Source organism: Macaca nemestrina (genome assembly GCF_043159975.1).
Source record: "Macaca nemestrina isolate mMacNem1 chromosome 11 unlocalized genomic scaffold, mMacNem.hap1 SUPER_11_unloc_3, whole genome shotgun sequence".
Lineage (NCBI taxonomy): Eukaryota > Metazoa > Chordata > Mammalia > Primates > Cercopithecidae > Macaca > Macaca nemestrina.
Genome location: NW_027257574.1, coordinates 347,105 through 418,547, shown reverse-complemented (window position 1 = coordinate 418,547; position 71,443 = coordinate 347,105). Strand labels below are relative to the sequence as shown.

The 71,443-nt window shown below is 48.9% G+C and overlaps 1 pseudogene; it reads left to right on the top strand.

Moving 5' to 3' along the window:
* Positions 1-56,397: 56,397 nt before the first annotated feature.
* Positions 56,398-66,847, top strand: LOC139361158 (uncharacterized; annotated as a pseudogene).
* Positions 66,848-71,443: the final 4,596 nt, after the last annotated feature.

Below are 71,443 nucleotides of genomic sequence, written 5' to 3'. Positions count from 1 at the left end.
TCATTCAGTCCTGGGAGCCTCCTGGGGACCCCAAAAGGAAGAGAACAGGGTGGCCATGGCAGCCTCAGCCCCAGGCTCTGCGCCCAAGCGCAACAGAAGGAAGAGAACAGAGTGGTCACGGCAGCCTCAGCCCCAGACTCTGGGCCCAAGTGCAACAGTCTTCTGGTTCTGGTTTGATCTGGGCGGTAACAACAGGTCAAGTCATTCACACAAGGATTGGCTTCAATATAATGCATCAAGGGACTGTGGGGGACACAGATCAGCCTCCAGACCAGTTATACCTGGTGACTTACCCAGTGCAGGTTGGGGAGTGGAAAAGCTGACCCCCGACCTCCCCACCTATCCTACCCACCAGATGCCAGTAGCGGCCAGGGATCCCTGACGTCAGGCAGAGGCAGACAGCACAGTTGCTGCCTCCTTTGATCCCATCCCAGGGCCCACAGGGCCTGAGTTGGGAGAATCAGGCAGGGCAATGCCAAGTGAAGAATGTGAGGGACTGGGTATGAGGGGCACTAGGGCACAGGGTCTGCTTCCCCTGGGAAGGTGGCAGTGAGACATAGAGTAGCCAAGCCTCCACAGGCACCACCCTGCTGCCAGGCATGTGTGGTGTCCATATCCACCCCAACGGCTGCAGGAAGGTTCTTCATCAACAAAAGGGGAGGACGCGCCCACATCCACATAGGCATTGGTGCCCACACACATCACAGAAGAAAATTGCTGCTGTGCCCAAGGTGTGGGGAAAGGGGCAATGTCCCCTTCCTTCCCATGGCGGGTCCAAAATTACCTGTTACTGCCAGCACCCCCACCCCCAACTCCACAAGCTGCTGACCTCCACCACAGTGCCATGCCACGTGCCAGGAAGAGCTCAGCGGTACATCCCAGAGGGTGCTATCCTGGAGCGGCTGTGCTGCGCAAGGGACACGTTTCCTAGTCACAGAGGTTTTCTTTCTTTACCGCTCACCGGCCCTGTGTCTCGGTTTCCCCCACTGTGGCACAGTGTAAAAATCCCATCTTGAAGGCGAGGAACCCAGAAAGGTCACCACACCTGGTGAAATGGGCGGTGAAACTCCCTGTCTTGGACCTCTTGCTCCAGGACTGATGTCCACTGGGACATGGCCAGGCCAGCATCCTGGGGAGGGCTGCATTCCCTGCCTGGGGAACCTAGCTCCCAGTTAGGGATCACTGGAGTTGAGGTCCCTAATGGATTGGGGGAAGCACAGGAGTAGAATGGAGGTAGCCCCATCATACAGGCCTGTGTAGACCCCAGAAAACAAGCATTGAATTCAGACTCTTGTCTGAAGTTGGCCACCTGAAAGTATTTGGGCTTTGGGGTGTGATGAGGGCCTGGGGTCAGGGAACAAAGTGTTCTGGTTTGGACACGAAGGAGGTTCTCTGTAACTCTCTCAGGTATAGCGTATGTTGCTAAGTATATGCTTTTAAAAACCCTAGGAGGAGGGGGCAACTAGAAGGGGCCCTGAAGTCAAGGGCATGGTCCAGTCTTTCCACCTCCCCAGCTGAAGACAGGCTGCCGGACAGTTCTCCAGAGTTTCCTAACAAAGAAGAGAAAAAAGAAATCAAAAAGACCTGGAGGATAGGCAAGCCAATGAGGACTGACTGGGATTACCCTGCCTAATCCTCAAAACAAGCCTTCCCTATCTGTCCTTTGGGCCCGGTGAGGAAACAGGTCACAGTAGGACATTCAGACCCTGGGCAGACAGCTGGCAGCCTGGAGCCCAGGCGGTGCAAACACATTTTCACTAAGGCACGTCCTGCACAGCCCTAAATCCATTCAACCTTGAGTCAATAGAGCACATGCTTCTGTGAGCACAGGGTTGGGTCTAGGGTTACAGATTAACAGCATCTCAAGGCAGAAGAATTTTTCTCAGTACAGATCAAAATGGACTTTCTTATGTCTTCGTCTTTCTCTATAGACACAATAACAGTCTGATCTCTCTTTCTTTCCCCCACACAGAGTGTCACCACTGTATGTCAGCCACCGGGGGACAGGCTTCAGCTTGAATCCACATTCCAAATTCCACCCTCTCACCTTGGCCGAAGCTGGCCAGGAATTGGGGCCAACGGATGGGTGGGGTCTGCACACGACACCGTGTTCAGGTCCCCGTGACGGCTTCATACATGGGTGGTGGCCCTGCAGTTCCAGGTGCCACACACACGCCAGCCCCTGCTCGGGTCCTGATCTTTGAGGAGGGGGAGCAGCAGAACCCGGGCGCTGACCCCACAGTACCACTCACACTCACAGATGATTCTGCAGACAGGCATCAGGTCTCGGTCCTGACCACCTCCCCCTGCAGGGCCTCAGCTCTCTCCCAGGACTCACGTGGTTCTTCCTCACATGCAGCTCTGGTAGGATGCATTGATCTGTACACTGGGGCTCTGAGGTGACAATGGTCACACTCATGCAGAGTGCAAGGGCACAGGCTGGGTGCCCATTTTGTGGACCCTGACTGCAGCTCTCCCAGACAGTCATCAGGCATGCTGGCCCCCAGGCTTAGCTAGGGCACCAGCAGTAGGAGTGCACTGCTCTGGACTCTGCAGGAGGAGGATAACTGTCACCACAACTTTATGTTCTGCTGGTGTCACTCTGTGCTTCTCATCTCCTGGTTGTAAGGGCAGACTCTCTGAACATCTTGTGAGAAACCAGCAGAGTCCAGCAGAGAAGAGGAGAAAAGCCCAGTTGCAAAGATAAAAAATTGGCATGTGTGACATGGGCCCCCATTCAGATTGTGTATTTAGATGAGGTCTTCCAGAACACCTGCTCTCATTGGATAATCCTTCAAATATATATGTATACATAAATATACATATACATATACATATACATATACATATACATATTTTAGACAGAGTCTCACTCTGTATCTCACGTTGGAGTGCAGTGGCATGATCTCGGCTCACTACAACCTCCACCTGCCGGGTCCTGGTTCAAGCAATTGTCCTTCCTCAGCCTCCCGAATAGCTGAGATTACAGACATGCACCCCCATGCCGGGCTAATTTTGTGTACTTTTAGTAGAGACGGACTTTCACCACGTGGGCAAGGTTGGTCTTGAACCCCTGGCCTCGGGTGATTCACCCACCTTGCCCTCCTAAAGTGCTAAGATTACAGGCATGAGCCACAGTACCCGGCCCATTGTGGCAGCTTAATCACAGAGGAAAAGAAGGCCTGGACCCAGCACGAAGATGATGAAAAGGGGTAAGAGCAGCTCTCTCACCTATGGTGTTGCCAGGTGCTTCCAACTTTCAACATAAGGGACACTAAATAGCTTTCCCAACAAAAACAACTGAGATGTTGGGTAAAACCTACCAAAATGCATCTTTGTAAGTGCATTACTGAGCTGGCATTGAAGGATGGAATCCACAGCAGTCAATAAAGAATTGGCAGGAACCAAAGTGGCATTTTTTTTCCTGTTTAGACAGTTGCACAGAGGATGGGGCATCAGAAACAAAACTGTATGTCTCTCCAAAATGAAGTCAGAAATCTGACATCTTAGACTTAAAATGAAAGCCCACCTCAGAGCAGGAGCAGCGAGGAGAGCAGCTGTCCCTGCATTGGTGCTGGGTGGAGGGAAAACCCTGACCCTGAGAACCGACGAGAAACAGTCCTCCAGGAGTTCATGCTGGAAGACCTGGAGAGCATGGGTCAAATCGACGTGGCACCAGGCGGCTGCTCACTTCACCTCTACCCCATGTGAGTGAACATCTTTGCTGAAACAATGCAACCCTGTCCTCAAAATATCTCCCCACATAAAATTCCAAGGAAGATAAGTCCGCGTGCAAAGAGTTACAAAATATAAGTCAACAAAGTACTGTGGATACCTCCAATAATTCAAGAAACAAATTCAGCAGAGCCACAAAAATCCAAAAGGTGGAAAAGATCAACTGGTGGCAAAGGATCCACTGCTGTTGCTCCTGTTAAGAGACTGTATTTCATAAAAAGCTAGACACGCCCCTCTGTAGCTTCACACTTGCCTTGTCAGGCATGTCTGTCCCAGAAATGCCCTTGCACTATCTTCTCCAAGAGAAACGTATGGGACAAGAAAATTTAGGCAGTGATTGCAGAAATAGAAAACACCTGAAAGCCATCCAAACACACACCTATCAAGGAAAAAAGCTGGCATAGTCACATTGTGGAATATGATAGAGCTGTGAAAATGAACTGCAGTTAGAAGCATCAACAATGAAAAATTACAGTGAACAAAGGAAATTACTGAAAAATACACTGCTATTCCATATACAGTTCACAAACCATAACATATGACATTGCTTAATAATATACAGAGAAATGATAAACCTTATGAAAAGCGAGACAAACATTAACACATTAGTCCTATCTCTGGGTGAAGAAGGGAGACCCAGGTGATCAAGGAAGGGCATATTGTAGCCTTTCAAGACAGTTGATGCTAATGGATGATGACATCAGTGCAATTATTAATCTTTGGTATTATGCATTCAGTTTTGTTTGTTGGTTGGTTTTTGAGGCAGAGTTTTGCTCATGTTGCCCAGGCTAGAGTGTAATGGTATGATGTCAGCTCACTGCAACTCCTCTCTCCTGGGTTCAAACAATTCTCCCACCTCAGCCTCCTGAGTAGCTGGGATCACAGGTGCCTGCCATGATCCTCAGCCAACTTTTTGTATTTTTTTAGTAGAGACAGGTTTCACCATGTTGGCCAGGCTGGTCTTGAACACTTGACCTCAAATGATCCACCTGCCTCAGCCTCCGAAAGTGTTGGGGTTACAGGCATGAGCCACCTTGCCCAGCCAAATTTTATAGACTCTTATGTGTGATATATTTCAAAATTAAACATAAAAAAATAAAATATTTACTGTAGTTTGTAAATGAAAGAGCAATAAAAAATGTTGCAAACTTTTAAACATCAAACCTGTCGTATAGCTCATAGTGACCCTCGTATTAAGCTGTGGTAAGCTCCAAGTTGCATTTCACTGTAAGTTTCCTTTTTTTTTTTTTTGAGATGGAGTCTGGCTCTGTCGCCCAGGCTGGAGTGCAGTGGCCGGATCTCAGCTCACTGCAAGCTCCGCCTCCCGGGTTTACGCCATTCTCCTGCCTCAGCCTCCCGAGTAGCTGGGACTACAGGCGCCCGCCACCGCGCCCGACTAGTTTTTTTGTATTTTTTAGTAGAGACGGGGTTTCACCATGTTCACCAGGATGGTCTTGATATCCTGACCTCGTGATCCGCCCGTCTCGGCCTCCCAAAGTGCTGGGATTACAGGCTTGAGCCACCGCGCCCGGCCTTCACTGTAAGTTTCTAAAAACTAGGTGAACAGATGAAAAACAGAATTCAGTTTTAAAGCAAGATATTAAGATAATGTTACTGGTTGAAGGTTTCCAGGTTCTTGGTGCCTTGAAGCAAGACTCGGACACAACGCAAAAATGGAGCAAGGAAAGAAGGAAGCAGCAAAGCAGAGATTGACGGAAAATGAAAGCACACTCCACAGGGTGGGAGCGCCTGAGCACAGGGAGCCCGTTACTGAAGTTTCTGGAGTTTGAATCCCCTCTAGAGGTGTCCTCTGGTTACTTGGTGTGCACCCTATGTAAATGAAAAGGAGGAAGTACAATTACAATGTCATGTACTCGGTGTATGCCCTGTGTAAATGGAGAGGCTATTTCCTGTCATAGCCCAAGAGTTTCCATTTGATTTCGTTCTCCGAAGTCAGGGTGAATCGGCCTTATGTTCCTGCCTGCAGATCCTTTTCTCCTGCCTCCGTGGAATGGATGGCAGCACATGGAAAAGTGTTCTGTCCAAATGACATGCCCCAGGGCACTGGCAGCTGAGGACGAGAAAGAACCAGTTGGTGTCACTGAGGAACGCTCCCCCGTGTCTCCACACCGCACAGAACAAAGTGAGTGTCCTTGTCCTGAACCCTCTGAAGTGGGTATCTCGCCTCAGGGCTTTCATGAAACCCTTTTTAGGAGAGGCTCCTTCTCTCTCCTTCTGCAGCCACAAGGCAGCAGGGATAGCCCCTCTCTCGCTGAAGTTCTTCTTAAAAAAACAAAGAGAATAAAATACTAGAATTAATGTAATGAATAATAAAATAATGAAAATGAAACTTTTTTTGCAGAAGCAGCTCTGGAATTTCATGTATTGGTGGCATTAAAGGCAGAAAGTGGGCCTATAGGCGTGGAGGAGTGGCTCATGCCTGTAATCCCAGCACTTTGGGAGGCCAAAGCGGGAGGATCACGGGGTCAGGAGATTGAGACCATCCTGGCTAACACGGTGAAACCCCGTCTCTACTGAAAATACAAAAAATTAGCCAGGCATGGTGGCGGACGCCTGTACTTCCAGCTACTCAGGAGGCTGAGGCAGGAGAATGGCGTGAACCGGGGAGGCGGAGCTTGCAGTGAGCTGAGATCGCCTCACTGCCCTCCAGCCTGGGCAACAGAGCAAGACTCTATCTAAAAAAAAAAACGAAAGAAAAGAGAAGAAAATGGGCCTATTATAGAGCTCAATTGAATGGCAAAATTTAAAGAAAGAATAAAAAGACTCTGCTAATAATGACAACATGAGGTGCTCATATTGTCATTTTCTCTGGGAACCAATATTGGGGAGGAGGTGGGGCCACCTGCCACCAGGCTCCAGGTGATTTTCAGGCTGTTCCCCCAAATCAGTGCAGCCTCTTCCCTGCTCGTCCCTTGATGCTGCTGCCGTGCCCGGGCGTCCTGTGTGGCAGGACACACCTCGGCAGCTTCCAGTGGGATAGGCTTGTGGCATTCTGAACCTGAACGCCGTGATCACTAGGAAGTGAGGAGACACAAGCAGGAAGGGTTCAGGGATGGAGAGGCCGCTTCTCAGGGATCAGTCTCAGGCCTGAGCTGGGAAGAATCCCCTTTCAGGACAATGGCTCCAGGCTGAGGTCAACGCTGTTTCTGTGCATTATGATGACTGACCTGCATCCACAGGGAAGCGTATCTGGGCTCCTTTTTTCCAGGCGATGTTGGGAACACCTTGAAATGGGCACTGGTGGATTTCAATTCCAGCCTTCCAGAAGCCACTCCAAATGGAAATTGAGCTCAGGGATGTAGCTGGAGTAAGTAAACAACTTGAGATCCTGAACAACAATTTTCACATACAATATAGTATGCAGGGAAAAATGAAGCCTCAGGACCCCAATTCACAGCCAAAAAGAAAAAGACATTAAGCTGGAAGCTGAATCATGCAAGAAACTGCCTTTCCTTTTGTTCCTAAGCGGATAGCTACAGATAAAGGGTTACATATCTCCACAGGAAGCTGGTCTATGTTCACCTTATCTTATGTAAAGGACTCATTTACCGCATGTGAGATGAAGACATAACTGACCATTCCCCACCTGCTCTCTTTCTCTTGCAACCTGAGGACGACCACAGGCTCCCTCTTTCCCCTCCAGCCCACCTTTTTCCTCCAGCCCACCCTTCCCCTCCAGCCCACCCTTCCCTCCAGCCCACCCTTCTCTCCAGCCCACCCTTCCCTCCAGCCCACCCTTCCCCTCCAGCCCACCCTTCCCTCCAGCCCACCCTTCCCTCCAGCCCACCCTTCCCCTTTAACTACTGAAGCCCTCAAAATCATCTTGGGAGGAAGGCACAGACCACAGACTGTTTCTGTGATTCTGTGTTTTTTTCTTCCAAGCATGTCCTTAACCTTGGCAGAATTACCTTTTAAATGGATTGAGATTGGTCTCAGGTACCTTTTGGTTTACAATCGCATGCCTCAGCCATCACACAGCTCCCTGGCTTTTGTCCTCTTTTACCAAAGGAGGAGGGTGAATTCCATGATCCTAAAACCCCTTCAGCTCTCCATAGGTTTCTGGGGGGACACAATTACCTAAGAGATTAGAGAGAGCGTCATAAAATAGAAGTAGACGGTGTGTGGCAGTTAGGGTTAAGTTTGGCTGCATAAAAGAGAAGACACAAGCTAACAGAGGCTCACACATAGAAAGGTCTGTCTTTTCACATGAAAGGAATCTGAAGGCAGGCAGTCCTCCCTGTGCACTGGATCTGTGATCTTATCAGAGAGCCCAGCTTCTCCTATCATTCCCTCAGGCACTTTGACTGAAGGTGGTTGTATCTTCTAGATCACCTCATGCCCCAAGAGAGCAGCTTTGTTCCTGCAATCACAGCTGCATTCAAAGCAGCAGGAAAAAGAAAAAATAAAACAACGTCATACTCAGTAGTTTGGCTTCTTTTAAGTCCTTTTGGATGTCCTACTCAACAATTCCACTTCTATCACATGGGCCAGAATGCACCAACATGGCCACATGGGTGCACAAAGACAGCTGGGAAACGAAGCATTTAGTGCAGAGCCTTGGTCAGAAGAGGAGGAAGAAATGGATGTTGAACCAACTGTTTCTGTCACATGGCGTTTTAGTTGAGCTTGGAAGGATGAGTGGGTTATTCACAGACAGGCTTGGAGAGAGACACAAGCAAGGATCGTGTGTGGAAGAAGCACGCTGGGAATTCGGAGGATAAAAAGAGTCTCCCCCTCGCTGCAGATTCTTCTTGCTAAAAACTCAAGGGCTTCTGAATTATTTCCATACTTTTTCTTTCTGAATTTAGAAGATTTACAATTCAATTATAGGTAACGCTGAGACGTCGTCTTCTTGGGGATTGTTTAAACACTAGTCTGTTTGGGTTGGGAAAGAGAAACCTAAGACCCAAGTGCAGGGGGAGGGAGTTTCAAGGTTCCTGGAACAAAATGCTGGAAGGAATTCAGGCAAAATATTCCATAGTCTTCTGATTGCTCTCTGGTGCCTGTTGTGAAGTCTAAAAGCTGTGATGCTCCCCAGGAATGGCTGTGTTCTGAAAGCTTTTCAAGGAAACTGTCTGGAGCTGGGCTACATTGTTAGCTCTCTGCTTCACAGAAAGAGCCTTCTTGAAATCCAGAGGGCACTTAGCTAAGACGGATTACATGGCACTCAAGGTTTCCTCCGCGGTTTTCTTCCAGACATCTCTGAGGCATCAGAAGCAAGGGTCAACAACTCAGTGTAATAGAAATTTTAAAATGAATAAAATATTTGGATGGAAGGAGAAACCTTCAAAATTATGCCTATTACTTAGCATTTTATCTTGCACAAAGCAAAACAAAGCTATAAACTTCTCACTGCAACTGTGAGGGAAGAGAATCCTAAAACATTTTGTCTTAGCCTGTTTTCTGCTTCTCTTAGCAGACTGCCTGAGACTGGGTAATTTACAAAAACAGAGATTCACTTCTCACAGTCCTGGAAGTGGGAAGTACAAGGTTAAGGGGTGATGGGCATCTGGCAAGGACCTTTGTGCTGTGTCATCCCACAGGTAGGTGGAAGGGCAAGAGAGCATGAAGGAGTAAGAGGGGTCAAACTCACTTTTGTAACAGACCAATTCTTGTGATAAGGAACCCGCTCCCCCAATAACAACATTAGTCCACTCACCAGGGCGAAACCCTCATGACCTGATCACCCCTTTAAGATCCCTCCGCTCAGCACTACTGCATGGGGGATTCAGTTTCCAACACTTGAAATTTGGGGGACACTTTCAAGCCATAGTAAGAAAGAAATGGCAAAAATAAATTACTTAGACAGTGTTTATCACTAATAATAAGGTATGCACAAAACATCATTTATAGTCTATATTCACTATAATATGTTGTGCTCTATCTTCATGTTACTTTATGCAAAGAAATAAAAAACAAAGAGAAAGATTTTTGAGAGAGGTATTAAGAAACAGCACCACAACTTTAGTTAAACTGAGAAACTGGTGGAAGTAATTGTTTTAAAAACCTTTTTTATTTGTTGGTTGTTTGGAAGTCAGTGGTGACATTTCAAGGAGGAGTTGTGATTGGGAAGGCAGATTTCAGGAGGCTTTAGTAAGAGTGCGTGAGGAAGATGGGGAAGGAAGGAGGACAGGTGACTTAGAAAGATTCTTGGTGGCAACTGGAAGTGCAGAAATAGAATGGTGACTTCAGGGAGAAGCAATTCAAGGAATGTTGTGCTTTTGCTTCCCTCTTTCTGTCCCTCTCCCCATCTCTCTTTCCATCTCTCTCTGCCTCTCACTTTGTCTGTCTCTGTTTCTCCCTCTCTGTGCCTCTTTCCTGGTTGCTCTGTCTCTCTTTGTCTCTTTTCAAGACTCTGTGTGTGTCTCTGTCTCTCTCTTCCCCTCATTTCTTTCTCCATCTTTCCATGTCTCTCTGTGTCTCTGCTTCTCTGACTTTTTCTGTCTCTCTCTCTCTGTCTCTCTCACTCTCCTTTTTTCTTTCTTTCTTTCTTTCTTTCTTTCTTTCTTTCTTTCTTTCTTTCTTTCTTTCTTTCTTTCTTTCTTTCTTTCTTTCTTTCTTTCTCTGCGTGTGTGTGTGTCTCACTCTCTTGGTTTCTCACTCTCACTCTCCATCTCGCAGCTCTCTTTGGTTTCACTATGCAAGCTGACTTTCCCCACCTGATGATCCAGTAGTATTAGCAGGAACCGGGTGGACCACCCCCACCACCCGCATCCTGTACCCATCCATGAACTGGGGCAGAGGAGAGGACTGATCTCGCTACTTGGCCTGGCTGGACGTGCTGACCCTCAGGATCACAGGCAGTGGAAGGAGCAGCTCCTGGAAGGTCAGAGTGGGTCCTGTGATGGATGGAAGTGACAAGTATGTTGAGCAACAAAAATGACCAGCACTTGGTCTATGGCAGCAGGAGCTCAGAAGTGAGGAGTCCTAGGGCCTTAAATGAGTGGCTCATTGTGGCAAAAACTTTTTTAACAAAAAAAATAGCCCCTTGGGCCATGCGCGGTGGCTCAGGCCTGTAATCCCAGCACTTTGGGAGGCCGAGACGGGCAGATCACGAGGTCAGGAGATCGAGACCATCCTGGCTAACACGGTGAAACCCCGTCTCTACTAAAAAAATACAAAAAACTAGCCGGGCGAGGTGTCAGGCGCCTGTAGTCCCTGCTACTCGGGAGGCTGAGGCAGGAGAATGGTGTAAACCCAGGAGCGGAGCTTGCAGTGAGCTGAGATCCGGCCACTGCACTCCAGCCTGGGCGACAAAGCGAGACTCTGTCTCAAAAAAAAAAAAAAAAAATAGCCCCTAAGGAGTGTTCCAATGACCACCTCTTAGGCAATACAATTGACCCGTGAACAATGCAGAGATTCGGGCACCAAGCCGCCACACAGTTGAAATTTCTACAATAACTTTTGACTATACCAAAAGGAATGTACTAATAGCCTATTCTTGGGTGGAAGCCTCAGTGATCACGCAGAGAGTCGGTTAATGCACATTTTGTGTGTTGCCTGTATTGTATAGTGTATTCTTAGAGTAAAGTAAGCTAGAAGAAATCATAGGAAAAATGTGTTTACTATTCATTAAGTGGCTCATCATAGAGTTTCTTCTCCTCATTTTTGCATTGAGTAGGCTGAGGAGGAGGAGGTGGGAGGAGGAGGTGGGAGGAGAGGAGGAAGGATTGGTCTTGCTGTCTAAGGGGTGACAGAAGTGAAAGAAAGTCCAAGTGTAAGTAAGTGACCCACGCGGTTTAAACCCTGTTGTTCAAGGGTCAACTGTTTGAACAGGGAAGTTTTGAAGTGACCTCTTTTTTTTTCTTGAGACAGTCTCACTCTGTTGCCCAGGTTGGACTGCAGCGGCTTGATCTTGGCTCACTGAAATGGAAGTGACTTCTTTTCAAATAGGGCATGGCAGGGAAAGGGGGCGGAAAATGGCAAAAGTCTGCCCCACAAACTGAGGACCAAGATCCCCAATTTCTTCATCTGGTGAGTGGGGCTCTCATTCCCTAGACCACAAAGTCTATTTGGGTTCAAAGATCACCTAGGCTCTGGGCTTGGCCTTCCAAGAGAAGAGGTATCTGGGTCCTCCCAAGAATGCAGAGCTGTCCATTCCTGGATGAGTGACCGCAGCTCTGACGCTGTCCCTGCTCTGGGCTTCACTCCTCCTCCTGTAGGCGGCCGCGGCCACAGGCTCAGGAGTTCTCTAACCCAGGCAACACGTGGTTGTGGGTGGGCGTGCTTGCAGGCAGAGGAAGAGGTCTGGGGCTTACTTGAGAATCTCAATGCTGACACCCCAAAAAAGGTAAAAGCTCCTGCGGGATGCTGGCATATACAGCTAACAAGATAACACTGTGGGTGTACATCCTGGCACACAGGAAGAGCATTCTTGTTCATGGCGGTGGTTTCAAATATTTCAGTGAGTTCTCCCTTGAATGCCTCTGTCGGGAGCCACTTCAGTTCAGCGTGGGCAGCAAGGGAGCGTCAAGGACTGGTAGCTACGAATTCAAGCTTGTACACAGCGACAGGTCACAGGTCTGTGGAAGATGCCTGTCAATCAATATTCAGAGGTAGCATTCCGTAACTGAAGCATAGGGCATATCTGACCTCATCTGACATGGCTAAAATCATGATTGTTTTTCTAACTGGGAAATTTAGGTAACTGATTTGCCAATAAAGAACCATCTCTCTCCCCCATTTTCTGACATAATGCTAGTCATTAGGGAAATGTTCCGATGATGTTCGTGAAAGAACAAACCAATGTCTTCCGCTGTAATACCACCCATTTCACACATATGACTCTTGCTGCTTCCATGTGACACTAAAAGTATCAGGAGTGCCAGGAAGTCTCTTTAACCATCGTTCTCCAAGGTGCTCAGGAGATGAAGTCATTCCGTGAAGTGGACTTCAGTTAACACTACTGAGAAAATGTCCTAGAGAAAGTAAAACTTGTAATGGCCTCATACTTTACAGAAATAATGCAACTTTCTTCTTTCGTTTCTTTCCAGTTTTTAGATATTAATATTAATTGGTTCAGGGCAACCTGTTTCTGCATCAAAGTCTTGGGAAGCTTCCACCTGTTTTTGTTTTATTTTATTTTATTTTATTTATTTATTTAGAAATAGAGTCTCACTGTGTCACCCAGGCCAAAGTGTAGTGGTGTGATCACAGCTCACTGCAGTCTCAACCTCCCAGGCTCAAGCCAATCCTCAGGCCTCCACCACCTGAGCAGCTGGGACTGCAGGTGTGCCACCATGTCCTGCTAATGTTTTATTGTTATTGTTTTATTTTGTGTAGAGTCAGGATCTCGTTATGTGGCCAAAGCCGGTCTCAAACTCCTGGTCTCAAACAATACTTATGTCAGCCTCCTAATGCGCTGAGACTATAGACATGAGCCACGGCACACAGCTGATTTATTTATTTATTTTCTCAGAACTATGCGACCTGATTCTTAATACATAAGGAAATAGAAGCCAGACAAAGGTGGAAGTAGTTACACACGAAGTGAGTGTCATTTGGCACTTAGACAAGAGAGGCGGATTATAAAAATAAAAGATCCACATGTCGCAATTGACTGTGGGCTTGGATATGAACTCCAGCACTTTTTATTTTTATTTTCTTAGGAGATAGTGTCTCACTCTCTTACTCAAGCTGGAGTGCAGTGATATAATCATAGCTCACTGTAATCTCAAACTCCTGAGTTAAAGTGATCCTCCTGCCTCAGCCTCCCAAGAAGCTGGGACTACAGATGTGCCATCGCTCCAGGCTAATTTTTTTTTTTTTTTTTTGAATTTTGTAGAGATGAGGTCTCCCTGTGTTGCCCAGGCTAGTCTCAAACATGTGACCTCAAGCAATCCTTCCGCCTTGGCCTCCAAATCGGTGGGATTATAGATGTGAGCCACTGTACCTGGCCAAGAAATCAGCTCCACCTGTTTTCTGTATAAAGTTTAGCATCTGGATACAAAGCAAAATAACGTGTAAAGATCAAGGAATCTGAAGGGAAGCTTGTGGGAGGGGAATGGGCTGAAGGCAGCGTTTTTTGGTCTACGGTTTTGCTTATTCTTGGACTTTCCAAAGTCCCGAAAGAAGCAGAAGGCAACTGAGAAGGGTGGAAGAGGCGGGAGGAAAGGAGGAGGGCTGCGCCTCTGAGGTTGCAGATTAGCCCAAGGCGGCTCAGTGGCTGGGAAGGAAGGAAGGAAATTCCCAAGCCCGAAGGTAGAGACAGAGTCCTGGGTCCAGCAGAGACTGGAGAGGAGGAGGGTGCCGGGAGCCAAAGACCTTCCTGCTAGCATTGCAACCTCTTAAACTGCTTAGGCTTTTATCCGAATTTGGTATGTCCGCATTTTGTAGACCTCCAAACCAAGTCACTCAGGGTTACCCAAGCAGGAAGGAGAGGATGATAGGAGAAGGTGCCCCATCTGATGATGCTCTTCTGGCTTTTATCCATTCCTGGGAATGACGCTTTCTCCAACTCGGGGGATGCCCCTCTGGGAGAATACAGTGGCATGGACCAGCAGTGGAGAATTCCAAGTCCAAAAAACGATTGGCATTTTAAAGGACAGTAAGAAATCATCCTGCATATATGAAACATTGGGAAAAAAGGTTATTACTAATAATTCTCAAGAGACCACTCTGGTGAGATTGGGTTTCTTGGGGATGTGTGGAGCAGGGAATATGTACTGAGTGGGCACATCCCACCATTCAGACTCCTCCCTCAGCTCCTGTCTACTGTAGCAGTCAGAGGGCAGCTCCGGTCCTCATCTCCGCTGAGCGACCCACTCACTCATTCACTCACTCGTTAACTCATTCACTCACTCACTCACTCACTCATTCACTGCTTCACTCGCTCACTCACTCATTCACTCACTCAGTCCTTTATTCATTCACTCACCATTTTACTCCTCGCTCATTCATTTACTCATTCAATCAACCATTCACTTACTCACTCACCCATTCACTCACTCACCCATTCACTCACTCACCCATTCATTCACTCACCCATTCACTCGCTCATTAACTAACCCATTCACTCACTCATTCACTCATTCACTAAGCCATTCACTCACTCATTCACTCACCCATTCACTCACTCATTCATTCCCTCATTCACTCACTCAGCCATTCACTCATTCGCTCACTCATTCACTTACTCACTCATTTCCTCATTCATTCATTCATTCACTCAATCATTCACTCACTCAATCATTCACTCACTCATTCACCTCTTCATTCATTCACTCACTCACTCACTCATTCACTCACCCTTTACTCACACACTCACTCATTTATTGACTCATTCACTCACTCATTCGTTCATTCACTCACTCACTTCTTCACTCACTCACTTCTTCACTCACTCATTCACTTGTTCACTCACTGATTCATTCACTCACTCTTTCCCTCACCCATTCACTCACTCACCCACTCGTTTGTTCACTCACTCATTCACCCACTCACCCATTCATTCACTCACTCACTCATTCATTCACTCACTTGCTCATCACTCATTCCCTCAGTCACTCACTCATTCACTCACTCATTCACTAAGTCGGTCATTCATTCACTTACTTATTCACTCACCCATTCATTCACTCACTCTTTCACTCATTCACTCACTTAGCAATTCACTCACTCACTCACGTTCACTCATTCACTCATTTACCCACTCACTCTCTCATTTACTCCTTCCCTCATCCACTCACTCACTCCTTCACTGACTGACTCACTCACTCACCCATTCACTCATGTACTCACTCATTTACTCCTTCACTCACTCACTCACTCCTTCATTCATTCATTCAGCAGCATCCATGACAGGTTCACTCTGTCGTGGGCTCTGCTGTTGCCCTGGGCCTGCAGCAGGGAATAGTCAAAGATCTCTGAATCCATGGCATTCAGAGTTCAGCAAGGGGACCTCTGGAGAAGCCCAGTAGATAGGTGAAATGTCCCATGTGTGACAATGATGAGGATGTTTTAAGAGAAGCAGGGAGGGAACAGGAGTGTGCATGGAGCCCAGAATTTCTAAGAGGGTGATCTGGGGACACCTCACCACTGCAGAAGACCTTGCAGGACAGACTTGAGGAAGGTGGGCAGAGTGGGTAGGGAGAGGAGGGCCTGGGCTGAGGAAAGAGCAGGCTGGGCCTGAGGTTGTCGGGTGCCTGCATCGGCCTCTGGGCAACACCAGGATCTGAAGGGACCAGAGGACAGGCCAGTGTACCATGTGTGGGGCCTGTGACTCCAAGTCAGCAGAGAAGATGCCTGAATTACCTCCTGATAGGTGCACCCTGACTTTGAAGTTGAGCATACCCGAGGCATGGAGGTGGGGTGGATGTGGGGGCAGAGCAGGGGATGGGGAAGGAGCCTGTTCCGGTCCAGGTCAGAGGAAGTGACTTGGCCCCAGTGGCTCCAGATTCAATGAAGAGCCAAGAGGGACTTTCCTGAGGGACTTAGATGCCGGGGCGGAGGAGCACTGCAAGGCTTCAGCCTGAGTCCCTGGGAGGATGGAGTCACCAGGAGCTGAGGTGAGGAAGTCTGAGTGGTGGGGGGTTGTGCGGGGGTGCAGAGGCCTGAGCTCAGTTTGGCCCCTGCAGATTTGAGATGCCCACTCCATGCACAGGCAGAGACGGCAGGGAAGGGGAAGAGGCTGCAGCTCAGGTAGCCCTGGAACGTGCAGCCCGACATGCTGGGGCACTGGGTCATGGTGTCCTCATGGCTGGTAGCTGCTTCCCTCCTGGGATGCCACAACTCCTTCAGAGCACATCGGCATCTCCTGCGCTCACCACAGAGGGGAAGCGGGAAGGACATCTGTCCCTATGCATGTTCTCCTTCACCTGGTCCTAGGCAGGTCCCAGGCAGCACCTCCCCTCCCAAGTGGCTCACCTTGGCCCCTGCCCCTAGTGTTCACAGCCAGACCCTCGAAGAGGGCTGGACTCAGCGGCTCACTTCTAATGAATAGAAGCAGGCAAAAGAGATGGCGGTCTCTCCTGAGATTGGATTGGGAGGGCTGCAGCTTCCATCCACTGGTACTCTCCCCCTGGGTCTTCATAGGTGCTAGTTCTGGCATAGCCAGTCACCTGCCCAGGGCAGAGGGAGGCCTTAAGCTGATGCCACGGAGAGTCAGGGGCCTTCAGTCCAATAGCCTGCAAGCAATAGAATCCTACCAGCAACACAGAAGCGAGCGTGGAAGCAGCTCCTCCCCTGATGAGCCTGAGCCTTCAGAAGACACAGCAGCCCTGGGCAGACACCTGCTGCAGCCGCGGAGAGCCCCTGGGGCAGAGGGCCCAGTGAAGCCTGAACTCCCGGCCCAAGGAGTAATCATTCCTGGGGTATAACTGTGTGCTGGTGTGGGCCACAGTTTGGAGTAACCTGTCAAGGGACAATGAAGAACAAACACACACCTCAGGTCCTACTGGGTGGAAGCTGTACGGTCAGCAGGGCATATAGTATCTGTCAGGCCTCTGAGCCCAAGCCAAGCCATGGCATCCCCTGTGACTTGCAGGTATACGCCCAGATGGCCTGAAGTAACTGAAGAATCACAAAAGAAGTGCAAATGGCCTGCCTCGCCTTAACCGATGACATTCCACCACAAAAGAGGTGAAAATGGCCGGTCCTTGCCTTAATATTATCTTGTGAAATTCCTTTTCCTGGCTCATCCTGGCTCAAAAAGCTCCCCCCACTGAGCACCTTGTGACCCCCACTCCTGCCCGCCAGAGAACAACCCCCCTTTGACTGTAATTTTCCTTTACTTACCCAAATCCTATAAAACGGTCCCACCCTTATCTCCCTTTGCTGACTCTCTTTTCGGACTCAGCCCACGTGCGCCCAGGTGAAATAAACAGCCATGTTGCTCACACAAAACCTCTTTGGTGGTCTCTTCGCAGGGAGGAGCATGACAATATCTTCCAGTTGAATTAGAAGATTCATTGCTAAGGCCAAAGATTTAAAAAAAAAAAGAAAACCTCTAATTGTAGCACCATTAAAAAACATGACTTGCAAAAAAAAAAAAAAAAAAAAAAAAAAAAAAAAAGAGCCATAGCCATTCTTTTCCATCTTAGCTACAGGTATATATTAATATGTGTTAATTCCCTGACTGACTGAGCAATGGGCCAAACTCATAAGAACAGATGTGTGAGGACCGTCAGTGACCACCCTGACCTCAGCCCTTATATACAGACAAACTTTTGAACATAATCTGTAGCCTTGGGGGTCTTGACACTCTAAATTTTATTGTTTTTAATTAACTATTTCTATTCCCTAAGCAATATCGGTTCATCGGAGAGAAAAAATGGCATTACCTATACTAAGCAAAAGAAAGGAAATAAAATGCTCAGAAACATTTACATATATATGCAGACACACACACACACACACTCGCACACTCGCACGCACAGGCTCGCACTGTGTCTAGGCCTGGCTTTTCACTGATTTGTATGTCCTGAACTTATTTCCATGTCAGTAGACACTTATCTTCGTAGCGGTAACAGCAACTAAATATTATTGCAGCGTCTATTTTTACCATCATTTCTTTAACTCATCATGTTTGAACTCTTAGGTTGTGTGTATTGTTTTCTGTGTTATAGACAATTTGATGACAAATGATCCATCCCCGAACGTTCAATATAAAAATATCAATTGTATAAGGAGATAAGGGGTATTTGGCTAAAATAAAATTCAGTGTGCCTTACCTTCTCCACATGTAATATGCTCTGAAAAGGCATGAATAATTAAATTAGCCCTTCTATTCTCCAGCACAGATCCTGAGCCCAGCGGTGGGTGCAGGTGCTCAGAGCCTCGGTCTGCTCTTCTGCCCGCCAGAAGGCAAAGGCCACTCAACTGCCACCTGAAGACACCCAGGATTCTCCTCTCCTTTTTTATTAATAGAATAATGCTCAGGCTCAGTGCATGAGAGCAGCGCTCTCTGACTTTGCATTCATCAGAGTAACCTAGGTGGTTTGTTTAAAAATATACATTCCCTGGCTGCGCTGGCAGAAACTGGACTTCAGTGGTTTAGTGGGGGTGTGCATAGGACAGGTGATTCTGAGGACCACGAGGGGTTAGGAATTTCCCCGGTAATTCTGGCCAAGGGAGAGATCAGACCATCCAGCATTGTCCGCAGCATATTTTTTTTTTCCTCTTTTGCAAGGAATATTTGATGCTCAGCGGGATGAGCCCCAGGATGAGGCACACATCCAAGAAAAATCCATGCCTCTCCATCTCTTCCCCAGGATTGCCCTTTGGCGAGACTCTCCTTTGCGATTGCTTCGTATTCCCCGGTTCATAGAACAAACCTCTTCTTAGTCTCTTTTGTTGTCTCTTATCTGTTCAACAAACACCCACTGCGCAGGACCATCCTCCGGTAAGCCCTCGAGTGGGGCCGTTTGGCAGCCCTACTTCGTGGGGTGAGCACTGAAGGAACCGGGGCCCCATAGGCCCGTGCTTTTGTGGGGGCTGCCCCCTCTCCCGTCGCAGGGTAACCGGCACCAGGCTGTTAAGCTGTGGATGGACAACCGCACATCCCATCGGGTGTGCGTATTTCAGTAGGTGGAGTTGGCCAGTGAAGTCAGCCGAGGTCAGCACAGCGTACAGCAGCGCGCGTGTCCGTGGGGAGGAAGGGTCGTCCCGTCTCCCCTTCAGGCCAGTCCTGTTGAGCCTCCTCCTGCCCCACTCTGACTTCGGCGCGCCCAGGCGTCTCTGAGGGTCGCGCCCCGATACCCTCCTCCACCCCAAGGCTTCTTCTCCCAAAGGGCCGGGCTGGTGGCTCAGGAGCGCCACAGCCCCCGTGGGCCCGGGAAATCGCAGCTTCGTTATAGCTAAGCCCGCCGCGCTCAGCTTTTCTCGCCACCTGAATGATCCACTCTCCGTGCGTCCTTCCCGACCTCAGGCTGCAGAGAAAACTTGGGGGCGGGGGTCGAGGAAGCCGCGCCCCGGGGCTCCCAGCGCAGCCCCCAGAGGAATCCTGCGGGCAACAACGAGCTGTGCGAGCGGCCGGGCTAGGCGCCGACAACAGCAGGAGCGGCCGGGCCTGCCGCGAGCCTCCGCGTCCAGGTAGGGTCTCCGCGCCCCAATTCCATCCCGCCCCGCCATCGGCGCTCCCAGCAAGTGCGGGGTTTCCACCCGCCCCGGCGTTCGCGCCCACTCACGGTCTCCCTTCCCCCCCCCCCCGGGAGATGCTCCCCGCGTTCTATTCCGCCCCGCCATGGCGCGCCCAGCAAACGTTGTGACCTCGCCCCCCTGCGGTCTCCCCCTCCCCGGACGCTGCCGCTGCCCCCACCTGTGGCGCTCCGGGCATCTCTAAAGCCCCCAACCAGAGTCCTCCAACCCACCCGCGAGGCTCGCGCACCAGCAACGCGGCCCCACCCACAGGGACCCCGCCCACCTGTGGCGGTACCTCCGCATCTGCGACCTCCCCCATCGCTAGCGCGGCCCCTACCTACGACGACCCCCGCGTAGGTGCTCCTGCCTACACACGCGCCCTCCCCGCCAGCCCCTGCCCTTTCCCTGCCCCTTTCCCTGCTCCTGCCCCTAGCCGCGCCCCCGTCCCCGCAGGCCCTCCGGTGCGCTCGGGCCCCGCCCGTCACTGCCCATTGGCGCTGGCGCCAGGCGGGGGCGCGGGCGGGGCAGCAGTTCCGAGGCCAGCGCCCGCGGGCAGGGTCCCCATTGCCTGCCGCGCACCCGGACTAGCGACTACCCTCGGCCTCCTCGCCATGGACGCGGACGACTCCCTGGCCCCCAAGGGCTCTTTGCGGAATTTCCTGGAGCACCTCTCCGGGGCCGGCAAGGCCATCGGCGTGCTGACCAGTGGCGGGGATGCTCAAGGTGCGCGCCCCCCTCCAGGCGGCGAGGTCGGGACGGACGGAGAGAGGGAGAACAGGGCGAAGGGGATGGGGGGATAGGGCAGAAGAGGGGGGGAGCGATGGGAGGACCCGGGGAAAGATGGGGAAGCGATGGGAAGAACCGGGGAGAAGAGCGGGGAAGCGATCGGGAGAACTGGGTCGAAGCCGGTGCCCGGGAGCGGCAGGGCAGGGGTACCTGCGGGGCAGCGTGAACCGTCAAGGCAGCCCCGGGGTCCTTGCCGGGTGGGGCGGAGGAGGAAGGGACATGGCCGTAGGAACCTCCATCCGAAAGATAGTGAGCTTTCCATCCCCTCCGGTTTATGTTTTAAATTGAACCTGGCAGAGGGGTCGCCTGGAGCGCCCTCGGGGGTCGTTCTGCCTCTGAGCTGTAGGACTGGGCCGGGCTTCCCCTCCGAAGCGAGGGTACAGCGCGATCACTTCCTAAGTGGCCCCCCGCCCCCCAACTCCGCCCCACGCCACCACCCAGCGTGTCGAGGAAGAAACGGCGGGTCCCCGCACGCTTCCTGTAGCCTCGTGCCCCGCGCAGTGTGGGCGGGGTCCCGGCTGCTGCAATGCAGGACGCGGCGTGGGTGCTCTGGGTTCCCGCCTGGCGTCTCCGAGGCGGTCCGGCAGCCCCTCGCGTTTCCGCTGGAAGATTTACAAAAAGGGTTTCTTGTGCTCGCATGTGCTGTCGCCTTCCGGCTCGTGACAAAACTGAAAACTAAAATGGGTCCCAGGCACTCCCGCCAGCCTCCGCTCGGACCGGAAGGACCAGAAAGCTGGGACTCCGGGACGTCAGCGGCGCCGCGGCGCGGGCTCTGGGCTTCCCCTGCCCTGCAATGTGGAAGCGGCTCTCCAGGAGGGGCCCGAGCCTGGGCCCACGACGCGGGCGCGCCGGGAGGACATTTAACATTGAAGAGCGGGAGGTGATGGAGAGTGCGCTCCCCAGGCCCCGGGTGCACGTAGGGGCGCCTGTGCCCGGGATCAGGAGGGTGAGGCCTTCTCCGTCAGGTAGACTTGTTAAATCTATCTGAAAGTCACAGATAACTAAGTGTCAAGTCGTCACAGATATTTATGTATCCCGAATGAGATGGCTACGGAAAACATGAAAACATCGTTACTGGTTACGTGCATGATGCATCCAAAACATTGTTACCTGCACAGTGGCAGCACTGATATTTGTGGGCTTTTGAACGTGTGGACTGGAGTGTTAAGAGCCCTTCAGAGTTATGACAGTAGTTTGATTTGAATGTTCTTTTCTTGGCGAATAAATGCTGTACATTGAATTCACCCAGGAAACTAGGAAGGTGAACCCACACGAAGGACACAGACCTGTGGGCTGCTCCAGGCACCATTAGGGCGTTGCGGGGCCTGAGCCATGGGCTTCCCGTTCAGCCTCCTGAGAGCCGTGACGGCGTCTCTGTTCTGCCTCACACTGGACCCGCTAGTTTCATATTCTTGTTATGGTTCCGAGGCTACAAGCGGTTGGATTCTGCGAGTCGCTCTGTCTTCCTCCTCCAGCTGCTTTCAAATGGGTCGTCTCTTTCTTTACAACTGCTTTTTTAAGCAGTGATTGATGGGGTGAGTTGTAGTGCTGTCCTGAACTGCAGAGGGAGTGCATTGAGGAACCTGGGTTTTGATGCTGTGCACATCAGCTGAGTCACCAGCCCAGGACCCTGTCAGTCCCATTATTAAGCTTATTTGTTGCTCTTCGACGTCTTAAAAAAAAAGCAAACTCCTGCTTGCCATCACTGGCTGTTTGGCAAATGGGTGTTTAACCTGGAAAGAGGGATATTTTGTCCTCTGGACCGTCTAAGGCGCCCTTTAGTGACGTGGTCGGTTTCTGACCACTCTATTCTGTGGGCGCCCTTCCTGCTTCCACCTTCCTTTTCCGAACGCCTCCGCCTCCAGGGCTTTAATTTTCCTTCTGTGTGTGTCACGCAGAGGTTATGACTATTGCGCCAGTGCCCTTTTTTTTTTTTTTTTTTTTTCTGCGGAAGTCCCAGAACTTGCTACATCTCAAAAGAAGCAATTGCATCCATTTGTTCGCGATGATCATAAACAGTGCCCTCTAAGGGAGACTAATTGGTCAACCCGTCTGCTGTGGGTAGAAAGACAGCGGTGGCCGAGGAACCGGGGCTCTGCCTCTTCAGAGCCTGCACAACCATCCTGCTTTCTTTCTTCAATATCTAGTAGGGGGGTTAATTTTAATAAGCCCTTGAAACCAACAAAGCAGGAAAGTGCAAAGACATTGAGTTGCGAGATTTAACATGACAACCAGCAGCCTCTCATTCTTCCTTCACTGGGGGTTGCCGCTTCGTTTTGGGGCTGCAGGGTATGTTTGGCAGCGACATGGGACCTTTGTGCTGTGCGACTCATGAATTGAGATAGTTCTTTACTAAGTGCTTTGTGCTGTAGGTATGAAAATGGGGAAAGAGGGAGCACTGTCTGGGGTGGAGAGGCGTGGAGAGACACTGTGATACATAGCGGGTCCTTTTCTTCTGGGCTCCTGGTTATAAATCTTTTTTTTTTTTTCTAATAGCCTGACAGATGGTTTTTGTGTTTTGTTTTTTTGTTTTTTGTTTTTATTTTTGAGACGGAGTCTGGCTCTGTCGACCAGGCTGGAGTGCAGTGGGCAGATCTCAGCTCATTGCAAGCTCCGCCTCCCGGGTTTACGCCATTCTCCTGCCTCAGCCTCCCGAGTAGCTGGGACTACAGGCGCCCGCCACCTCGCCCGGCTATTTTTTGTGTATTTTTTAGTAGAGATGGGGTTTCACTGTGTTAGCCAGGATGGTCTCGATCTCCTGACCTCGTGATCCGCCCGTCTCGGCCTCCCAAAGTGCTGGGATTACAGGCTTGAGCCACCGCGCCCGGCCCTGGTTTTTGTGTCTTAATTAAAAGATTGAAGACTGTGGGCCAGACCCAAACTAATTCCATTGGCATCAGAGAGAAGGATTCTGTGCATATTTATCTATAGGCATAACGGATTTTTTTTTTTTTTTGTCGAATTCTCTGGTCAGTCAAATCATACATTAGAGAAGTAATATTTAAAATTAAAAAACAAAAAATAAAAAAGTATCTGTAAACCTATCCCCCTTCCATTCCAGTCTTTGTCTGTGTGTAATTTTAGAACCGTGAACCACGATGCACATAGAGTTTATACTCTTTTAATATCTTGCGACTTCATTGTTTTAATGTTTAATCTTTAGGTTGATGTATCACAGGTTGCTTGATCATTTCTTACAGGTGTTTGGTTTAGTTTTTTTTTTTTTTTTCCTTTAACTCTAATGTAAATTTGAGTATTTGGCTGGTAGTTTTAGCAGGATTTAAGGCAGAGCCTCAGTTAGGGCCGTGGATCGATTTATGGTCCCTAGTTTGAGGAGGGAGGTGGCAATCTGCCCTTTCTTCTATAATTGATATGTTAAATCACAATGGACATTTACTTGATTTTGAGCGCTTGGGACTCCCCTGGGGTTCACTGATATTGCAAGGTCAGGACTGGGGATCTCCTGCTGGAGAGGCCCCCAGCGTGCCCAGCGCAGGTCCTGAGCGCGTTGCTGCAGGACAGAAGCCCTGGGCTTTGTCCTCCAGCAGCCATCACTCTGGGAAGGACTGGCTGCTCCAGGAATGAGGTCTATGCTCTGAAGCCCACAGTCAGCAGACCAGCAAAGGTCAGCACAGACGACCTTATATGAATCATTCATTTAGCAAGCATTCATGGAATACACACTCCGTGCAGTTGGAACTTAGAGTGGAGGGCCATCAGCTCACTGTTGTCTGAGCAGAGCTTGGTCTCTGGCTCCCTGTTGTAGCCTCCGCTCCTAGGAGGTGCACGGTGAGTGTTGGGGAACCCTCCACAGGCACAGTTGCTGAACAAGGACCCCTCCCAAGGGCGTCAGCCCTGGGCCCTGAGCTCTGAAGAGGAGGAAGGCATTCCTAGAGCCGACTTCCCTTCTGGATACTGAGCTCTGCACAGAGAGAAACTCTTCCACATTCACTGCGGTGAAGTTCCTAAAACAAATAACACTTTAGAGACTGGGGCCTGCATTCCCCGGAATTTCCATGGCCACAGGTGGTGGCTGCACCGTGCGACTGGAGTCTGCGTTCCCCAGAATTTCTGCGGCTGCAGGTGGTGTCTGCACCATGCAACTGGTGTCTATGTTCCCTGGAATTTCCGTGGCCAAAGGTGGTGACTGTACCATGTGCATGAGGGTCTGTGTTCCCTGGAATTTCCATGGCTATAGATGGTGGCTGTACCATGTGTCTGAGGGTCTGCCTTCCCTGGAATTTTTGTGGCCACAGATGGTAACTGTACCATGTGACTGAGGGTCTGCATTCCCTGGAATTTCTGTGGTCGCAGATGGTGGCTGTACCATGCAACTGGGGCCTGCATTCCCTGGAATTTCCATGGCCACAGGCGGTGGCTGCACCATGCATCAGGTCCTGTCTCAGGAGTGGGTGCCATTCTCTCTGTTACTCCCTCACCTGACACAGAGCGGCAGTTCCTGACCTTATCACTCCCAGGAAACACACAGGCATCTGTTTTGGATCCTTGTTTTATTTCCCCATTACCTTTGTCATCAAAGGGAAATTCACATCCCTATAAAGCCGAAAATGGTGTGGGGCCCCCTGGTGGTCTTTCCAAGGCATTATCAGCAGGTAAACTAGACCGTATGGGCCAGTGTACCTGGAATGAAAACAGAAAGGTAAGTCGTGTCACTAAGCTTTGCTGGGAGATTCAGGGTCTTTGTCAGTGACAGAGTCATCCAAAGTAAGTTGTTTGTTCACTGCAGATCGACACGGTTAGCTGTGTCGGGATTAAACTTAGCCAGTGTCGACAGAGTGTCGCTTAATCCTCACGGAGGGGTGTCAAGTACATTGAAGAATAGCTGCCGAGCCTGCTATTGTCAGGAGAGGGGCAGGTGCCTCTCTCGCTTAGCCCAGTGCTGAAGGAGGCCGGGCTCACGTCAGGCCGTGCGTGTGAGCGAGCTGGATTTTTAGCACGCTGGGACGATAGAGCACAAACATCTATTTTTAACTTGTGGGTGACCTTCTTCTGTGCTGCTTGAGTCTCTGTGGACCTTTCTCTGTTTCCTTCCTGAGGAGTCTATGCCAGGGTCCCAGGCGTTCTCTGCGCTGCACCTCGGCGCCTGCCCACTCAGGAGCCTCCTCCTGGTGGCTGTGGGACCGGGCTGGGCCCACACTGTCGGCATCGTCCGGGGTAAGCAAGCCCGTCCCTCCACACCTCAGTGTCCCCAGCTGTTGAACAGGGCTAATCAACTGACCGTCAGGATTAATGGGGATCAGATGCGCTCATCTCATAGCCCTGCTTGGTAAACAGCCACTTCCACTCTGTCCTCCAATGTGCTACTCTAGACTTTTTCTTTACCTCCATTTAGCCAGGTGATTCGAGGTGACAGTGACTATCAAGAGGGACGTACAGAGGAAATCAGTGGAAGAGAGCTCGAGGAGCAGACATGGGTGCAGGGAACACAGTGCGGGGAGCACGGGTGCAGGGAACATAGGCATGGGGAGCACAGATAGGTGTGGGGAGCATGGGCGTGGTGAGGACCGGTGCGGGGAGCACGGGTGCCCGGAGCACAGGTGTAGGGAGCACGGGTGCGGGGGGCATGGGAGCGGGGAGCACGGGGACCCGGAGCACAGGGTATGGAGAGCATGTGTGTACTTGTTCTGCTCTGACAGATGCTGCTGAGCACGTACTCAGTGATCAGATGGGTCAGAGCCTCAGTGCCTCTTTTTTAGAAAAATTATTTCTTTTTTTAAAGATAGGACTTCCCTCTTCCTGGTGGCCCCTTTTAGTCGATACTCTTTTAAGCCTGCTTTTCCAGAGGAAAGCTAGGAAGGATGGCCTATATAAGTCCCAGTCTGGGCATATCTGGAAGAATGACCTGTTTTAGGTTTGAGTCTAGCGTATCTGGGGACAACTTTGAACCTCCATTCAGAGTCCCAGAGCCACCTGTAGAGGCTCCCCAAGTGTCTGCTGGGACTTTCCCCTCTGCTCGGGAATGATGAAGAGCAGAACCTCATCCTGCCACGACCTCTGGGGTCCTCCTTCCTGGAGGGCAGTGCCTTGGTGGCCAGTGTGTAGGAGGCTGGGCTGGCACCTTCGGGCTATGCTCTGCAGCGGGGGCTCGTGACATGGGGCATTCTGTGCTCTGCACCGGGACTGTTGACATGGGACATCCTCGTGCACTGTGGACCACATGCGGTGCACATGAGCCAGACAGCTCCCGGAATTCAGAGCCTGATTCTACCTCAGGCCATCCACCTGTCTGTGGCACTTCTGGGGGATTGTGGGGACCATATGAGTCTGTGTCCCCACCCTCACTGGCTGGACACCTGTGCCAGGCTGGAGCTTTATGTGTCACCATCCCCTGTTCTGAGTTGTGTGAATATTTATTTTCGTTTTTTGTTTTTTTTTTGTTTTTTTGTTTTTTTGAGACGGAGTCTTGCTCTGTTGCCCGGGCTGGAGTGCAGTGGCCGGATCTCAGCTCACTGCAACCTCTGCCTCCCGGGTTTACGCCATTCTCCTGCCTCAGCCTCCCAAGTCGCTGGGACTACAGGCGCCCACCACCACGCCCGGCTAATTTTTTGTATTTTTTAGTAGAGACGGGGTTTCACTGTGTTAGCCAGGATGGTCTCGATCTCCTGACCTCGTGATCCGCCCGTCTCGGCCTCCCAAAGTGCTGGGATTACAGGCTTGAGCCACCGCGCCCGGCCTGTGAATATTTATTTTCATTACCTACTCTCATAAGCTTTCCTTTTTTTAAAAAAAATTCAGAGACAGACTTTGAAGTCCCCTGGCCCCACCCTTTGTGGACCTAATGGTATTGCACAAATTATGGCTTCAATTATGTGTAATAACTGGGGCTACTTTAAAAGTCATGTAAAGGAACAAGGTAGAGTGGCCATTTCAAGCAGTACATCATGCTGGATTCTTCAGTGAACATTATCAGGCTTTCAACACATTTTCTCTTTTTATTTTCTTTGGAGAATATAATGGGTGCTCAGAAGCTGTTGGAATTTAGTAACAGGAAATCATCCTTAAGGAGCTATTTAAGCAAGGGGACAGTTGGAGTAAATGTAAGTTATGAACACACACTTATTCCAAACCAGAGAAATAAAAGCATCAACTGTGCTGGGGTTGAAACTTGGTTGCTAGTGTGTCTTTCCTGCCCGCAGTGACTGTGGCAGTGTTGTGGCCAGGAAATTCTGGAAAGAAGACTTGGTGCCAGTGGTAGTTTTTGTGACGATTCATTTGCTTTCAGCTCAAGTGACTATAGTCTAACTTGCAAATGGCTAGGTCTCCACCAATGGACCACGACATTGACATAGGACAAATGAGAAATGGCCCTTGGGTTTTTAACAATTATTATTTTTAATGGACACATTATGGTACATATCCATGGGATACAGTGTGATATTTCAATACATGTTTATCATGTGTAATTAGCAAATCAGGATAATTAGCATGTCTGTCTTCTCAAACATTTGTCATTTCTTAATGCTGGGGATATTTAAAATCCTCTCTTTTAGCTGCTTGAAAATATACAATAAATTATAAACTACAGTCACCCTACAAGGCTATAGCACACTAAACCTCATTTTTACTATCTAGATGTAATTTTGTATCCATTAGCCAACCTCTCCCTTTCTGCCTTCCCGCCGCCCTTTCCTGTCTCTAGAATCCACTGTTCTACCTTCAGAGGGTAGAATATCATTTTCCTCATAGAGATCTTTAACCCTCTTGGTTAGACTTCTTCTGAGGTATTTTTATTTTTATTTTATATTTTTGTAACTAAATTGGATTGTTTTCTTGATTTCTTTTTCCACTGGCTCATTGTTAGTCTATAGAAATGCTACTGACTTTTGGCCGGGCGCGGTGGCTCAAGCCTGTAATCCCAGCACTTTGGGAGGCCGAGACGGGCGGATCACGAGGTCAGGAGATCGAGACCATCCTGGCTAACACGGGGAAACCCCGTCTCTGCTAAAAAATACAAAAAACTAGCCGGGCGCGGTGGCGGGCGCCTGTAAGTCCCAACTACTTGGGAGGCTGAGGCAGGAGAATGGCGTGAACCCGGGAGGCGGAGCTTGCAGTGAGCTGAGATCCGGCCACTGCACTCCAGCCTGGGCAGCAGAGCCAGACTCTGTCTCAAAAAAAAAAAAAAAAAAAAAAAAAAAAAAAAAAAAAAAGAAATGCTACTGACTTTTATATGTTTATTTTGTATTCTGTAACTTTACTGAATTTGTTTATCGGTTCAAAGAGATTTTTGCTGGAGCCCTTTTTTTTTTTTTTTTAAATATATAAGAGCATATTGTCTGCAAACAGACAGAGTGCCTCCTTTCCACTTTGGGTGCCCTTGATTTCTTTCTCTTGCCTAACTGCTCTTGACTAGGACGTTCACTGCTGTGTTGGATAGGAGTGGCACAAGTGGGCGTCCTTGTCTTGTTACAGGTGTCAGAGAAAAAGCTCTTAGTATTTCCCCATTCACCATTATGTTAACTGTGGGTTTGTCACCTATGGCCTTTATTGTGTTGAGGTATGTTTCCTTCAGTGCCTCGTTTGTTGAGACTTTTTATCACGAAGCAGCGTCGAATTTTATCAAATGCTTTTTCTGTATCTGTTGAAATGATATGGTTTTTGTCCTTAATTCTGTTGATGTGATGTAGCGTGTTTATTGATCTGTGTTTGTTGAGCAATCCTTGCATCCTGGGATAAAACCCACTTGATCATGGTGTATAATCTTTTTGATTTGCTGTTGGATTCAGTTTGTTAGTATTTTGCTGAGGATTTTTGCATCTGTGTTCATCAGGGGTATTGACCTATAGTTTTCTCTTTTTATTGTGTCCTTGTCTTATTTTGGTATCAGGGTAATGCTTGGCTTGAAGAATGAACTTGGCAGAATTCCCTCCTCTTCAATATTTTTGGAATAGTTTGAGAAGAATTGAAATAAAAATTTGTAGAATTCAGCTGTGAAGCCACCAAGTTCTGGGGCTTTCTTTGTTGGGAGACATTTTATTATTATATAGTCATACGTGTTACTCATTATTGGTCTGTTTAGGATTTCCGTTTCTTCTTGGTTCCATCTTGGTAGGTTGTACATGTCCAGGAATTTATCCATTCCTCTAGGTTTTCCAATCTCTTGACATACAGTTGTTAAAAATAGTTTCTAATGATCCCTTGTATTTCTGTGGTATCAAATGTAATTCTCCTTTTTTGTTTCTAATTTTATTTATTTGGGATTTCTTTTTCTTTCTTAGTGTAGCGAATGGCTTGTCTATTTTATTTATCTTTTCAAAAAACCAACACTTTTTTCTTCATCTTTTATATTTGTTAGTTTCCATATTATTGACTTCCTCTTTGATCTTTGTTATTTCTTTTCTGCTACCACTTCTGGATTTGATTTGTTCTTGCTCTTCTAGCTCACTACAGTTCATTGTTAGGTTGTTTATTTTAAATCTGTTTTTTAAATGTAGGAGTTTATGGTTATAAACTTTCCTCTTAATACTGCTTTGGCTGTATGTCATAGGCTTTGATATGTTGTGTTTCTGTTTTCAATTATTTCAAGAAATTTTTAAATTTCCTTCTTAATTTCTTCATTGACCCATTGGCTATTCAAGGACATATTGTTTAATTTCTATGTATTTATACAGTTTTGAAAGTTCTCCTTGTTGTTGATTTGTTTTTTGTTTGATTGTTTATTAAACTTTATGTTCTAGGGTACATGTCCACAATGTGCAGGTTTGTTACATATGTATATATGTGCCAAGCTGGTGTGCTGCACCCATTAACTTGTCATTTAAATTATGACATTTAAATTATATCTCGTCATTTAAATTATATCTCGTAATACTATCCTTCCCCCCTCCCCTGCAGGCCCCGGTGTGTGATGTTTCCCTTCCTGTGTCCAAGTGATCTCACTGTTCATTTCCCACCTATGAGTGAGAACATGCGGTGTTTGGTTTTCTGTCCTCGCGATAGTTTGCTGAGAATGATGGTTTCCAGCTGCATCCATGTCCCTACAAAGGACACAAACTCATCCTTTTTGATGGCTGCATAGTATGCCATGGTGTATATGTGCCACATTTTCTTAATCCAGTCTGTCACTGATGGACATTTGGGTTGATTCCAAGTCTTTGCTATTGTGAATAGGGCCGCAATAAACATACGTGTGCATGTGTCTTCATAGCAACATGATTTATAATCCTTTGGGTATATACCCAGTAATGGGATGGCTGGGTCATATTGTACATCTAGTTCTAGATTCTTGAGGAATCGCCATACTGTTTTCCATAATGGTTGAACTAGTTTACAATCCCACCAACAGTGTAAAACTGTTCCTATTTCTCCACATCCTCTCCAGCACCTGTCGTTTCCTGACTTTTTAATGATTGCCATTCTAACTGGTGTGAGATGGTATCTCATTGTGGTTTTGATTTGCATTTCTCTGATGGCGAGTGATTATGAGCATTTTTTCATGTGTCTGTTGGCTGCATAAATGTCTTCTTTTGAGAAGTATCTGTTCCTTGTTGTTGATTTATAGCTTTATTCTGTTACAGTCTGAGAATATCCCAGATGTTATTTCAATTTTTAAAAAATGTATTGAGACTTCTTTTGCAGCCTAGCATGTGGTTAATTCTAGAGAATGTTCCATGTGCCGATGAGAAAAATGTGCATTCTCTATCTGTTGGATGAAACGTTCTGTAAATGTCTATTAGGTCCATTTGGTCTACACTCTACTTTCAACTTGATAATTTGTTGTTATTTTCTGTCTAGATGATCTCCAGTGCTGACAGTGGGGTTTTGAGGCCCCTACTATTGTTGTGTTGGTGTCTCTCTCTCTCTTTCTCTCTCTCTCTCTCTCTATATATATATGTATGTGTGTGTGTATGTATGTGTGTGTATATATATATATATATATATATATATATATATATATATATATTTGAGACGGAGTTTTGCTCTTGTTGCCTAGGCTAGAGTGCAGAGGTGCAATCTCAACTCATTGCAACCTCCACCTCCCGAGTTCAAATGATTCTCCTGCCTCAGCCTCCCAAGTAGCTGGGATTACAGGCGTGTGCCACCATCCTGGGCTAATTTTTTGTATTAGTAGAGACAGGGTTTCACCATGTTGGCCAGGCTGGTCTTGATCTCCTGACCTCAGGTGATCCACCTGCCTCCACCCCCCAAAGTGCTGGGATTACAGGCATGAGGCACCATGCCCAACCTCTCTCTCTAGTTCTACTAACATTTGCTTTATGTATCTGGGTGCTTTGTTGTTGGGTGCACATATACTCGTAATTGTTATATCCTCTTGCTATGTTGATCTCTTTATTACATAATTACTTTTTTACAGTTTTTGACTTAACTTGTGATTGGTCTGAAATAAATATAGCTACTCTTGCTCACTTTTGAGTTCCATTAATGTGGAACATGTTTTTCCATCCCTTCACATTTAGTCTCTGTGTGTCTTTACGGCTGAAGTGAGTTTTTTGTAGGCAGCATATAGTTGGTTTTTCTTCTTTAAATCCACTCAGCCCGTCTATATCCTTTAATTGGGAAGCTTGGGGTTATTTTGCTATTGATATCACAGTCCAGACATTAAGATTTCCTCACTTAAGTTATTTGTACACAAATTAATATGAAGAGGAAATAGAGTTTTTCTTTTGTCTTTTAAAGATAGCGATGGATTATTATTTTGATTTCATGCAAGTGAGGGACTCACCATGCCTGTTGGAATTTTAGAATTTCTTTCCTGTTATTAGGAACAGCAATGATCTGTAATGAGTTCCCGGAATCATCCAGTGGTGTTCTGAATATCTTAAAAGTTTGCTTTCGTGTCTCATTTTCTATTTCTCCCCTAGTAGCCATGCACCTGGGGCAGGAGATGACCTTACATTTCCTTGGTTTTTAATGATTTCTTAGGTTTAGTGTTTGACACAGTTCGGATTCTGGATAAAATCAGCCCTTCTGGGAAGTGTGTAAATCAAACAAGGACTTTCTGGTGGTGTTATACAGGTTTCCCATGCCCCATGAGTACAGGAATAGCTCCCTGGGGAAGGAATATGGGCACATGATGGCAGGGAGCCATTCTTGGATGGTCCCATCGTTCTGCAGGAATTCTCATGCAGGGAGAAGAAGCACACGGCGACTGAGCTGGTAGGGATTCTGCTGATACTTTTGATCGTTATGATCTGCTCCTGAAAGGTGATGTGGGATGAAGCGCAATATTTAGAATGCTGACATTCCTTGAAACAAAGATCTGGAAAAAATCTTATAATTGCAGGGTGCTTTGTAGTTTTCAGCTGCTCTCATGTGGATCCTTTTTCGTCCTTCTGAAATGCTTTCTCAGGAGAGAGCATTGTTCTCTTTATATAGATGAGGAGCCTGGTTTCAAATGGTTAGGAATTCATCACAGGCATTTGAATCTTTGGTTTCCTGGAACATTTTCTATTCAAGTATAGACCACATGGCCTCTAAAGGCTGGCTCACTCTTTTTGTTTGTTTGTTTTGTTTTTTGAGATGGAGTCTCGCTCTGTCGCCCAGGCTGGAGTGCGGTGGCCAGATCTCAGCTCACTGCAAGCTCCGCCTCCCACGTTTATGCCATTCTCCTGCATCAGCCTCCAGAGTAGCTGGGACTACAGGCGCCCGCCACCTCGCCCGGCTAGTTTTTTGTATTTTTTTTTTTAGCAGAGACGGAGTTTCACTGTGTTAGCCAGGATGATCTCGATCTCTTGCCTTCGTAATCCACCCATCTTGGCCTTCCAAAGTGCTGGGATTGTAGGCTTCAGACACCGCGCCCAGCTGGCTCACTCTTAACACCTCGATTGGGGATCCAGCCTCACCTCTGGGATGGGTGGCAGGAACTCCACAGCCATCCTGAGTGCTCTGGGGTGGGGTGGCCGAGCTGTGGCAGCCCCTCCCAGCTGAGTAGCAAGGCCAGGGAAAGCTCATTCCATTCCCCTTGGTTCTAACCAGGTAGAGGCTTCCACCGCACATTTCCTTAGCTGGGAACATTTAGAACTTTACATTTAAAATCTAATCTGTGATCCAGGGGGTAGATACATTGGTACTCACTGTACAAATCCTACATTTTTTGTATATTTAAAATTTTTTTCGTGTGTGTCATGGACGACAAAAGAAATGCAACCCCTTTGAGTTAGCTTTTCTGTATAGCATCTTCTAGAATCAGGAGGCTTGCCAGGGTTTTGTTTCATCAGAAATCTTAATCTTTCTGCTCAAGAGATGGCATTATTAAACTCTTGGTTGTGTGGTTTCCGGGAAAGAAATATTCTAACTGAGTTCCAGGAATCAGCTCTGTGGCGTTTCTACAGGAAAAAGTGACCACTCTTGAAGCTTCACTGTCACTAGCAAGAATGATTGTGATGGTTTCTAAGCGGTCTCCGGCCAATCTTTAGTTCTTTTATGCAGAGTGCTTTTATTCCAAGTGAAGTGCCCTTCTGTTTAATGGTGACCTCCTGTTATTACAGGGATTGCAGCCGCATTTGATGGACGTGAACCTGCTCATCTCTGGCTCCTCAGCTTCACCTCTGGGGTAGGTGGCAGGAGCTCCACAGCCATCCTGAGTGCTCTGGGGTGGGAAGTCCCTAGTGGGAGTGGAAGGTGCATGGCCGAGACGTTCCTGTCCCATGTTCCACGCTGGTGTGTGCACGTCTCTGCCTTGTTTCTTCCGTCCGTGCGTCTGTGGCGTTTTCTCCCTTCGTGCTTCTGTGGCCTGTTTTCTCCATGCGTGCCTCAGTGGCGCGTTTCCTCCGTCCATGCGTCTGTGGCATTTCTTCTGTCCGTGTGTCAGTGGCGTTTCTTCCGTCCGTGCATCTGTGGCGTTTTCTCCATGTGTGCGTCTGTGGCGCTTTTCCTCCCTCCGTGCATCTGTGGCGCTTTTCTTCGCTCCGTGCGTCTGTAGTCTGTTTCCTCCGTCCATGCATCTGTGGTGTTTTCTCCGTCTGTGGATCTGTGGCGTTTCCTCTGTGAGTCTGTGACCTGTTTTCTCCGTCCACGCTGAAGGCCGTCGCTTCTCTCTAGTCACCCCTTACTGATCGCTCCCTGTGTGCTGAGCCTGTGTCAGGCGTGTGGCGTGTGTCACCTGTGTGGCAGGGGTTTGCGTGACACACAGGGACACACGCTTGGGGAGCCGCAGTGATGGGGTCATAGCCACGCAGCTCAGCCCTCGGTCTGAGGGGCTTGGTGCCCACCCAGCTCTTCCCGAAGCAGCCTCGGGGCGGATCCCAGCTCTGCTTTCTCTCCTCAAGGCACCTCATGAAGTAAATTAAGCAAATCGAAAGTAGGAAACAGTTGTGAAATGAGACCTGGTTTCAGGTGTGTGTGGTCATTTCTCTTTACATGCTTACTTCATATACCCCAAATGATATACTTTTCCACCTGGTGTAACAATTAATTACCAGCCATTACTGGTACAAAATTCCATGAAGGGTATTTGAGGAGGGCATAGTCTCAAAGCCATGCTTTATTTTCACAGCTGTGATTTGCATGATACAACTGTCAGGACTGTGACTTTGTAATCTTATTTTTATTTTTAGACCCTTGAAAGGAAGTTATTTAGTGATTACTTATAATTATGAAAATAATCTAATGATTAGAGAACCTCATTAGAACAAGTATTATATTTTCTGTTCCTTATGTCAATGAAATCTTCTTAATCCAGGCCGATGTTGGCAGGAATGGTCACGTTTAAAATGGGTAAGATGTTTACGTGATGTGCAGACCTCCCTCCTATGGTCTCTGGAACATTCCAGGACTTCCATCTCAATTCTCACTTGTTGACACCCTACCTTGTTTTGTGATTATTCTTGTTTGCATCAGAATTTTGAATCCACATACCTGAGATGATACTTACGTATGCATGTACATATGCATGTGTGTGCACGTCTGTATGCGTGTATGCGTGTCCATGTGCACGTGTATATGCATGTATGTATGTACATGTGTACGCGTGTATATGTATGTGTGCGCGCATATGCGTGTGTATGCAGGTATGTGCGTATGTGTGCATGCATATGTATGTATGCACACATGTGTACATGTGTGTGCACGTGCGTACACGTGTATGTGTGTGCGTGTACATGTGTAGGTATGTGTATGCATGTGTATGTATGTGTGTGTACACAGGTGTAGCTTTCCCTTTCATACAGGCTGTGTTGAGTATTGGTGTTAGGCAGTGACAACTTTCCATTTCCTCAGTCAGAAAATGGGTAGCTCATCATTAGTAAAGATGAGCATTCAATATCAGGAATCCCTAAAGACAATTGAAATTGTCATATTAAATAAATAAATTCCAAAACAAAGATCGTGTTCTGTACTATGTGTTCACATTGAACTTTCTTATAAAAATTGGTGTGGATGTTTCCCACTTATTGGAAATCACATGACTAGTTTAAGCCAAAACGTGGAATATTAATTCTGTCTTCAGATCACCTTTGCATATTTATGATCGATCTGTTCTGTTGTTCTGGAAGCTCTGAAAGCCACTCTGTCTTACCCTAGCTGGTGCCACGGTTGTGAGAATTCAGGGAAACAAGGTGTCTGCCAGTTTCAGTATTTGAGATCTCAAGCTGCCTCTTTTCTGCATCATAAACCAGTCTTAAAGAAAGACAGTGTGACTTGTAGTGGATTATATCAGTTTTATTTTCTGTGGCTGAATCGTCACTCTACCTTGTGAATTAATGTTATTTTTCAGATCGTCTTCATAACACAGGGAGGTTCTCCAGTGTTGAGTGCAGGTTCAGTGAAAGCACTAACACTGTTACTACGGACTTCAACAGACTTGTTTTCCGAGGTGATAACCCTGGAGTCAGGCATTCAGTGTCCGCCCATCACTTCACTTGGTTCCGAGTACTCGGTCCCCTCCTGCTCTCCTTCCCCTGTACCCTTACTTCTGTCTTACTTTCTTTTTGACTCATAGGCCCTCGGCAGATGGTGTGTTGGGGGCAGGTGTCTGCTGTGAATCTTCGATAACCTTGGGAGAGAACTTTTTCTTTGGAGCAAGACCCCTCTCAATAAACTTTCAGTAGCCCGAGTATCATCTGTCGTGTGAACTATTTGTGGAAAATGTTCAGCATTTTTCCTTGGGTTTTGGCCGATCTTCCTCCACCTGCCAGTTTCTTCTCAGTTTGCCGTGTCTGTACCCTCAGCAACCCCGTTCCAGCCCTGGTTGCGTGTGAAGTAATTGAAGCAGAGCTCTGCAGATGAGAGAGTGTGTGTCACCCCCCGAGTTCCCTTCCTGGCCTCTGAGTGTGGGTTGTGTTTTGTTCTGAAGGACGACTCTGAGGCTCCTGGCCCCTGTTTTGGAGCAACCCACACCAAAGTGGGTGTAAAATGAAAACTGGGTTTATGCTGTATTATTATAATTCATAGAGCGGATGATAAAAATGCTTGAATCTGAGCAGCAGCTGAAAATGAGGACATGGTACCAGTTTGGATGTTGGACGACCTTCTTGAAAACACTTTCATCATACTTTAGAAACCGTGCGTGTGCTGTTTTCTATTTCATACTTAGAATCTGTACAGTGTGTGTTGTATGAATGTGTTGCATGAGTGTGTTGTGTTGTATGTGAGTTGCATGGGTTGTATGTGTGTTGCATGTGCATATTGTGTTGAGTTGCATTTATTGTATGTTTGAGTGTTGTGTGTTGTATGAGTGTGTTCTACGTGTATTTGTGAGTTGTATGTTTTGTATGTTGTATGTGTGTTGTGTGTTATATGAGTGTTGTGCATTGTACGTGTGTATGTGTATGTTGTATATGAGTTGCATGTATTGTGTGTATGTTTTGTGAGTGCTGTGTGTTGTATGAGTGTGTTGTACGTGTGTTTGTGAGTTGCATGTGTTGTGTGTTGTGTAAGTGTTGTGTGTTGTGAGTGCATTGTACATGTATTTGTGTTGAGTTGCATGTATTGTGTATGTTGTATGTGTTGAATGTTGTGTAGTGTGTTGTATGTGCATGTTGTGTTGTGCGTGAGTTACATTTCTTGTATGTGTTGTTTGAGTGTATTGTATGTGTATGTTGTGAGTATGTGAATGTTGCGTTGATTTGAGTGTGTCGTGTATGTTGTACGTGCATGTTGTGTTGAACGTGAGTTGCATGTTTTGTACGTGAGCTGTATGAGTGTGTTGTATGTGTATGTTGTGAGTTGTATGTATTGTGTGTATGTTGTGTGAGTGTTGTGTGTGCATGTTGTGTTGTGAGTTGTGTGTGTTGTGTGTTATATGAGTGTTGTGTGTCGTATGAGTGTGTTGCATGTGCATGTTGTATGTGAGTTGTGTGTTGTGTGTGCTGTATGAGTGCATTGTACGTGCGTGTTGTGTTGTATGTGAGTTACGTGTGCTGTATGTGTGTATGAGTGTGTTGTACGTACATGTTGTGTTGCGAGTTGCATGTATTGGTTATGCGTTGCCTGAGTGTTAAAAATGCATATTGTGTTGTGAGTTGCATGTATTGGGTATGTGTTGTATAGGTTGTGTGTGTTTGTGTGCATTGTGTGTTGTCAGTGTTGTATAAGCGCATTGTACATGCGTGTTGTGTTGTTTGTTAGTTGCATGTTGTCAGTGTGTGCCGTGTGAGAGGCGGGGCATCCACATGACTGCTCCTCAGCGAGTCCTGCCTTGCAGCCCCTTCCGAGCTTGTATCCTCCGGAGCAGCCTAGAAGCAGCAGCCTGTTTGCCTCTGCCCCTCCCCAGGAGGCCTCCGCCAGGTCCTGCGCTCAGCGCGTCGCTAGGCGGTCTGCCTCTCTTGTCTCTCTTGTCTCTCTCATCGTCCTCCTGCGCCTCCTCCTTCTCGGGACCTGCATCCTTCCTCTGTGCTCCCTGGCAAGCCACACCTGGGATGTGGGAGTTCAGGCTCTCCCCGAAGCCGTTTGCTCCTCTCTGAAGAGCGCCCCCCTTGGCTGGCCGTGAGCAGCTGGAGTGGATTGCAGGGAAGGGAGGTGGGTGTTCCTGTAGAGACACCAGGGTCTTACCTGGGGAGAAGGGAGCCTGCACTGGGCAGGTCGCCCTCCTGAGGAAGGGGATGGGGTGGGAGGAGCTTCTCGTGGATAAGGGGCCCACCTCCTGCCCTCCTCCCCTCTATCGCAGTCTGTTGTGAGGGAGGGCGGGGCCCTAGGTGATTTCTATGCAGATCTTCAATTATCCAGGCTGTGAATCAAATACTTCTGTTTTTAAGATCAGAGGAAATCTCCTTTTGTTTGTCTGCCTTTTATTTTATTTTATTTTATTTTATTTTATTTTATTTTATTTTATTTTACTTTTTTTGAGAAAGTGTTGCCCAGGCTGGAGTGCGGTGGCGCGATCTCGGCTCACTGCAACCTCCACCTCCCGGGTTCAAGCGATTCTCCTGCCTCAGCCTCCTAAGTAGCTGGGATTACAGGTGCCCGCCACCACATCCGGGTAATTTTTGCATTTTTAGTAGAGATGGGGTTTCACCATGTTGACCAGGCTGGTCTCGAACTCCTGACCTCAAGTGATCCACCCACCACGGCCTTCCAAGGGGTTGGGATTACAGGCGTGAGCCACCGCGCCCGGTCCGTCTGCCTCTTAGTTAGAACCTGTATATTTAATGTTTTAAATTTCACTTTTCCGGCTCAGAACAGTCGTGTTTCTTTTTCGTAGTGTTGCTATGAATGTCCTTTACGATTAGGAGACTGGGCTGGCTGCCCACTGGAGAGTGGTATCACTGGGTCAAGGTCACCATCTGCCCCCGCAGGGTCCAGAGTGTTTAGGGTCTTTCCTGGGCGTAGACACCCTTTTGTCTGATGTTCAGATAAAACCAATCACCATATTCAGTTAATCAAAGAGGTCAGAGCTGGGAACGGTTAGTGCACATCCACCTCTCCCGAGAGTGTTCACGCCTCTTCCACGCGGGGCTAGGCTGCTGCTGAGCGTGGTTCTGCTGGCTGTGGGTGTGGCCTCTTTCCTCAACCACAGCCATCGCAGGCCTGCCACAGTTTTGATTCTTCTAGAAGAGAATAGGCAACACAAGAGAAACAAGATATGTTACATTTGAAACCTTTAAAAATTATTTCCTCAAACATTGTGTATATTTTTTGCCCATACCTAATGTGATAGCAATGTAGAAAAGATTAAAATGAAAAAAAAAAATTTCCCCCATATTAAGTCTTTGAAAGGCATCCAACTTAGTTTTCATACAATTATTCACTCTTTGGAGTCATACTTTATTGGTTTCAGTAATGTGTAACAAGTGCACCGGCATACACAGATTTAGGAGCAAACAGCTGCTTCATGATTATAGTTCAGCTCGCCGGGCCCAGCTGTGGGGGTGCAGCCTGCGCCTGCCTGTGCGCCAATAGGGCTGGTCACCTTGAGCATCTGGGAGTGTCTGGGTAAGTGACGTCTGCGCAAGGCAGCATCCACGCACCTGCGTAGTTCTCACTTTGTCCACGTTATCCAGCAATGCCACAAAATTATCAAGTAAATGTTCTCCAAGCGCATATTCAATTAGGGTTTGGAAAGTGCATAGGTAGCTCATACAGCACCTTCAGGAGGAGCTAGGAGCCCAGGAATGAGAGCAGGTGTGAGGCCTGTACTCTCTTTGCATAGATAAAATATGCATGTGCATATCTGAGGCCAGAAAGTTAGATTGGGGCCAGAATGTGGAAGTCCTTACCTGTCGGATACGAGGGAGCCACTGAGGGTTCCGGAGAGAATCTCCTCTGATGTGCGGCACGCCGTGGAGCCTGAGGGACAGAGCAGGCTCATGCAGGGCACTCGCCATGGCGAGAGGAGGACAGAAGGCAGCCAGTGAGCTGAGCGATTCGGTGTCTGGGTCAGGAGGGGAAGAGGGAGTGCAGGAAGGCGGAAGAAGCTGCGAGTCTGCACCCTGAGGTTGGCGTTGCGCTTTGCTGGAAATCAGGAGAAGCAAGTGTGGATCTGACTCGGAGATACTTACAGACACCACTGCAAGCTGCGAGTCTGGAAATACAGGAGGAGGCTTGGGGACAATCTGGAGCAGGGTGCATTTGGGAGCCTCTTAGGTAGACGTGCAGGTGAAGTAGCCAGAGTGTGAGGCGTGCATGTCTGGAGAGAGGACGCCAAAGGAAAGCCCACATTTGGAAATGGAGGAAGGGTTAGAAGATCCAGAAAAGGCCCTGCTTAGAGTCCAGAGAAGAGCTGGATGGCACAGTTCTCTAAAGCCCAGAGCCGAGAGTTTCCAGGAGAAAGTCCCAAGTGTTGCTGAAAACCAGGGGGCAGGACTCCAGTTGGAGCCTGTGAGGGGAGCCTGGCGGCCCTGATCCCTGAGAGCAGCCAGAACCTGGGGGTCTCGCGGAAGTGGGTGGGAAGTGCAGGAAGCAGGTGGAGATGGTCCTTCAAGGCCTGGTGCTTCACACAGGTAGCCAGCTGTGGACCGAGACACAACTGGAGAGGGGCCTGAACCCAGAGCATCTCCAGGTGGAGGAGGGAGCCAGGAAGGGCAAAGGTATCCGGAAGAAAGGGGACAGGCATGGAGCCAGGTCCCCAGGGAGGCTGCAGTCTTCTTTCTCTGTTCGTGGACTGGTTGTTGGTTATTTTGAGTCCTCAAAGTCGTCCACTCGGTGTGGTCCAGAGAAAGTTCCCAGGGGTCTCAAGCCCGGAGCAGGCCTTGTGCTTTTCCGAACACTGTGCGTGTTGACTCAGGGTTACCGTCAATGGCTAATTCTAGCGTGTCTTTTGTTGAAGTCTGCAGAAGAGCCTCAATCAGCACCAGCTTTTGAAGAACTTAGAAAACTTGTGTTCTTCTGACTCTGGGATTTTTGCCTGAAATGCCTCGTATATTTTTGGCTAGGTGTTGTTAGCACTTGTGTTACAGCATTTGGAGCTCTGTATTTTTGTGATGTGCTAGCTGTGAGGATGTTTAAAATTAGATTCCTAGAAATCAGGTTATAGGAGCTCTTGGCCATGCTTCATGGGTTATGTTTTGACCCCTCATAGTGGACCCCGTTGCGGTGGCTATTCTTAGTATTTGTGGAACACCTGACTGGTGATGCTAGGAGAATGTGATTTGTTTTCTTTGTAAGTCTAAAGTCTAATGACCTTGTAGAGTCTTTATACCCATCTCTTATAAATCAGCTTTAATATACTTGAAAATGTCCTCATTGTGCCCTTGAAAAGCAGGCTCACATTTTAAAAGTCATCCTTTTAAAATCCTTTTCTGCAGCCTGTGCCCTTTGTCCGTTTTGTTACCTTCACTGCAACATCATGAAACAGGGACAAGGGCTAGACTCTGTTTCATACACAGAGCTTGAAACAGGGACAAGGACTAGAATCTCTGTTTCATACACAGAGCTGAACTGTGCTGAGTGACCTGCTATGCTGACGTCTGTTTCTGTCATGAGAGGGAATCCAGGCCTCTTGACTTTTCCTTTTGTACATTTTCAAAAAGAATATTTTTTCCTCTCTTGGGTCCATTCCATTGTGGGATTCTCTCCTAAGGCTGTTTCTTTGCGTTCCATTTTGACAAGTATGATTTAGTTTCCGAGATGATGAAAGGGCAGTGAAAAGGCCTGGGAAAGAGAAAGCAGGAAGAGAAGGAATTGTCTCATGATTTTAGTCAGAAGGAAATCACTCAGACAGAAACGCTATTCCAAGTGGGTCAGATCCCAGGAAGTGGGATTGAATAAGTGACAGGGTATAGCACAACTCTGTTTTACCTTCTTGCTGTTGCCAGGGGTAACGAAAAGAACGAGTATATTCATTCCGAGGTCAAATATATATCTTTGCTGACTCTGACTATAATTAGCAGAATTCGTTCAGTTCAAGTTTGAGAATACCTTTACAGAAGAGGGTCTTCGTGCACGTGTGCCTATTTCTATTTATATGTTCACACGTATTGGAGTATAAATGTGTGTGTGCTGTGTGTGAGACCTCATTATTAGAAACAAGAAATGTGCAGTAGAGCTTATTAATTACGGGAAGGTACATTTGGGGGATAAACCACTTTGTTTAGAATTGAATAATGGGGGCCGGGCAAGGTGGCTCAAGCCTGTAATCCCAGCACTTTGGGAGGCCGAGACGGGCGGATCACGAGGTCAGGAGATCGAGACCATCCTGGCTAACACAGTGAAACCCCGTCTCTACTAAAAATACAAAAACATAGCTGGGCGAGGTGGCAGGCGCCTGTAGTCCCAGCTACTCGGGAGGCTGAGGCAGGAGAATGGCGTGAACCCGGGAGGCGGAGCTTGCAGTGAGCTGAGATCCGGCCACTGCACTCCAGCCTGGGTGACAGAGCGAGACTCCGTCTCAAAAAAAAAAAAAAAAAAAAAAAAATTGAATAATGGGGTCTTTGAGGGGTTTATATGTATGTGTGTTTGCATTTATGTGTATGAAAGTGTATATTGCATGTATATGTGTTGTGCATGTATGTGTGCCTTTGTGTGTAATGTACATGTGCATGCATGTGTATATGTGTGCATGTGTATTTGTGTTGCATGTATGTGTGTGCATGTGTTACATGTTTAGGCACGACTGCACATATGTGCAAGTAGGCATGCATGGATGCTCGTGTGTATATAGTTATACATGTATATTTGTGCATGTTATGTCTACGCATTTACGTATGTATGTGTCAGAATGTGTATGTATATGCATGTGTGTTTGAGTGTTGTGTGTATGCTTGTGCGTGTGTGTTTGAGTGTTGTATGTTTGTGCGTGTGTGTTTGAGTGTTGTGTGTATGTGTATGCATGTGTTATGTGGTGGTATTATGTGATTATGTGAATGTGTGTGCATGTGTGAATGTATGTATTGCATGTAGGTGTGCGTGTCCATGTGTATGTGTGTGTGTGATACGTGTCTGTGCATGCATGCATGTGCACATTTGATTTGTGAATCCTCTCTGGGAAGGGCATGTTCCTGGAGACAGTGCATGGGATCCTCCGCTGTCCTCTCAGGGAGAGAGACATTGTGAAAGTTCGAGCCATTAGATAAACATGCCTGATGTTCTATAAAATATATATTTAAATATACCACTGGGGTTAAATATATGTGAAATGGGTGCTAAGCTGTTATATTGCATTAAAAGTCATGTTAGTACTTCCTGGTTAAAGGCTCTGTGAATGATTTCCCGTACATGGGACATAATACACCACACAGAATTACAGCGGGTCAATGGTATTTGCCAGGAGGTCTGGCTTACGATTGCTATTTCTAGTTGCAGACACGCAGATTGAGCTTTGCTGGACTTAGAGGAGGGTCATTGACTCTGCCCACTGAATGATACCAGCGTCTCTGCTGCTTCCTTGTTCTGCCGGCTTCATCCAGAGCTGGGACAGCTGCTCTCAGACGCATTGTACTTTTCTCGCCATAAAAATCTGCAGCATTTGTTAGCAGTCCAGTAGCAGACCGAGTGGCAGGTCCAGGGGCAGGTCCAGCGTCAGGTCCAGCATCAGGTCCAGCGGCAGGTCCAGCATCAGGTCCAGTGTCAGGTCCAGCCAACTTTCCACATGGCCCATGTGAAAATGTACCCTCTCCCTTCCATTTTTTAAAGCAGTAGTTATTAGTAGAGCCTACTGCCATTTCTCCTTGAGCTCCTCACAGTGGATGGTAAGCATTTGCTTTATTAAAGCAAAGTTCCATGCTCTTTGTGCTAAGTCTCCTCTGCCTTTCTGTGAGAGGCTAGAATTGGGATCGACCCTGAGCTGTGCCAGAGCCTTGGTACCTGTCTCAGTTCTGGAATCTACTCTGTGCTTGTTGCCTTCCATCCACCGACAGCCGTCTGTCTTCCTGTCCCTCCTTTAACACGGAGTCCAGCAGTGTGCTCACAGGTGAGCCTGTGTGAATGTTGGTTTTGTAGGATCTTATCGGGACCTTAGTCATCTTTTCACTAGGAAACGAGACACTGCAAAGGACTTACAGAAAAGCCCAAAGAAGCCGTATCAGTAGAATCATAGAGACAGAATTCTACAACCATAGGAAATGGCATTGATTATCATGAAATGTGCATTTATGTGAGGCATAGTAAAACATCACATTTCTTACTGGGTAAGAGCTTGGAAAAGAGATTATGAAAGTATAACTGACTCTACTCTTGTATCGTGGAACATGGTAAAATGATGCAAGGTATTGTATAGAATGGAACAAACAGAATAGAATTACATAGAGTAGCGCAGAAAAGAACAAATAGCATACTGTTATATAGGGTAGCATAGAATAGAAGAAACGGTGTAACATTATGTAGTATAGTATACAATAGGACAAATAGTATTACATGGTCTAGAATAGAACAAGTGGGATAGTATTGTAGAGTATACAGTTGAACTAATGATGTAGTATTGCATAGCATAATACAATCTAGATTAGAACACACAGCATAGTATTAATATTACGTAGTGTGGTGTGGAATAGTAGAGTCGCATGGCACAGAACAGAGAGGATAGTGTTCTGTAGCACTGATGCAGGAGTTTTGCTCTTTAGCTCAGCTGGGTCCAGGTTCTTGTCTCATGACCAGGAAGAAACAGGCACGGGGACATCGAAGAGTGAGTGCAGTGGAACTCGTTAAGCTAAAAGTTAAGCTCTCAGCGAAAAGAGGGGTCCTGAGAGCAAGTTGATGGTCGCCTCCTTCCCAGTTGACTACAAGGGCTTTTATATAGAAGCTGATGGGGCTGGGCTCCCTGTCTAAGGAGCAAATATCTGGTGGTTCCACCCCATTCCCCCATGTGCATGGGGATCCTTATTCTGATGTGAGCATGTTTAGGCGAGCCCCCCGTGCAAGTCCCCCTATCTGCACAAAACATGGACTGGAGGCTCTCTGGGACCCTTCCCTTACTGTCTGCCTAAAGCAAGCTGGCTAACTCTTTTCCGTATAGAAGAAAATAGAATAGAATAGAACAGATAGTACAGTATTTTATAGTATGGAATGAAGCTGTAGTATTCTATCATAGAGAATGGAATAGTATAGAATAGAACAAACAGATCGTATTAGTGTAGTATAGACTAGTAGCCTCAGGCAGCACGGAGCAGTGTTGTGCTCCCTATGTACAGAGTGTAACCACCAGGAGAGCGTTCTTCAGTGGGGCGTCACTGGCCCTTCATATTTCTTTGGTTCTGCGGAAATGAGGGGAGGGGGTTAGGAGAGGGGGAGGAGGTTGGCTTTCTTACTTTTAAGGCGCGCATTACTTCTTGGGGATCATTTGATGGTCCCCTTTGGTAGTATTCTGTGAAGCAGTCTCTGTACTCTGTGTAGGGTGAAATGTGGGGCAGTCTGTGGACTGTGTAGGGTGAAATGTGGGGCAGTCTGTGGACTGTGTAGGGTGAAATGTGGGGCAGTCTGTGGACTCTGTGGAGGGTGAAACATGAAGCAGTTGAGAAAGGATGAAGTCAGAAGTAGCTCAGCAGAGATGCACCAACTCTTACCTGGGAGACTGTGGAGCAGTCTGTGGACTCTGTGTAGGGTGAAATGAGGTGTTTTATGATGAGCTTCATTTGGGTGCAGAACTTGGCAGAGGTTTGAGTGACTCTGTCTCGATGGTCCTCTGTCAGAGGACAAGGTTAAGCATCACCACCGAGGGCCCTGTTGAGCCTCTGGGCTGGAAGTAACCTCCCCCGGGCTGGTGAGGCAGCCTCTGGGGGCCTTTCCTGACAAAGCCCTTCACTGAGCTGCAGTCTGGCCACCTCTGCCCTTGCCTCCCCGACTGCAGGGCCTCGAGGTCTCACCACCTCCAGCCTGAGCACCCAGTGCCCAGGGGCAATTTCCCATCTTCCCTGGGGGCTCAGGATGCTGGCTCCCGGGGCAGTGCCCACAGCTGGGCCCCTCCTCCCGGGCTGGGGGTAAGGCTGGCCACGGCCTCCTGCTATGTCCCACTGGCCACTTCACCGCAGCTGCAGCCCTCACTGGGTGGCCCCTCCTGCTTCTGTTGGATGAGGAGATGCAGGCCTTCACCGAGGCTTCCTGGCCTCGCCCCTGCTGGCCCCAAGGTTGTGCCGCTTCCCCCTGCCCAGCCCCTGGTCTCTGTACAGTGTCTGTCCAGGATGTCTGTCCATCCGTCCTTGACATTCTGTCCAGAAGCAGCCACTGTCATCCTAGTTTGTGAGGGGCGAGCAGAGCCCAGGTGCGGTCGATGTGGAGATGCTGATGCACTTCAGTGTGCAGGGAAGTGAGTTCCTTCATATCTACAGCCTCTGCACAGCCAGCTGGGAGCTCACACCATTCACAGGTGGATGTGCCTTGTTTTTTGGCCCAATCACCTGCATTAACTCAGAAGAATCACAGTTCCCTGCTTTTCTGTCTTTCGTGACCGTCCACCTCTCTCCTCTGCCTGGGGCTGAATGGTGGGGTCTGTCGTGGGTTCGTGGGACCCTCTGTTCTTGTGCGGCCACCAGGAACTGTTATCCGGGCTGATTCCGCAGAAGGAGTTTGGGGTGAGCTCCTGAGCGAGAGTTGGGAAGTCTGACGTCTGTGTAAACCTTGCTTGTTCATGGTTATTCCTCTCAGTCTTCTTAAATTGTGAAAAATTGGGGGCCAGTTTGAAATAAGGATTTAGTTTTGGATTGGTGAGGAGAGAACGTTGATCTAACTGGGTTTACGTTGTGTGTGATAATTTTACGCTATCCTTGGGAAGAACTGAAGATGTTGACAGTGTCGTGAGAATTCTTTCTTTCTTTCTTTCTTTCTTTCTTTCTTTCTTTCTTTCTTTCTTTCTTTCTTTCTTTCTTTCTTTCTTTCTTTCTTCCTTTCTTCCTTTCTTCCTTTCTTCCTTTCTTCCTTTCTTCCTTTCTTCCTTTCTTCCTTTCTTCCTTTTCTTTCTTTCTTTCTTTTTTGAGATGGAGTCTCACTCTTGTTGCCCAGGCTGGAGTGCAATGGTGCAATCTCGGCTCACTGCGAACTCTGCCTCCTGGGTTCAAACAATTCTCCTGCCTCAGTTCCCCAGTAGCTGAGATCATAGGCGCTCACCACCATGTCCAGCTAATTTTTTGTATTTTTGGTAGAGATGGGGTTTTGCTCTTAAGGGCATTGTTCATTAAGCATTAATTGGTGGCCTGCCGTTGAACGAATGTTAGTGTAGTACTGACATCATCGGCCATGGCAGAAACTTACTTGGCATCCCTGGAAAAGAGGGCAGGGAAGCATAGTGCCCTGAAACCACCTCATTCTCCAGTGCTACTTCCAACTCTGAGCTGAGGGTCATTATGAGTGGATCTGCCCCGGACAATTAGTTTAGTGCAGTTGCCTTGGACAGGCAGGTTAAAAGTAACAAACCGCCACAAAACTCAGCTAATAAAATGTGAAGAGAGACATGGGGCACCAGGAAGGAGTGAGGCCTGTCTCCCTGTGTGCCATCTGTGTGGAGCCTCAGTACCTAGGGGACAGCGTTTACACAGAGCCCCAGGTTTTTATTAGCATTTCCCTGAATAAAATGTCACTGGTGAGCTGCGGACTGGGAGGTTTTTCTGATGATTAGGTTTCGTAATGTGGGATCATCAGTAGGCAAGGTGGGCCTGAGGGCCATAGGATCTGGAGACTGTCCAGGGCTGCTTTCTGGGGATGACAGGCTTGTCCCTTCAGCAGTCAAGACACCAAAGAGAGTCTTTCTGAGAATAAAAGAGAGAAGCTTTTAAGGAAAAAAGCAGTTTCTCTCTCTGTTTGGGAGTTGAGTGCATTTTCCTACATGTACTCGGAGATGTTCCTTGGTTCCCACCATGTGCCATCGCCCCGCTATGGGGTAGGGTCACCCCACCGCGTACCTAACCCAGGAAAAACTCCTCTGCAGTTATTTCAGAGGCTGTGCCTCAATGGGTAGAGTGAGTTTTTCTTCCTGCTGTTTTTAGTCAGTTTTCTTAATCTAGCCTGTGACTGGGATAAATTCCAGAGACGAGCAGTTTTAAAAACAATCTTTGTATCTTGCGTAGAGAGCAGTCCACCTGTAACCAGTTTGTTCCTGGAGGTACCGCAGTGGCCTTGGTTACGCGAGGGCCCCGTGGCTCAGGATGGGCCGAGGAAGGAGTGCGTGAGCAGTGGGCACTGGCCGGAGGCAGGGGAGGCGTGGCCACCTGTGGCTCGAACTCCCCCCATCCACTCTACCGCACCGCTGGGACGTGAACACTCTCGCCCTGGACGTTTTCTCTGAATGTTCAGTGCCCAGGCTCTTGGGTACACAGGCGGCCCCAGGTTTTATTTGAAAAGGGTGTCGCGAACAGTGAAGTAACCCACGTGCCTAAGCTTTGATTGACATGAAGGAATATAGAGGCTGCTGAAATCCTGGACATTTTGGAACAAAGTAGTTTATTAACAGTTTTCTAAAAGAAAGAAATCATTAAAAAATTGATCCCTGTCGAGGTAGAAGGATCTCGTCCTCATGCTCCTCAGTTCCTTCCAGAATCAGCTTCCAGTTCAGCTGCAGAACAGGTTCTGGTGGTGGCTGGAGCAGCCCAGGCAGGTGCCGTCGGGTCCGAGTTCACACTGGTGCCCGTGTGATCTCCAGTTACGGTGTGGGCCGTGGGGTCTGAGTTCACACCATTGCCCATGTGGTCTCCAGTTACGGTGCTGGCCATGGAGTCTGAGTTCACACTGGTGCCTGCCTGGTCTTCAGTTACAATGCTGGCCATTTGTGCCTTTCTGGGAAGTTAGAAGGAGGATCATTTCATCACGTCTCTGTCCTCCCACACCTGATCTATGCTGGGCCGCCGTGAATTCTTCCTTTTAACTGTTTCTCTCATCACGGGCAACGCTGGTGTTCTGTGGTCAATGTTTGCCATTTCTGAAAACGGATTCTGTGTTTCTTTATATAATCACCTGGTCTCTTTTACGAATTTCGCTTTTCTTTAAGAAAATAATCGCGCTTTTATCTCTTCAATCTCAACACTGTTCCCTGACACAGGCTCTTACCAGCTCGAAAATTAAAAGTAATCTTTGATTATACTTAATACTTTCTAAAGTTTTCAAAAGTTTATCAGCATGTGGGTTACTGAACACTGACTGTTTATTTAATGGAAAATTACATTCTAAGTAGAATATTAGAGTGAAAATGATCTTTTGATTTTATTCAAATATTCAGGTAAAAATATTAAAATGCCTTCGCCAAACTTCATGCCTGTGTAGCGTGAAAACATTAAGCTGCTCTCTGCTCCCGGGAATGCATGAGTAGAGTATGTGTTTGAAAGCGTCATTCCAGTCTTAAGTTTTAGGTATTCTTAAAGGGGTTGGCTGGAGAAGTGACATTTAGCTTTGAGTGAACGTTTGATAAAGATATGTCTTGATATAAAAATAGTTAAAAACAATCTTTAGTGTTTCCTGTCGGGGTTCATCCATTAAAGAATGGTCTTGTAAAAAACTCATCGAGAGTGTCGGCGCCCAGAGGTGCTACCTTGCCCACAGCTGTGTCATCTGCTGTCACCAGGCGACACGCCCAGCGTTTAGCTGCACGTCAGATGTGGCCACGGGGCCACAGGACATCCCTGCGGACGGATATTCTTATGCAGATTAATGAGGATGGAGACCGCTGCAGAACTGTAAGCCCCCCAGGGGCTGACGGAAGCCTGGGAATACCCGAGACACCAGAGTCGCTGCTGCCCTGGGTGGAAGGAAACCTGCCCTGGAAGATGGGAAATGCAATAAGGAGAAAGTACCAAGGTACGTGATGCTGTGAAAACGGAGATGTTTTAATTAAATTAACAATTAAAATCATTTTAATTATGTGAATTATTTGAATTCGTGTTCGTTCTTTTAAGGAAATTAATACTTAAAGCAAGTTTGTTTTCTGAATTGTTGGAATTAATTGAGTCAGCACAAGAGTTAACATTGATATCTGACCCTCTTCCAGGGTTGGGGCAGAGGAGATGGGGGCAGAGGAGACGGGCCTCCCACCCACTTTCCCCTGGAGCTCAGCCAGAATTTCCCATTGAGGAGCTCTCAGCTCCCTGAGAGCCAGGAGCTCTTGCGGAGAAGCCGCTGTCAGCATGCCACCCGCTTTGATGGCTCTGCTCTGCCATCCCTGCGCTCCAAGGGCCGGACCCTGCCGCTGCCTGTGCCAGATGGGTCTCAGGGAGGTGCCAGCCAGGGGGTACACATGGCGAGGCCTGGGCATCGCTGTCCGGATTCCGTGGCTGCCGGTTTCATTCTCTCGCTGTTTGTCCCCCTAGCAAGACTCATGAGGTTTCTTGAGGACAAGACCCCCTCCTGCCACCTGGTCTGTTTCCTGAACGTTCTCTGCACCAGTATAGCCCCGGGATGCAGCCCTCGGGAATCAGGGTGTCGGCCATAGTAGGGCGGGTCGCTCTTCCGGGGACCATGATGGATGGTAGCCGCTGTGCTTCACTTTGGGGACATATTTAAGTACAAAAGTAATTTTAAAATTTCACCATTATTTCAAGACAGTTGAGAGCATATTAGCACAGAATCCCTGGTCTGAATGAAATCAAACGGTTCTTATTAATTATTCGTGATGCCACGAATATGTAGCCTTATTTTTTATAATTGCCAGTCTGTATAATTAACCTTTCATTTGGTTAAAGTACTTAACAGTAAGTAGAGCTGTAATTTCTTTTTTTTTTTTTTTTTGAGACAGTGTCTCGCTCTGCCGCCCAGGCTGGAGTGCAGTGGCGTGATCTTGGCTCACTGCAAGCTCCGCCTCCTGGGTTCACGCCATTCTCCTGCCTCAGCCTCCCGAGTAGCTGGGACTACAGGCGCCCGCCACCTCGCCCGGCTAGTTTTTTTTTTGTATTTTTTAGTAGAGACAGGGTTTCACCGTGTCAACCAGGATGGTCTCGATCTCCTGACCTCGTGATCCGCCCGTCTCGGCCTCCCAAAGTGCTGGGATTACAGGCTTGAGCCACCGCACCCGGCCTAGAGCTGTAATTTCAACTGTTTATGAAGCATATGGAAGAATATGTAAATGTTTAATTAGAACCACTTTTTTTAGGTTCATAGAGAATTTTTTTTTCTTCTCAACGAGGGTCTTTAATTATTTAAACCAAAAGAGAAAAACAGACCAGAAAAGAAAAACAACTAGTAAAGCTCGGAACTGCGAAGGTGGCATCGTTCCGTTAGTCTTGGATTTTGCTTCCTGGGTTTGTGACGTGGTCAGAGTCCTTGCCTTTGATTTCCTAACACAAGTTGTTAAAGTTGGAAGTGAGTGTGAAATTGAGTTAGTCTAGCTTTATTCTTTCACGGATGAGAAGTGAATTATCTTCAACAAGGTGGGTGCAGGCGTGGTCCCCGGGGGTCACTGTGGTGAACAGGCCGCCCTTGTGGGGAGCCAAGTTCGTCATCACTGGGACAGAGCCCAGGACACTTCCCCGGCTGGCCAGCCTCTTCCTAGAAGCCCACACATTGCAAAGGGTGGAGTCCAGATCTATAGCATAAAGAAACGAGAGTGGTTACAGAAAGCACCACGATCTCAGCTGAGTGGCTCTGAGCACCCCAACGTTGGGGCACCTCAGCATCCTGTGTGGCGCAGGCTGTGCCCAGCAGGGAGGCTGGCCCGATCGAGCTGCGGTCTCCACCCTGAGAGTGAGGGCTCCTCCCCCCAGCGTGGGTTAAAGCACCGTGTGTCCACCTGTGCAGTGGCTCCTCCCAGTGGCCCTGGAGGGCTGAAACCCTGGGTCCCGCCACTGGTCCGGGGCATCCGTTTCCCCTTCCTGCAGTTCCTGAGTCTGTGTGTCCAGGGGGCTCCGATCCCTGTCTTAGGACCATGACTGAGGGGTCAAGTTCACCCGCTTTGGAGCTGGCCCGGATCTTGGTTCTGTGGATCCTCACTGTGTGGCTCTGGAGCAGTTCTGTCCTCAGGAGATGGATCCTCACAGCCGCCTCTTGGGGCCATGAGGAAAATTCATAGGACGACCCCCGGGTAGCTGCTCAAAGCCCTGTGCGGGGCCAGCCCTGTGTCTCCACCAGTTCCTTCGCTCTGTGCTTCCCCCCACTGTCACATCGCCAGCCTTTATTTCCTTTTCCTTGGACCCAGGCAGCGAATGCTCCGCTGGTCTTGGCAGCCCCTTCTCTGGTCTGTCCTCAAATCACTTCCTGACGGACAGCCGTGACTAGCCATCGGCGTGACCAAAACCCCACAAAATAGAACCCAACTTCCTATTAAGCTGTACAGAGCTGTCCCAGCCCCACTTCCCACAGGCTGGCCTCATTCGCCATGGGATCCGTGGTTCTCACCTGGGGCTGGGGGTGCCCCTGGCATCTGGTGGGGAGTGTCAGGGATGTCCCTCCAGGCCCAGTACAGTCCCCCAGCCGGTGGCCGGCAGACAGCAGCACCCAACCTGATGTCCCTGTGGCTTCTGGTTCCCCGAGGCTGGCTGTGCTTTGCTGCCTCTACATGCTCTCAGACGGGTGCCGTCTCTCCACCTTCACTGGTTAGCAGTGTTCCATCCATTCGAGCTCAAAGCACTGCCTCCCGGCAATGCAGCCCCTTCTCCTGGCCTGCCGTCTGCCTGTGCCCCGCGGTCTGTACCGTGTCCTCACGGACACATCAGAGCGAGGCTCCCAGGGATGGAGAGGTTCCTGCTTGTGTCTCTGTCCCGCCTTCTCTGGATCTGGCACCGTGCCCTTTGCCGACAGAGGTCTTGGGTTGATTGTCAGCGAAGCAGACGATCTCTATGGCTCTAAATGGCTGTGAACATGCTTGATTGGGTTATTTTAAAAATAATTGTATATGTAAACATTTGAGTGTGACACAGGTGGATTTTTGGGCTAATGGCCTTGTTCTTCAGGGAGTAACCACAGGCCCATCCACGAGGACCATTTCCAGCTGATTTATGGAATGCTGTTCTACCTGGTTAATTTTCAACGTTATCTCAGCCTGAGAGGTAGGTCAGCATGTGACGAAGATCACTGTTTTGAATCCTAATCTGCTCCTTAGGAGCTGCACCTTCCGTGCCTTCGTTTCTTCCTTGGTTAGGTAGGGAAGGTATGAGCTACCTCAGAGTTGTGAGTGAGGCCTGCATCGAGTGACCGCATTAAAGTGACAAGGACTGCACCCGGAGTGTTGATATTTAAAGCCCTTTAAACATCGCGATGCTGCATTTTGGTACCCAGGTAAAACAGCAAAGTTCTTTCAGATGAAGACACAGACCCTCGGTGAGGTGGGGGGCTGATGGCAGGAGGTGGACCACCGACCCTGTAACGAGGGCGTGGTCTGTTCGAGGCTGAACGAAGTGCACATCATTGCATGTACCACGGAGGTCCCTCTCGTGAAGTCCTGGAAGGGTCCATGTGGCTGAGCCGTGCGGTCTGTCCACGACGTCCGGCAGTAGCAGAGCTTTCGGGTGCAGCCTTGTTCTTGTGCGCACAGCCCTCAGCGGTCTCAAAAGTCTGAGGCTTAAAGCAGGCTTGGGGTTTCCTTACACCTCCTGGACATCTAATTTGCCTGGCAAACATGTTTTTCTTGGGTGTAAAGGTGAAGGAGTGGGTGATTCTGGTGAAAGTGTACTAATTACTGCACTTCTGGGTCAGTGGCGCTCGGTTGAAGACACTATCTGCCCTGGATGGACATCTCTGGGGGTGGTGAGAACCGGTGGCTGGATGTCGCGGGGTTGCCAAGAAGATGTCAATTTTTCCTTTTTCCTGAGTAACAACACCCTACTTTGTTTAGGGAAGCAGCACACCCAGCTGAAAATCCAATTCTCTTGTACGGCGGAGCGGCTGGTGACACAGGTCCAGATGCTGGGATGCTGATGGGGGGTCCTGGAGTGGGAGGTATCAGGAGGCTTTTCCGACCCACAGCAGCCCTGGGCCCTGGTCCGGCCTTCTTGCCCGGGGCATGACACCTGGAGGGAAAGCAGCTTCGGGGGCCTGAGGGCCAGAAGGCAGAGTCCTGGCGTGTGAGGCAGGCCTGGGCCAGGCTCCTCGGAGGATGTCACAGACCTGCTGCCCATGCAGGGACCAGCCACCTCTGAGCCTCACACAGATTTTCCTCCATAGCCGAGTGAAATCCTGGTACGGCGAGTGAGGCAGTCAGAGGCACCTTTTGGGGAAGGAGGACAAAGCAGGAGAGAAAGAGGTTTTCCTAAAGGCACAAGACGCTGATTCTGCGTTAGGGATAATTCCTAGGAGTGTGGTTGCTGGTGGGTGGAAAACTGTAGCCAGAGAATAAGTGGGAATGGCCCTTGCTGGTATTTAACTGATTCGTTCACGAATGGTCCGAAGAGTTCCAGTGAAAAGAACATTTCGGACACAGAAGTTTTCATCCTGCCTGACAATCAGCGTGACCGTGGGCTGTTCCATCCTTCCTGGGCGACAGTGAGACGGTCTCAGGCTCTTCCGGCCCTGTGCTGGCATTTCCCCAGGGTGTGTGTCCCATCCCGAATAGGCTGGAATGCCTCTGGGTGCAGCTGAGCCTCTTGAAAAGGGAAGAGACATGTGATGTGCTCTGGCTGAACAGGAAAATGAGGGAGGACAGGGAGAGGGGACTGAAGGTGAGGAGGATGGTGAGCAACACTGGGGACAGAGGACGTAGGGTAACACCAGGGACAGGGGGACGGAGGGTAACGCCGGGTACAGGGGCATGGAGGGTAACGCCGGGGACAGGGGATGGAGGGTAACACCACTTCTCCAGGTGCCTTTGGGGGATGCTGCCGCTTCTCGCACCCCAGAGTGAAGTCAACAGGATTCTGTCCCGAGGAGCCCCAGAGCCTGGCAGCTGGGATTGTCGCAGTATGAACCACTGTGCACTAGCTCTGCACCCTGGGACAGGCTCCCTGGTGTTTCCACCCTGGTTTCCCATCTGGACAGTGGGACCCTGAGTGTCCCCATCCCAGCTGCGCCCAGAGCCCTGGACTCCAGCGTGTCGTCGGCACTCATTAGCGTTTCTTTTGTTGTGGTCCGTGGACGAAGTGGCTCTCTCTTTGTGTGTTCACAGCCCTCCTGCTCACTTTACCTTCTGGGAACACTTTTTACATAACTTCGTATGTGGGGAGGACTCGAGTGATTAATTGAATGTTTCATCAGGTGCAGTTCTTCTGTTTCCCGGTTTTGACACAACATTTGGTGAAATTTCCAGGGACTCCTGCGGTCAGCCTCACGGTTTCACTCTGTCACTTTCTAATGCAGTATTCTTTGGGAGTCTTTTCAATTAAGCGCCATCATTTAAAAATAAGTTTTATAATATGCAGTTTCAGGTTAATTCTTTACCTTTGTGTCTCAGGCAGTAGCTACCTACCTGTGAGTAGTCACAAAGGTTCACGCAGTTTTCCAGGGCGGCCTTTGCATTTACTGGAACTATTAAGAGCTCGTTCCTGCTTCAGCGGCGATTGACACGCAGTACACGTGAGGCCGTGCGTGGCTTAGCATCTTCCGCGGGCTGAGAGGTCACTTTCTGTTCTTCCCCAAGCCTGCTGCGCTGTGCCGAGTGTTCACTGCGGGCAACGGTCACGCTGTCTGGCACAGGCCACCGAGGCCACAGGGCAGGCTCCACGTAGGGGAGCCTGCAGAATGGCAGAGCCTGGCCTCCTCGCCGCCCTTTACCGGGAGCAGAAAGCGCAAGCCTGTTATCAGAGCTGTGCTAGCCCCGAAAGCCTCTGAACAGGCTGAATTTAGGAATCGGCTCCTACCAACTGCCCACGTTTAGGATGTGTTTGAGTGTTTGTGATTTTTCCTGCACTGAAACTACTGGGCTGGCTCTGAGTCACCATCATGGGACTTCATGTTGCCCCGACGGGAAACGGCGTGGGTGGAGGGCTGCACAGAGGCTTGCTGCCGTGATAATGAAGGGCTTGTTGCCTCTTGGGACGGCGAGTTGAAGCTCTTTGTGATTCTCAGCATAAAGAGTGACCGGCTGAGGACATGGCTGCAATTCAGGGTGGCATGGTTGATTGTCATCGTTGATATCAGGTACCTGCCTCTAAAATGACGGTACCGGTAGTGCGGCTCCAGGAGGGCAGCTCCTGCCAAACACACGTGCTCCTGGGCCCCTGCAGACAAGGTCGTGTTGCCAGCCAGGCCTGCAGCTGTGGGTGCAGAGGGGTGTACAGGGCACCGAGTGCCTCCCTCGATTGCTTGTGGGGCCCAGCCCTCCGTCCCTCCTGGTCCCCAGTGCGGCTCCTCCCAGGATTCTCCCAGCCCCGTGCACACCTCCGTCTTCACAGCTTCCGTAGTTTTCTCGTGGGCGGCCCAGGTGGGCGCCTGGGCAGGGTTCGTGTGTTAGTCGAGTTCTCTCTAGCCGTCCCTGGCTCGTAGCCCAGCAGGTCCCTTCAGATGAGTCAGCCAGCTGTGTACCTGCATGTTCAGGATACTTGTCAGGGGCCTTCCTCAGAGCAAGACCGACGCTCACCTCATCCTTGGGACTTTGGAGCCCGCCCTGGAGAGACTCCAGCCACGTCCAAAGGGGCCGTCCGGGTCCCCACAGGCTGGTGGGAGTGACTTCTGAGCCACTCCAGACCACACTTTGTGTTCCTACACCCCACAAAACCACTTAAAGTGCCATGTTCTGGTGCCGTGTGCCTCACCAGTGTGCCACACAAGCCTGCACGGGGATCTGAGCGGGCGCTGCCTTCCTCAGGCTATGCTTGAGTTGTGGGGCAACTGGAGCACTCGTGGCTGTGATTCTCTCCACTGTCTGGGCTTCCCTAGAGGGTCTCACCCGCAGCCTGAGGACCACATCGGCAGCCACCGAGGAGCCACCAGGTGCGGCGTTGGTCCCACTCAGTCCTTCTCGACTTTGGTGAGAGAGGAGACAGAAAAACTTCAGCTGGGAGCCCCAGGCCTTCTCTGCTTGGGGCCCTGGGACTGACATAGCACAGATCCTGCCATCCACGTGCTGGGGGCCCCGCCGTGCGGCTCCCTCCTCTGGTCAGGGGCTGCACCCTTGGGCTGTGCAACTCCTGGTTCTCACTCTCAGGGGCCCAGGGAGGGTGGTGGATGAAGAGAGAAGGAGAAGGGTGGCAGTTTGAGCCCAGTTGTGTTGGCTTCGTCTTCTGCCTCTTGTCCCTAAGTACACTGGCAAAGTTTTCCAGATGAAAACTCAGAAGGGATTTTTAATGACTGGAATCTGTGAATTCCATGGAAGCCAAGTCTGTCCACCTCTTTCACCCACCTCATTTCTCCTCGTTGGGGCTGATTTTGGCAGCGTTCATAGGGGCAGGGACGGAAGGGGTGGGGGCCAGCCGTCGGCCCTGTGTCCCTCCCCTCCTCCCCTCAGCGCCACAGCATTTCGGTGTCATCCCCTTCCGTGCACGCGTCCTCATGAAAACCAAGTGCGGCTGGAGGGAGATGCCTGCGCCCACTCCCGTGACCTTCCCGGCCGGCCTGGCTGCAGCGGCCTCTCGGCAGGCATCTTTCTGGTGCTGCCTCCGTGCCCCTCCCATCACCTGACGCTCATGTTCCTGAATCTTCACGCGTGTGCTCTGTGCAGCCACCTCACGGGCTCCCTGGGAACGGAGACAGTGTCTCACACTGGTCAGAATGCTCTTCTCTGTCCACTGAATAGTCCAACACAGAATCATTCCTCTGCGATTATTTACGCTTTGTTATGTAGAACTGGAATAAAGAAAAAGTGAATTTAGACATTACAGCCATCAGGTTGAAGCTTAGTAATTGCATTAGGGAATTAAATGGAAGCATTTGAGCTTCTCGAGTTCTAATTCCACATCTTCGTATCCCCATCACCCCATACCCAGTGTCTAACAGAGCTCTTGGTCTAGGAGTTTCTTGATAAATGCTTACTGAATTGAACTGGACTGAGCTTAACATTCCCACCCAGAGTTAGAAGCCAGTCCCTGAATAAATTGCATTTAGAACATGAGTTTGATGTTACTGTGGTAAGGGGTATCCTAAACGTCATAATTCCTAGTCAATATCGGGCATTTAGTCAAATAGACTCAAGTATAGAGAAGCATAGGCCCACCTGGCAAAAGGGCAAGGCACGGTGCTTTAGGTCCAGGTCCCCAATATCAACTATGAAAATAAAACGTCAACTCCAATGACAGCCCTGTCCTCAGCTGGTCACTGTTTACGCTAACAATTATAAACAGCTTGAACTTGCTGTCCTGAGAGGCAACACACCCTCCATTCTCTCTGCAGTGTAGCTGCCTTGGTGGATGGAACATGCCCCTCCTCCCTCCCTCCCCCATCCCTCCCTCCCCCCTCCTCTCTCTCTCCCTCTCTCCTCCTCTCTCCCTCCTTCCCCCCTCCTTCTTCCTATCTTCTCTCACCTTTCTCCCCCCCACCTTCTCTCCTGGACAAGGGGCAGAAGAGAGGAGACCTCCGGAATCTTCTCCTTCATCCAAGCAGCTTGGGGGCAGCATCAACAGCTGCAATTTGGCTGCCCCAGCAGGTGCCTCAGGGCAGCCTTTCTAATGGGAATCCTGGAATCATGTCTTTCCTTAATGTGTCCTAAAGGCTGGAGGACACGAAGTGAAACAATGCTCCATGCTCAGTCCTGTGATTTTGTGTAATTTTTGGACTTACTTTGAAATTGAACTAAATGATACCGAAGGTAGAGCGTGAAAAAAAAGAAAAAACAGGCTATGGTGTTTGAAAAACAAACAAAACCGTTTGGTTTGTTGGTTTGTTCTTAGACCTTCACAGGCTCCTAGGTCACACGTTTCAGTTTCTCAGCAAGTGACATTCTCTGCAGAAGCTGTGTCAGTCTCTTGTTTGATGATGTCAGCCACAGCAGAAAGAAGCACTCCGTAGGCCCCGTGCTCAGCACCTTGGCGTGAGCTCCTGCCATCTTCTGTTCATGCTCATCACAGCTCTGTGCAGTGGGCATCCTCCTGATCCCTGTGGGAGGATGGAGGATGGAGGCGGAAGGGTGAGTGATGGCAGGATCACATGAGGGGTCTCTCCCGAGGTAGGGAGGGGAACCCGGCCCAGGACCTTAGTGTCCATCCCATCCTTCTTCCTCCTCCTCTGCCTCTCTGTGACTGTTTGACTCAGGCTGCAGGGACAGACATGAGTATGTGCAGAGCCTGTGTGCACCCCTGGGAATGTGTGCTCATATTGGCAGGGAGGGATGTGAGTGTGTACAGAGCGTGTGTGCACACCTTGGGGATATGTGCTGGCAATGGCAGGGACAGATGTGAGTGCGTACAGAATGTGTGCTGGCATTGGCAGGGACACATGTGTACAGAGTGTGTGTGCACACCTCGGGGTTGTGGGTTGGTGTTGGCACGGACAGACGTGAGCGTGTACAGAGCATGTGTGCACACCTGGGGGTGTGTGCTGGTGTTGACAGGGACAGATGTGTACAGAGCGTGTGTGCACACCTGGGGGTGTGTGCTTATGTTGTTTTGTAACCGGCAAATACGTGGCCCGTTGCGTCGGGGGGCCCTGCGCCCATGCTGAGTCCGTCAGGGGCCCTCGGGTTGGGGTCTCCATCTGCCCAGACAGCACTCGAGTGGCTTGAGGTTTCAGATTCTTCCTCTACGGATACTCGGGCCTCCTCAGGACCAAACATCAGAACCAGCCAACTGCAAGCTACAAGAACGTTCAAATGCATCTTCAGTAGGAAAAACAAAAGCAATTGGAAAAATTTTCCAACGTGACCCCGTGGTTAAGCCGTTAGATACTCCAGCCAACAGATTGAGTCACTTTAAAATTACACCAATTAAAATGGTTGTGAGAGTTGCAGAGCTTTACCGCTAAACCTTGAAATAATTGAAGCATTCTGCTCCACTTGCTTACAAACTAGGGTTGGGGATACCTTTCAGTCCAAAGTAGCAACCTTCTAAATCCAGCTTAGATGCGAGGCTCCCACTGACACAGGAAGAGACAGTGGCCCTTGATTATTCTCCTGTGTTCAGATACTGTGTCATTTTTTTTTTTTTTTTTTTTTTTTTTGTATCCTGATCATCACTTCTGCTTTTCCAATTCAAACTAAAGGGTGTTTAGTTCTGTTTTGGAGAAGCTGTGGTTAGTGGTTTCTTTTCATGGTTTGCTTAATCTCTTAAGTCTGGTGCTTACATTACCCAAATAGAGTTTTCTTTAGTACGACAGTGCCATAGCCCAGGGCTTCTCCCTCCATATCTGCTCCCCAGGAGGCCCCCTGGGAATGGACACTGGAGATCCAGCCCCTCTCCGTGTGCCGTTTTCTTTGAGTCCAAGGTAGGTTTGGCTCAGAGAAGAAAAGAGGCCTCCGGGTTAGGTGCCTCTGACTGCTTGCTTGTGAAATGTTTAATGATAGGGCGACTTCCAAACTAATTTACACATTGATAGTTGTAGCGTGAAGTATCACCGCAGTCATAAGAACAAGAAACACTCCCATAAAGTAGATAAGCAGAAAAAAGCCATAGGAGTTTAATAAAGCGCAAATAAAATGGTGTTGTAAGAATGTACAGTGGGAAATGCTCTCAGTCCACCCAGATCCAGCTGTGGCGTCAGTCCAGCTGTGGCGTCCTCCTGTGAAAACATTCAGCCACGTGTGGTCCTGATCGCAATCGCTACTCTGAATTGTGATCCAGAATGTTCTTGGGGGCCGATGCCGGGACTGTTCCAGCAGTTGAGTCTGATTGGGCGTCACGGTGGTGATGTGCTTAGCGCGGCCAGCTGGGCGGAGTGGTGGCCACCCGTGCACTCGCCACGTGTAGCCGTTATTCTGGTGATGGGGTTGCATGCGGCGCGGCTTGTCCACCTGGGCTATTAAAGTACTGGGAACCCAACCGCGGGCGGCTGCCTCCCGACATGGAAGCTGTCTTTTTTATCCAGGGCCCTCTGGCGCTGCAGACCCCTGCCGCCAGTCTGAGCTCACAAGGAGTCACCGGAGGGCTCTGCTGGGGCGTGGAGGTCCCTGAGCAGGTGGTCACTTATTGCTTGTGGCGTGGTCCATGGCCTGTGAGTTTATTCTCGTGGTTTGTGTGGGCGAGGTTAAGCAGTTCACAGCTGGGCACTTACCCCTTACACAGGTGACACTAGTTAAAGTGGAATCTATATTAGCTCACACGGGAGTGTGTGAGGAGCTGGGAGGGTGGGGCGGTTTGGCCCTAGCACTAGATCCCGGGCTCCTGACATTTCTGCGTCTTCCAGTTGAGGGGCCGTCAGAGCCGCTGTGGGTCCTGAAGACAGTGGGTGCCATATGGACCAGGGATGCGGAAGCCTCTAGAGGCTGCGGGAGGCAAGGAGACGGTCGCTTCCCCAGAGCCAGCCCTGCCGACATTTCGACGTTAGCTGGTGGGACCTGTTTTAGACTCCAGCTTCCAGAAATGGGAGAAAATAAGTCAGTGTTTAGGGTGCTAAATTTGGGGTGATTTAGTGGAGAAATAGAAAACTAGCCCACAAAGGTGCACGTATTGAAATGTGCTCTGTCCAGGTGTTCACAGTGGTGTGAGGGGGATGGCATCGGGGTTCTGGGAACTGTGCAGTTTTACTGAAGGAAGGGGGTTCGCCACGCCTTTCCTCATGTAACTGAAGGTATGTATGCCTGCCACACTGCCCAGGAGACAGGGACTAGAATTCTGACTTTATTTCTTATGGGAACCAAGCCACAGTCAGAACACGGTGAGGGCCGAGACGAGCTTCCTACAGCCTCAACTGGGAAGAGGAATGGCAAGTAGTTTGTGTTTTTCTACACAGACCTGTCTTTTTCAGGTTTTGTTAAGTTTTGGAAAAAGGGAGAGGCCAGGCACACCTCCGCGAGGGACAGTGTTTCTGGAGGTGGTGCGGCTTCAGCCTGAACATGGCCGTGTGGTTGGGAGGCTCAGAAACTGCCTTCCAAGGGCCCTCATCTATTCCTTATTGCAGTAATACCTCGTTTACAGAAATCCACAGAAATGACAGTGCGGGAGGCTTCTGGTCTGGATGGGTTTGTGTGGACCGAGGTCATGGAATGTTGTCCCAAGTGCTAATCCTGATCCGGCAGAGGCTCTGTTCCCAAATAATTGTTCCACAGTTTCATGAGCCTATATCTGAGTGATAGTCTTTTAACTTTGTTGCATAAAAGTAAACAAAGTATGTCCTGAGGGTCTAAAAATCCATGTGGTAATCATGGCTGTAAACTCATACCTGGGGCTTTGGGATGGAGTGAAAACCACCGTCACCTGGCGTGGACGCTGCGTGGTATTTTTAGCGTGGCGGCCTGCTCGTGCCTTGAACGCTATCTGCAGTGTGAGCAACAGCTGTGCATTTGAGAAATGTGGACAGGTCAGCTTGCTCCTCCAGGGGCCTGCAGGCATCCGGGTGAGGGGCCTGAGGTGAGGCCACGTCAGTGGGAAGGAGCTTGGTTGTGTCAGCAGATATGTCTGCCTCTACAGGCCCGCAAGCCAGCCAGAACCCAGTTTTCCTTTGGTCATCTAATGCCAGAAGAAACTTGTTTCTTAGAGATTCTCATAATTTATATTAATGAACCATTTGACCATAAATAAAATGTTATAAATGCATGAGGCTTTACAACTTGGCAGATGTGTCATTGTATCAAACTGTTGAAGATATTTGTTTCACTTGAAGGTTTTTAGCATTTTATGTGCAAAGCAAATGCCAGTAGCATTTCGAAGGAGTATTTTGGAATTTTAAACACAGTGGGATAGTGCTGGGTCTCTGGGATACTGGTGAGGTGGACCTGACCTCAAGCTCTTGTAGCTTGCAAGCAGGATTGCTAAATTGTCACAACTGCAGTGCTGGAAAGTCAAAGTGGATTTCTGTAAATGAGCTATTAGTGGAATAAGGAACAGATGAGTGCCCTTGGAGGGCAGTTTCTGAGCCTCCCAGACACCCCAGGAGGAAGCGGGGGACGGGGGCAGTTACCCACCAGAACCTGGACGGTGGAGCTGGGTTTGCTGGTGGCCCTGCTTGGCAGGTCATTACGTGCAATAAGAAACAGGTGAGTGCCCTTGAGAGCGGTTTCTCGGCCCCCTTCAGAACTGCAAGTGGAAGACGCTCCAAGGTGGGGGGTGGGGGTTCGGTTATCCACAGGAGCCTGGATGGTGGAGCTGGGTTTGCTGGTGGTCCTGCGTGGCAGGTCATTACATGCACTAAGGAACAGGTGACTGCCTTTGAGGGCGGTTTCTCGGCCTGTTTCGGAACTGCAAGTGGAAGACGCCCCAAAGTGAGGGGTGGCTGGTGGTCGGTTATCCAGTGGGGCCGGATTTGCTGGTGGCCGCTGCGTGGCAGGTCACTGCGTGGAGCGATGGGAGGTGAGTGGAGTGGGAATAGAGGATGCACCCTCCACAGCTACTGCTGGCAGTTGGCTCTGGTAGCAGAAGGGGCATAGATAGAGGGATTCCCATCAGGGGCAACACGACTGGGGTCCCACGTGTGCTGGACGCCGAGGTGTGGCTATATGTAATCTGAGTCTGCACAGCCGTCCTGGTGAGTGGGTTCAGTTACCTTCCCATCTCACATTTGAGAAATCTCGGTGGCTCACATCACAGCTAGGTGGGTTGGAACTAATGTCTCAGGCAGGACGTTGGCCCCAGAGCCCAGATCTTACCTGCCCCCGCTCTTTTCAGTCCACCAAGCTTGTAGAGAGGGTTGTGTGGTGGTGGGTGGTGGCTGAGAAACCAACACAGTAGAAGGGGGGGAGGAAATAAACCAGGCAGGAGACACAGGCAGTGCTTGGGAGGTCTGCAGGGGGTCTGGGTGTGGGGGGCACCTCTGGGCCTGTGAATCCCGTTCTGTGCTCCTGGCTTGCCCAACCTTGGCCCTCAGCCACGTGCTGCGTGCTTTAGGTGAAATCTCAGTCGCTCGTGTGGTGCGGGCATCTTTTCTCCCTGGCTTTGCCTCTCCTTAAATCACGGAGTCTCAGTGGGAATGGCGGGGTGGTTGGTGGTCCATGGAATTTGTCCTCCACCTCCCCATCCTTGTCCTGTCCTGTCTGGCCTGTTACCTGAATCTGTGTCTCTTCAGAGCCTGCAAATGAGTGGAGGCCACGGCAGCCTCTCGCTGACCGACCTCTCAAACTCTTTTATTCATCAGAATAGTGTTAAATGCTGATTCCTAGGCACCCCCATTGGACACTATGCCTGCCTAGCATGGGTACTTTGGGGAAGGTACAGAGGGCTGCTGAGCTGTTCCAGGGGGGAATTTGCATTGTTGAATGTCTATTGTGTTCCTTCCAGCACTCTACATTCCACGCACACGTGGCGTTAAACCTGGAAGACCTCTGGGCGCTGTGCTGGTGAGGAAGCCCCGGCTGGACGAGGGGCTGCTGGGGCTCGGACTTGATTCCTGGGCTGGGGGCTGCGGGCTTATTCTCTTCAGTGGGTCTGCTGATGGGATGTCCTGAGAAGTCCTGCTGTGCACTCAGGGGAAGGTGTAGAGACAGGCTCAGAAAAGACAGACCATGGATTTAAAAATTCCTACTGGTAAATCTTTTATGAGCCAAGTAATTTGCATCTAACTGAAAACAATCATTGCTCGAATAATTGGTTTGTTTACAAAGTTGGTCCTATGAACAGATTAAAGTTTTCATTCATGCCTTATCTATAATGTAAATAGGAGCTATTACCGCAACTTAAATTAGCTTTAAATTTCGTATCAGATTGCAGTCCAGATTACAAACGGCTGCTTGATAATCTCATTGATAAAATGGAGGAATTTAGTGCTTGGAACCCAGAGTGAAGGGAACAGAATTGCTCTGGTTTCTCAAGAGCGTGTTGACTGAGGGGTGACCTGGGGTGAAGAGAAGTGGCTAGAGTCATTACACTCGAGGAGATGATCTGCCCCCACCTTTCTCAGCTGTCTTCTGGACAAAACAAAAGGGTGATAAATGGAAAAAATTCAGCACTGAGTTCGTCTATGCCCTGAGCTTCTCATAGGGTCATTAATGGGCTGTATCTGTGAAGCCTCCATACAGACACAAAGGAATTAGGCTAGAGTAAGGCGGCCGGCGTCCTCTGGCGTCAGGACCGCGTGTCATTTCCTAAAGCCCTTTTGGGTGAAATGACAGTGGCAATGTCGTTGTTTGGAGGAGTGTAATCTCACGTATGGGATGCAGATTTTAAATGATGCAGATTTTAAACATCAAAGTCAGGAAGCTTGGTGGGAGTGGCTGTCTTCCAAGTGGTTTTCTGTGCTGCCATGGATGAGGCGTGGATGTGTCATCTGTAGGTGAGATCCACTGGTGAAGGGGCTAAGCAAACCATGCAGGTGGGGGGTGGGGGGTGTGAAGCTGCATCTCTTCTGGCATCCCAAGGAAATACATCTTGTAAAACTTGTGAATTTGACCCTAACCCTAACCCTGAGTGTTGAAGTCTGGTGCAGTGTCTTGAGACCTCTTCTGCATTGAGGGTGAGTGACTGTAAATGACCGATTCCTCAGTGGTGAAAGTTCAAATTTAGCTTCCCTGAGGAAGCCAGACCTCAGTCACCCATATCTCCATTGTAAACACTGCGGCCCCTACGCGGGTGGCTGCAAATTTCCAGGCCTTCCTTGGAGAAGCAGCCGTGAGGTGCTTGATGATTTGATAACATCAGCCACCTTCTGTCTTCTGTCTAATTACGGTACAAATGATTCTCCTACAAGGAAATGGATCTGGTTTCTTCCCGATCGTTGGAAGAAGCAGCCCGCCTAGGGACTGCACCGTCCTCTGCACTTTCACAGCGAAGCCTGTGTCTGTCTCCAAGGAGTGTCACGTGTGTCGTGGGAATCGCCTCCTTAATTCTTCCTGCTTTTGATGGCTCGGGTAGCTCTGCCTGTTTCACCTGGGATGAGCAGCGGGTGGTCTCTGGCTGCTGTGGGACTAGGGCTTGGGGGTACATCATCACATCCGGTGGCCTGTCCAGGTGGGCATCATTGTCTTTTTGCCTGTTGGCTGAGGCAGCTGTGATGCCATGGGGGTCCTGCTTGTCAGGGCCAACCCAGTTCTTCCCGTGCACACCTCTCCTGCTGGAGTGCCTTTCCTTATGATGACGTGTTGAATTAGCGTGGAGAATGCAGAAAGGCTCTGGGCCCCTCTCCCATTCTTACTCCCTGGAGCTGTGATGCCCGACAAGGGAGCCCATAGCCAGAGGCTCCTTTAAATTGAATTAGAATAAAGATTTGATTACATAGCTAAACACATTTGAAAAGAACTTCACAGATTAAATTCCAGATTCAACCCTTCAGGCCCAGTGGCCACGTTTTGGGGCTCAGCAGCTGTAGGTGGCTGTTGTCTTTCTGTGTTACCTGAGCAGATTGGGGCGTTTCCAGTTCAGCAGGCAACTCTCTTGCATGGCTCTGCCTGTGGTGAGGGCACCTAGGCTGGAGAGCCTCGTGGGGATCCCTTAGGCCTCTGGCTGCAGCCAGGCTGCACGGTTCCTGTGCCCCGGGTCCTCTGCAGGCCCAGATGGATCCCACCACAGAGCCAGCGCTGCTAGACTTGGGTACTGTGTGCAGACAGCAGAGGGACGCAGAGGGGCACGTCCGGGCCTTGCAGGGGCTGGGGTGACTGGCCTCCTTGGCCAGGCTCCTGTCTCCGAGTCTTCAGGGGAAATGCATCCACCATCCACCATCCACACCGTGCACCAGAGGAAAACTGCAGGCTTCTCTGTGGATGGTGAATTGAGATCATGCAGAGTGACTAGGTTTGGGCTCCTAGCCAGCGTGGAACCTGATACCTTTAGGTGGAACCTGACATGCCTCCATGGGTACATGGCAAAGAGAAGGCAGCATTGTCAGCTTGAATCCAGATGTGCTCCCGTTTTGAGGTGGAAGGTTCTGGGAGTATTGGCCATTGGTGATTGTGCTGCCGTGGAGGACTTTGAATGCAGGCACTGGTTTGGGATAACCCTGGTTTCCTGGTCCTGTATGTGGGCATCCCTGAATATCCCGGACTGGAGGAAGGCAGGGCAGATGGGAGGGTGACAAGAGGTATCAGGTGTTTCCAGCTTTGGGGACTGATGCCATCAGATGGCCGAGATCAGGATGGTGGTGGCCAGGGACCAAAGCAGGGGTGCGTGGAAATGCCATGTTCCTCGGAGCAAGTGGAGGACCTCTTGAACTCTATTCCTGGGCAACAGTTCTTCCATCCTCAGGAATCTGTGCCATTGTAATTGAGTAGAAAATTCTGTAATTGCTCTAATTACTTACTGTTAAGTCCCCATCCCAATTACCATAAATTAGCAACAAGTGATAACAGTTTGCCTGGTCAAACCTTACCAAGAAAAACCAGTGGACCTAGTTTTAGTTGCCTCCAGCTCCCTCCAAATCAGATTCCTTAGCGGCTTGTGTCCCCACACTTGCTGCAGTTCCTCCTGGGCCTGGCAGGCACATTCCAGACATTCACATCTCAGCTCAGATGCAGGCGTTCACATTATTTATAGAAAATCGCACTGCGCTGTGATCGGCTTGAGCTGACGTTCTCTAGGTGGGAGGTGGAGGTTCAAAAGTTCTAATGGGATGCAATTAGAAATATGAATTTTAAAAATTCACGTGTTATGGACTCTGTTCCATGATTGCCTCTGAAATGAGAGACTATTTGCAGATGAGGCAGTCAGCCTGCAGCTCTCCTTAGATCTGTCCTAGACCTCGATGCCGTCCTTTGGCCTCTTCCTGGGTGTGGGGTGCTCTGCTTGAAGCAAAACCAAAGGAAAGAACGTGGTCTGCATCACTACTGCAGCCAGCTCAATGCGCACACCCACTGGGAGGGGGGTTTGATCACTTAATATTTTAAATGCATTTAGCATTAAACCAGCAAGTCAGCCAGGGCTTTCTGTAAGCAAGCTGCCTGGCTCATGGGAACCTGGCACTTGACCTTTTGGAAGAGAGTACTTGCTTCTGTGGAGTGTCAATATTTGTCTCATTTCTTGAGACTCTGCTCATAAGTGATGAACGTGAGTAAATTAGGACCTTTTTTTTTTTGTAAATTGGGCCACAGAGCTCTCTAGGCACAGTCAGGGGAGTAAACGGCTGTGAAAGCTGCCGCCTGATGTGAGCCATGGCCAGGCACTTTGGAACCTGGGATCCCATCTCCAGCCTTTCAAAGGACACAGACGAATATAAAATGTAGATGGGAGAGTTCATAATTTGGGCATCTCTGTTCTTTTGAAATCAAAGTGCAAAGAAAAAGTTTTGCCTTGAGGTCTTAACCCATACTTGTTTTTCTCCTGAGGTTTTAACATTTTCTTAACTGCTTTTTTCTCTCCCGATCCTTGGGGAACTTCTATCTTCATATCTTAAAAGATATGGTTAAATTCAACACTGAAATTTAAAAACATGCTTTCATATTTTTCTTTAAACTGATGTATCTGACATTGGTGAAGAACTAACTGGGAGTATTGGTTTATTTTTATTTTTTTGAGACAGTCTTGCTGTGTTGCCCAGGCTGGAATGCAGTGGCACGATCTTGGCTCACTGCAGCCTCACCTCTTGGTTCACGCCATTCTCCTGCCTCAGCCTCCTGAGTAGCTGGGATTATAAGTGCCTGCCACCATGGCTGGTTCATTTTTGTATTAGTAGAGACGGGGTTTCAACATGTTGGCCAGGCTGGTCTTGAACTCCTGACCTCAGGTGATTCGCTCACCTTGGCCTCCCAAAGTGCTGGGATTACAGGCACGAGCCACCACTCTCGGCCTGGGATATTCTTGATCATAACTGTAACATATCCGTTTAATAAAAACAAAACAGAACAACCACAAGAAAAAAAACAGCTGTCTGAAAAGTCTCGAAATTAAAGAGTTCACTTGGATAGGGATTTGGACACCTGTTGAATGGCCCAGCACACCATAGTTACATGGGCCACTCGGCCTGTTAGATCCTTAGGGTATTTGAAGTCATGTGGATATTTGCATTTCTGCCTCTGGATATCGTGTTAGTATTTGGCTAGTGTTTGAGGGCCACGCTCAGATCCGGGAAAACAAGAGCCCCTGCCCTCACGGCACTTCTCTTCCATGTGTGTGTGTTAGGAAAATAGAAAGCATAAGATATTTTTTTCAATGAGCTGGGAAGATGGAAAAACAAGCTCAAGATGTTTACTTGTTCAGAAGAAGGGAAGTGCAAGGAACACTCAGCTTTGCTGCTGCTGAAGGAGGCCCCTGGTGGAGGCTGTTTCAGAGGTGGGGTTTCTCTGAGAAAGGTGGTAAGAGGCAAATAGGATGCCCCATCTGGTTTGCCAGAGATGGGGAAAGTTAGTATCCCCAAAACAGCTTCAGCATTCTGGCAAAGCTTTGGAAAACCAGCTAGGGTGTGGGACCTTGTTGGCCGCTGGGTAGAAGGAAAACATTGCTGGTCCTGAGGACTGTACTGTTCTTCCACTGCTATAAAGAACTATCTGAGGCTGGGTAATAAGGAAAAAAAGGTTTAATCGGCATACAGTTCTGTGGGTTGTACAGGCTTCTACATCTGGGGAAACTTACAATCAGAGTGGAAGGTGAAGGGGAGGCCGGCATGTCTTCACATGGCTGGAAGGGGAGAGAGAGTGAAGGGGAAGGTGCCATGCACCTCCAAACAACCAGATCTCAGGAGAACTATCATGAGGACAGCACTTGGGGGATCGTGCTAAACCATTAGAAACCACCCCCATGAGTCAATCACTTCCCACCAGGGCTCTCCTCCAACACAGGGTTAGAGTTCAGCATGAGATTTGGGTGGGGACACACAGCCACACCATGTCAGGCTTCCCATTCTTCTCCTGCACGCGCTTCGCAAATGGTTCTGTCATTGGTTTTTGTTTCTGTTGATACATAATATATGTACATATTTCGAGAGTGCATGTGATACCTTGATTCACCCCTATATTGATGAAATCTGTGTACTTGGGATGTCTTTCACTTTAAATAGTTTCTTTTCCTTGTGCTGGTTATGTGAAGTTATTCTCTCCTAGCTGTTTTGAAATCCACAGTAGATGACCCACTGCCATGCCCCTGCTGATTTATCAATAGTAGGTCTCGTGTTCCCATTAGGCTGTGTGTTTGTGCCCGTTACCAGCCTCTGCCCATCCTGCTTATGAGTGGGCTCTGCTGGGCCCTGTTGACCACCTACTCTTGGCCTCCACGAGATCTGCTCTCAGCTCCTGCTTATGAGTGAGAACATGCGCCGTTTCCTTGCTTGGCTCGTTTGCTTAACGTAATGTCCTCCAACTCCATCCATGCTGCCGCGGATGACAGGGCTCTCCGCTGTGTGGTGGAGTATTGCTCCTGTGTATATTTGGGCCACGTTCCCTTCATCCCCTGTTGACGGGCACTCAGGTGATTCTAGACCTTGGCTACTGTGGATGGAAGCTGAGAGCAGTCACTGGCTTTATACTCGGGGGACGTGAGCCACTTTGATGTTCTCAAGCAGCCTATCCCCAAAGCCCTCCGTAGAATGCCGCATTCGTTTGTACCCATGGCTGCTTCTACTAGGATGAACAGCTGGGAAGGGGCTTTGAGTGAATGCTTGGGTTTCTGTCTTTAATTGGTACCCAGCTACACTGGCCAAGCAGGGCTCCCAGTGACCCTGGACACTACCTCACATAAGGTCCAAAGATGCAGTTAGGTTCTTTTTTTAACTTAAAAAAAAATGCTTTTGACCTCGTTAAGCTATAGCATTATCAGTTAGAGTTTTTCATATTGGAAAGGTGTATATTTTATTAGAAGGAAAGAAATCCTGTTAAATACTCTAACCACAGATTAAATCATGTCAAGGAAAGAGGTACTATTTTGGGGGAAAATGACCCCTTAATGTCAAAGATCAAGGAGATGACTTACATTGTTTGAGTTAATTATGAAATCTTAAGTGGTTTTAAGAAGATGAGCTGTGGATGCTGCAAGACATGAGACTGATACTGATTTAATGTTAGTCAGCCCTGACAGTATGTGGCTACTATTTAAAGCTTGCTCCAGTATTGCTTGATAGATTGTAAGTTAATGTAAAGATCTGTTTGATGCTTTTATTTTACAAAATATTATTGAGAAAAAGTTTGACAGCCAAGGAACGGCCTTCAACCAATTTCTTCCTAATTTCTATCACCAGAAAATTTTGTCCTGTTAATTCCAGAATTTACTTTTGGAAAGTTCCCGTAAGGACAGTAGAGGTAGTGGTGGTTGAATGGTGACTTGAATTTAGG